Source organism: Xiphias gladius, chromosome 10 (genome assembly GCF_016859285.1).
Source record: "Xiphias gladius isolate SHS-SW01 ecotype Sanya breed wild chromosome 10, ASM1685928v1, whole genome shotgun sequence".
NCBI classification, from domain to species: Eukaryota; Metazoa; Chordata; class Actinopteri; order Istiophoriformes; family Xiphiidae; genus Xiphias; species Xiphias gladius.
In genome coordinates, this window is record NC_053409.1 from 17,729,302 (window position 1) to 17,781,484 (window position 52,183).

The window sequence follows — 52,183 nt, forward strand, 5'->3', positions numbered from 1 at the left end:
CACCTTTCAGCTGAAAAAGCTGTAATATCCAAGCAAGATGTCTGCACACGTTTCTCATTTAAATTACACATATCAATCACATCTTTAAGAAATGCGATGTATCTTCAATGGGTAGTTCAGTTACTTGTTTCATCCATCAATTTTCAAAAAGCAAGAATCATCATGCCACTTAATTTTCCTTCTTTTTCTTTAGAGCCTGAGGCCAAGCCAATTCTTGCCAAAAAAGGTAATGCCGATACAGTCCACCATTATTTGGCAAAAATATGATTATGCTCAACATAACAATTTAAATAATTTTCATCTCGTCTTATACTCAGAACCAGAAGTTATAAAGGAGAAGCCTAAACCAGCTCATGAGAAGAAAGGTAAATCTTTTATCTTGTAACAAAAAAAGTCAAAGAAAACATCTGTGCTTACTTCAGAACTGTGATGCTGTTGTTGTTGTTGCATTTGGATCAGCTCCTTCTAAAACCGAGGCTGAAGCAAGAAAGGAAAAAGCCAAACCGCTCCTAAAGACGAAAGGTAGCCTGCCACTGCCATCTGCCTGCAGATGGTTGTATCTTACAAAACTTACCATTATCATCTAATTATATATACTTAGATGATAACTATGTATTACAGTAGTATTACTAATGAAACAATAACCAAACTAGATAACAAAGATACTCACAGAGCATCTTCAGTACCAAATGCTTATATTATTATTTACTTAGAGCCCAAGGTAAAACCAGCTGTTAAAAAAGGTACAAAAAAAACCCTTCATCTCATATTGTCATGTTAAATGACAAATATATGTAGTTATTTTTTTTTTTTTAAACAGCTCTTTGTTGCAGTGGGGCATTGTCCTTTAATGTGCTGTAATTATATGCCAAGCATAATTATAAATAGACTTTTATAAAATGCATGTTCTTCCTGATGGTGCCGCCATGTTGATGGAAAAGGTCAAACCCCCTCCACGTAAAGAAAGGTACATCAGTGGAGCGTCAGTAGAGGCAGTAATCCATGTAACCGGTCTGGGATTGTCATTATAGTGACCTAGTCACAGAATGTAGGTCACGGGTATTCTGTGAAAGCTCTGATTGGATTGTTCAGCAGGAAAACAAGCATTTTGTCTATGAGATCAACAATAAATTATCGTAGAGAATGTCATGCACAGTGATTTCCCTGCAGCAGCTTCGTCGGCAAACAGCTGTTTCTATACAGCGATCCTTGGCAACACTGTTTAGACAGGTGTAGTCGGTAGATATGCAAAGCACTGCATACAGAGGTTTTGTGTATCATGGTAAAATGACATCACATGTCCATTTTATATTTGAAGAGAGGCTGAAAAGCTTGAGAGAAAGCAAAGTGAGCATCCTACAAATAAAATTATGAAATGTCTTCACTCTGCACAATCATCAGATGTATTGGTTAGTCTTTTTTGTTGTGTTGTATAAAAATGCACAATCAAGTGAAAACTTACTTCAGATCTTTCTTTTTTTTTGCAGAAAAAAAAACAAAAAAGGCACAAATCAACAGCGTTTCTCTGCTGAACATAGATTAACTTTCTAATATTGATAAGAGCTTTGGTGCTTCATGCTCTGCAAGCTGCTTTAAGCTTTATGAAATTCTTTTTTGTCGTGGTAATGCTGTGGTTTACGCTGCAGTGTGTGTCTGTGTCCTGATTGTCTGACCTTAGTTTGACCTTAGTTTTCCTTTTGCAGAACTAGAGACTCCTAAAGAAAAGGAAAAACCTACTGCAGTAAAGAAAGGTACAGTGTTTGGTTCATTAGAAATTATTAATTTGACATCACTATTATTAATATTAGTTTATTATACTAAAGAGTATACTGGTACATGTTTCATTTCTGTCTGTCAGCATTAAATTTGGTTAACGTATTGTGGCTATATGATGTTGGCATATTGTGTTTTGACCTTCACGTCGAGATTTTATATTCTCTTGAATATGATGCAACCCTTTCCCCAGAAAAGTTTCCAGAGCTAAAAGAATAGTACGTTTTATCAATTAACATTTTCTCCCCGGTGGCGCAGCCGCGTTGAAGGAAAAGATCAAACCAGTCCGCGTGAAGAAAGGTACATTAGTCGTGCTTCAGTAGAGGCGGCTATTCATGTAACCAGCGGTGGTAATCTGATTACTACATGTAATCTGATTACAATACAAAGGCCACTGCAAAAAATGACTTAAATTGGAAACAGCAATTACACTTATCACAATATGAAACGATAAATGTTGAATCTGCTGCTGCTGATAATGTTTTCCTGCCGAATGTGAAATAGTCTAACAATGTTCTGTCGACAACACCTAAAATTAAGAACCATAGATTAAATCTAAAATCACAGACAATTTCACAGTCTGCAAGAACAAAGTTCAGATTTATAGATATACAGCACATTGATCTATAGTCTATAAATCTTTATTGATATCACAGTGTCACAGTATTTTGCATTGTCTTACTGAACATGCATGTTGGTAATATGAGCAACCTTGAGAAGTTGCTACCATTTTCTGATGAGGCAAACTTTGTAAAGGGTTTATAAATTGTAACTAGTGGCTTTATTAATTATGAATAAATCACTCATAATGTTTTATAGATGCAGTCATGAAAGTTGGCAAAACATAAATGCTAAATAAATGCTCACAAGTTTCTTACTTTCTAATAAGCCATCAAGTCCACATTCATGAGTGTTAATAAGTATGTGATGAAAAGTTTTGATCCATCATCTGCAGCTCTTGTGGTCAAACTGCCAAAGTGGGATGTCACAACCTGGCAACCCAAAATTTGTTGTAGCTTTTATATTGACCTATAAAGCATTAGTAAATGATTTATTAACCATTGTTGAAGCCATTGGTAGAACTTATGAACCCTATAAACAGTATAAATGGCAGCCTTTTAGAGAGTGGTTCAGAGCGGTCTCTTGGTTGTGATACTTATTTTGATTTGCTGTGGGATTTTGAGGCATTTCTTTTAATAACAAATTTGAAGTGATGCTAGATCAGCTACAGCCACCATGCAAGTTGTATACCCTGAAGCTAAAACATATATAAGTTACACTGACTTATATATGCAAGACAGAAAGTCCCTTTTGACCTTCACTCAAGAATAACATGGGACACGAATTCTGAAAAATTACCTCTTTCTTTGCCGGCAGTGAAACAACATTGTAATCCATTTCTTGCCTACTTGTGTTTGTTTCATATTTGCAATCAACTTTGAGTAATTACGTCACAAAGTCTACAGTATTATGTAAATCTATGAAAAATTAGTTTTGCGTTAAACTGGCCGTTTGATCATTTTGACAGATTGTCTCTAGTGACAATTTGTGATTATTTACAGAGGAGACAGTTCTTAATGAAAAACCAGAAAAGTAACTTGTGTAGAAGTAGCACTACCACGCTTTAAAAGTACTGTTACAACGAAATGTCCTGTATTGGAAACGTTACTCCAGTAAAGGACAGTATTATTAGCAAAATGTACTTAAAGTATCAAAAGTAAAAGTTAAAGAGCAGAAAAATGTGCCCTCAATGTGCCCTGTGAGTGTTATTATAATAACACTCACATTATATCATTGGACTATTACTTCTGATGCATTAATGTGAAAGTAGCATTTTACTGTTTGATATGGTCGAGGTGGAGCCAACTATTTTACATTCTGTTTGGTAGTTTAGTCTATAACAATGCATCATGTTTTCCAAATAATTTAGTAAAGTAAAAAAGTACAAAATTTCCCTCTGAATTTTAGTGAGGTAGAGGTACAAAGTAGCAAAAATTGGAAATACTCAGGTAAAGTACAAGAACCTGTATTTAAGTACAGTACTCAGTGACCAAACAAACAGTTTACAGTACACGTACTACTGTATACTGTAGATCTGAATTATTCATGGGCAAAAACAACCCTTTTTGTCTTTTTTATTTTTATTTTTTTTTATTTTTAGAAGAACCCGTTGAGAAGAAGGCAGCCAAAGAGGAGAAAGCTGAAGGTACAGTGTGCTATCAACTTTGAAAATTGAGATAATCGAATCAGCTAAATTAATGAAAATGACCATCACCAATCACCAGTCTGCGATTAAACACTGTCAGGAAATTGTTCGAATGTTGAATAGTTATTCATCTTTTGTGGCTACTTATAGAGGACAGAGTTCTTAAAGAGATACAGGCGCCTGCGAAGAAAGGTAATGAATTTGTTCGGTCTGAGAGTTTCAAAATGCGTCACTGAAGCTTGATTCACTTTATTTACACACGAAAATTCCTATTTTTGTTGTAGAAAAATCTGTTGAGAAGAAAGCTGCCAAAGAAGAGAAAGTTAAAGGTGCTGTATTGATATAATGTAATTAAAGATCATATAATATTGTATTGTTTCATGGTTAACATTAAGTTCTTTTTTAAACAGCCGAGCCTGCCGTATCAGACAGTTTTCTTATGGAGGGTAAGTACAAATTCTTTTCTCATAACCGAAATATCACACAAGTGTCACATTGCAAGCTCAGTCTTCCCTCCGGATGCCAAAGGAGGGCGAGGAACACACTGTACTGACCTGTCCTCCGTCACTCCCCTCCGCAGACGAGTTGCCTTACTTCCAGTGTTTCTTTGTGGATGAGGACGAGGCCCAGTTTCCGTTCTACGCCTTCTCACCGCTGCACATTTGAAGCTTCAGTCTGACTCCAGTCTGAGGTTTACAATGTAGTCAATTTCCTGATAATGACAAGGTCACATCACACCCCTGTGCCGCTGACAACGCTGCTGCTGTTCACTGTTGGTTTTCAAGGACAAAAGCCTGGACAGCAGAGGACGATGGGTGATGGACCGTTATTTTATTTCCAGATTTGGTTGAGCTCTTGTACCAATTACATGCAGCCAATGTCATTCCTTTTCATCTCTTTCTGATTTTTTTTTTTTCCGTTCAATTCTTTTGAAAGGTGGATATTATAGGAATATTTTATATAAAACAATCTAGTGTATTAACTTCTGATCATCCATTTATATCCTCGAAGCAAAATATGCAAAATACTTCTAATATATTTACTGCTCACTTCATTTTCTGGTAATGAGTCTGTAAGAAAAGCTCCACATCTGTGCTACTGCACAATGGTGAAGTTTTTTTAAGTAGTAACATAGTACTGAATGTGTTCAACTGTGCTGTAAACAGGGTACGAAAATGGCCACAATCACTAATCCAAGGCTGACAGGGGTTCAGTTCCTCTAAGCCCACGTTTACTTGAAAAGTGGTTTGTACTGTAATTGCACAATAATATTTATGCTTGATCATGTGTGTAGTTTTATCTTTTTTCTTCATTGCAAAATAGACGGCAATATTTTTAATACCCTGTTTTTGAAGCCCTTTAATCAACAACTGGAAATTTATAGTGTTTGCGCATAATTCCATAATTCTTGATATTAGTTCATTCATTTTCAAGGAAATTTCTTTTCTCACACTTTTTTCCCTACTGGGCTCACACAGCATTAATATAAGGAAACCGATCCTGTTTGCATTTTTAAAGATACAGCACCGGTGGGGTTTTTTTTCTTTCGTTTTGTACTTGTGAAGCGTCAAAAGGAATGACGGTGCCATAAGAGAGCTCCCAATCTTACTGATGAAACACTACCTGACATGTTGACATTGAAAGTCTTAGGAAACTGTACCATCCAGACATCTGCACCAGCTCCTCATTTTGACATTGGTGCTGATAAGAAGCGTTGCATTACCTGAACTCTCAGAATGAGGTTAGAGTTCCTTTTTGCATTTTAATTGTTTCTACCATCAAGTGTCATGATTCATTCTGTAATTACAACGATAGACCAAAAATGAACTGCGACTGACTTTGGTCACTGGCTGTTTGTGCTTGTGCGCAGATTTAGAAACTTGACATATTTTGGAAACCACTCTGAGCAGGTTCATGTAAATGGTAGAAACAGTCAAAGAAAATATTTCCAGGTTAACTTTATAAAAGTCTTTGAAAGTAATATTGTGTATTCCATGCTGCCGGCATACAAAACATAATAATAATGCACATCTTATTATGACATATTACTTTTGCTAAAAATGCAGCATGATATAAACAGGATTTATATTATATAGATTTCCTGTACTTGAGATGTACAGGCAGGGCTACAAGATGTCAGATTGATTTTGAATACTGATATTGGTCATAAACCCAAAGCCAGATCATGTATTTAAAATCTCTGAGAATGTATAGAAAGGCGTTAACGTGGCGTTTAAGTTAAGTCTAGTGTTGAAACGTTGACCTCTTTGATAATATCTGCTCATCATGTGATCACACTCTAACTTGTTGCAGAGGGCGTCACATGTTTGTCCAGATGGTCTCAGATGTAAACTGGTGAAGTAATTCTCAGTCAGCTTGTACCAAATGTTGTGCCCATATGGCTCTTTACATTTGACTCCATATGCTGCAGAGAAGACAGTTATTACAGCTTCAGCACCGATCTGAGTCCGAAATAAATGTAAATCCACTCGTAGCTTTAATTGAGACTATAGGAACACACTCTTTGTAGTCCGTATCTGCGGCTCACAGTGAGCTAGGTCTCCAGTAACCGTAGAGTAACGGCTGGAGTTTTATGGCGACGCTCCACTATCGCTGTTAAAGTTGTGGGTCCTTTGTCCCGAAACTGACAGCACAGCGTCCTGCCTTTGAATATTTCTACGAGTTATTGGATTTTAGTAAAGACGACGTTGTCGCTAGTATGACAAAAGACATTTTGACAAGTGAACATGTGCAATACGCTGTATGTTTTTCTGGTAGTCTTTGAATGAAATGTGCATGATGTGTGTTAGTTTTTATTTTATGCTCTGAAATGTTAATGTAATGTTTTCCCCCAAACTGGATCCCTGAGAATGGAAACACCAAATACTTGAATTTATGATTCAGGGTATTTGATACCAATAGCTCCAATTTGTCTCTCATTGTTGCATCATATAATTACAGCTAAATAACTAATTAAAGTAATTAACCTCATTGTAAATAGCTAAATGAATGGAAAAATAGAATATACACTACATTTGCTAAAAATGATGTTTTATCCCTGAACCATTACTACTGAAACCACTCTTTACCTGCAGTTAAATTCACATTATGTATCATTTGTCAGTTATATCCTCATTATGCCTGTGAATAGGAGCAATTTGACATTAAAACATAGCAACGCAAGTCTGTCTTTTGTAAATCTTGTCTTTCCTTCAACAATGCTGACCATGAAAACATAAAGTGGAGGACTTTTTTTTTTTTTTTCCCCTCAGGTGACAGCAATAATTTGTGGTCAGTACAGCTACTAAACTGCAGGGAATTTTTTTTTTTTAATCACTTAAAAATATATAAAATCAGCGAAAACCCATGAGTCAATGAATTTGCACACCTGGATATGTTCATGAGGTGTAAAGGCTATACAGGATTTTAGAAATACTGAGATTATTAGAGTTCAAATTCCCCCAACAGAACCCCACCCACCTAAGAAATTATGAACTAGCCACTCACCAAACTCTGTAAAATGTTATGAGTCTTACACAAAAATCACAAAATTTTAGATTTCATTTTGGTCATTTACCTGTTCAATTATATATCATCTTCCTCTCTACACTGCCAGGTATGTAAATGTGGTGGAGAATAATAAATCTCTTCTCTTTTATTTTATTTTAAAAAATTATAAGTAGCCAAAAAACAAAAAAATCAATATCTGCCTTAAAAAAAAAACACACAACGTGTGTAGTTATAGAATATAAACTGCTCTTCAGGTCATTGTTGTCACGGTAGCTACAGCCCTGACGAGCGTGTGTGATGGGAAATATTAGGAGTAAGACAATGGAGCCAAAGAGGATAAACCATTGATGGTCAAATCCTCACACTGCATTTTCCCTAATGAGGCAAGAGAGGGGTTACTACAGGTCAGCTTACACCACTGACACAGATTCCTCACGAAGAGGAAACTCCTGCTGCTCTCCTGGGAAGAGCACCGAGGACACTACGCTACTATCTCCCACTGTGTCATGGAATGCCATTAGCTCCCTCTTCTATGACTGCCGCTGCTGCGAATGGCGTGACATTAACTCGCAACGAGCTCGTCTTTTAGCTGTTCTCACCCCCAAATACGTTTGGCGAATGGTTTGACAGTAGAGGCAGTTTTGGCGTACCACAACTGGGGCATAAAAGACGGATTTTGATTGAAATGAATTCGGAGGGCAACGGCCGAATGAGTTCCACTCCAGTTACCACATTTTCTTTGTGTCACAGGCTATTCAGAGGTGTCCAAGAACTTGGCAGCCCGTGTGTGTTGAGATGGGAAGAATGGCCACTTGTTGTGACACTGTTCAGTAAGCTAGACACAGCTCACAGGGCAACAGACCGGGAGACTTTAACTTGCTCCTTAAAACGTGGGAAAAGATGGAGGATGGATGAGGAAACTTTAAATTCAGCATGATCTTTTGAAACAGTGTGAAGTCCTCTTCTTTATATCTACATGTAAAGACAACCAGTCGGACAAAGGTTTATTTACATACGGAATATTGGAATATATCGAATACTGGATTGATGCGAACTGTCCGCATCCTGCACAGTGTCCTCCCTCTGCCTGTCATGCCAGAGGCAGCATTAATTCACGGTTGGTCCACACCATCGAATGATGCCTCTACGTAATGACACCACATCTTTAACCGGATTATCCCAAGGCGAGTGACATCACCACCCCCGCCCCACCCCCAGCTCCTAGCAGTCTCTGACCATCTGGGGGGTTACTACAGGACATTCACGCCCATGAGTTCAACGGTCACACTGGCTGCTGCTGCTGCACGGCCGGCTCTGGCCCGCACCGTCACCCCGCAGCTGTCACCTGGAACTGAACCATCACAGGGACTGCAATGTTCCTCCGCTTTGGGTTGACATATTTGAAAAGATACGCAGGGTCGCATTCAAAGTTAATAGAAACAGAGACATCCTGTGTGCTGTTGAGACAAAGCGGTACTGATGGTGCTATGGTGACTTTTAAATACCAACTGAAATGTCTGAGGCATTAAAAAGATTTAGTCAGGCAGTTTATTTTTTCCCTTTTTCACATGTAGACAGCAGTTCAGGCCTTGCACATTTTGAATTTCTTACAAAAGGTCTTATAAAAGTTTTTTCCAAAATATTTAACTCAAGTTAAAACAACAAATGAAGTGCAAATCACAGCATGCAAATAAAAACAACATTTTTTTTCCATTAAGACAAAACAGATGAACACCTTCCGGATCGTTCGCAGTGCTGGGATGATTTGCTCTTTCAAGTGGACGCCTCAAAGTTCAGGCTTTCTCATACGTGCGGACGGCCTGGACCCCCTCAAAGGTCAAGGTCTGTGAAGCGGAGACGAGAAAAAGCAAGAGGCAGCTCATTATACACGATGACAAGCTTTTAATGTAAAGTCTAGAAATCGTGGATAGGTTTTCCTTCAATCCATTTGAGTTATATGATATCAGTTATTGCACCACTACAAAAAGGAAAGGCGACGAGCACTTTATGCGGCAAAGGGGATCCATAAACTGGTAGATGTAACCATAGTGACAGGTACAAATAGATGTCCCTAATTTCTCACTGTAGGTGCTCATATCATACTTGATGAAGTTGTGTGTCTTTAAGCTTACCATCACCATCTTCCCGTCCTTGATTTCTCTGACAAATTTGGTCTCTTTCCCGTCCCACTTCTGCACCTGCGCAAGTTTGTCTCCTTCCATGGTGAAGGTGGACTGCAGACGGAGACGGTGTGTTTAGAACGCCAGAGGAAGTCTTCAACCAACAGCACATCTCTAACTTATCAGCCACACAAGTGTCTGTGCACTGTCAAGAGGGACCCGGCTTACCTTGACATGTCGGTCATCGGGTGTGGTCTCATCAAACTCCTCTCCCAGCTTGGAGGAGATCTCGGTGTTTCTGAAGGTGCTCAGGGTTTTCACCACTACTTTGTCCCCATCTTGGCTGATCACTACTGTTGGTTTGGTGACATTTCCGACTTGTCTTGTGGCAAAACCAACACCTGTTCCCCAAACAAGAATAAATCCCCTTTTAACAGAGCCTTCACTGATGCATCACAAACCATGACATTAATAACTGTGAATTTTACTGAGTTTCCTTACTTAAAATTGAGACATGTGAGCAAAAATAAGATGCTACTATCCCAGTAACATACATGTAGAAAAGTATAGCCTGCGAGCACACAAGTTTGCTCACACTACATCAAGTTCTGTCTTAAAAAAAAAAAAAAAATCAATTCAAACTTGCTCACCGAGTGCCTTCATGTACTCATCAAAGTTCTGGCTGTCCACCAGTTTCCATGTGGCGCAGAAAGCATCGACCATGTTTGCAGAGGTTACTGGTCCAGCTCGGCGTCAGACCGTCAGAGACCCGCTGCTTCTCCGCGCAGTGACTCCTGCAGCGCGTCTTCCTGCCAAATTAGTACTACAAAGAGCGGGGACGTCACCTGCGGCGTGGCCGCTGATTGGACGCTCCCGGGCGCTTTGTGGGCCGAAATTATTTACTACAAACGGTTCTCTTTTTTCTTTTCTCGGTTTTGTTTCAGTTTAGCGTGTTAGCATGCTAACATTTGCTAATTAACACTGAACAAAAATCAGATAAGTAAATAAAGCACCCCCATGCTGGGGTGATTGCCATTACCTTTGCGGGAATTTGGTCATAAACAAAAAAAAAAAAAAAACACTGGACAAACTGTAACTTTGACCTGATGATGGCGCTACAGAGAAGTTTGAACGATTTCCAAAGCTATCAGGACTCCCTATTCAACAAGGCCGAAGGGATTTTCACCTTTTCCAACAGAATCCTGTAGGATTCCTGTTCATCGCTAAAAATCCTATAAGACATTCTGTCCCCTTTGAGGATTTTCACAGTCCTATTGGATTTTTTTTATTTTTTTTTATTTGAATTTACATATATTTCAGGTATTAAAATACTTTCTTTCATCTTTCAAAATTACCAACAGGACTCTTATTTCTTATTGAGAATCTAACTTGGCAATAATGATTTTTTTCCTAAAATCATATAAAAGTTTGGGACACTTCATAAAGCTTGATTTGGCCTGTTAAGGATTAAATTTAAGCCCTTAAATTTATTCACTCCTATCCTAATGTTTTCACACATTTAATTTTCCCGAGGGGGACATTAAAGTGTGTACTAACTTTCAATGCAATCCATCGAACAGTAGTTGAGATATTTCACTAAAAAAAAAAAACACAAGTGTAGATTTCATGGTGGCGCAAGAGGAAAAATCAGGGGATGAGTAGGCTCCATCTTCTGGAAACCAAGCATGTCTATGGTTGTTGGGATATTACAATCTGGACCAAATTGCTGGAGCAACTGACATTACCATTCATAAAGCCATGCCACCAGCAAGGCTAAAAATCTGTCAGAATAGGTATTGAAGCCACAGATTCCTGTTATATTACATACAATGATTGATCTTAAGAGTTATTAACATGACATGACTGACAATTACAACTGTATACCTTTATTGTTGATAAAATACATTCTGCAGATACAATCTGACACGGATACAAACAGATTTCCACTGTCAGAATTCAGCAGATCAGTCCTTATCAATACCACCAAAGATGTAATCAATAACACTAGTAAATGATACATGATACAAAATTGAATTTCACTGTTGCTGAGTATATTGTAGATTTTATGCATGTGCTTCAAACAAATTAAAATTTTTTTTTCTATTTGCAAATTCTTGGCACTGATCAAGGCCAGATTAATACACGAAGCAGCATAGAAAATCTTTTATAACAAAATCAAATCCTCCCCAAAAAACATCACAATTCATACAGTAACACAATTACTTTGTCATTTTTTTCAAGTAAGTTATCTAAAGAATTATTTTTACTTCCCTGACGTTCACATATACTGCATGCGATGAAACATTAAATGTTCCTCAATGAAAACTCAGTAAGTAAATCTGGGATTTTTACTGTTACATAGTCATGGAGAGTAGTTTTACAGTTTATTTCTGGAGCAGAAGTGTACAATTTCATCGGGCATAATAAACAGTTAAATAACAAAATGATGTTTTTGCTCCACACAGTTATTCCTTTGAATGCAAAATGAGAGAATGAGGTGAACGTGAAGATGGTCTGCTTTAATTTTCAGCTCTGTCAAGGGTGGATAATGTCCAATAAAAGAACAATGAAGTTATTTTCCCATTTATAGAATATGACTAGAAGTAAATAAGGGCAGATAATCTACACTTTTACCTTGCAGATGATGTGCCATTTCTCAGCCAAACTGTAAAATTCTCAGAGCTGTAACATTAAACAATGTGTTCTTGTCCAAATACTTTAACTGTAGTTTACTGGAAGAGAGTGGGGCAACCGTTTAGATTTAGGAAAATAAAATTACCAATGAGACCCCCCAAAAAAAAAAAAAAAAAAAAAAAAAAAGGGCAGCAGAGGTAGAGTGAGAGAGGTAGAGAGTGAGGTAGGGAGGACAGAGCAGCACTGAGGCTTCTCCATGTTAAGGCCTGTCTCTCCTTTCCCTTGTCAATCTAAAATAAGCCCATCCATAGAACCCATGATTCAGATGGACTTTTTTTGTTCATGGTGCACAGTGACAGGTTTATTATAAAAATGTGAGTCACTTATTGTACAACCAGTTACCTTATAAACAACATTGAGACTTAGGGATGGTTGATTCCCTACTGCAGTGGCTTGTTGCACTGGACAACTAGTTAAAGAAAGCCAAACTTTAAAAAGACACTGGCTGGTGGCTACATGTATAAATTTTCACCCTGATTGCTACAGTTTAACCACAGCAGTATTTGAGATAGAAACTCCAGTTAGCAAAAGCTTCAGTATAGTATTTCGCTGCAGGTTTGTAATTGCAGATGAAAAAAAGAAACAAACAAAAAAAAAAAGCTCAAAGAAGAAACTGCTTTCTGGACTGATAGGTGCAGTGTAAGGTTACAAATTATCTACTGATTGATGCGGCAAAAAAATCTGTTGTCCTGAAGGTCACACCGTCTTCAAAATCTCCCTCAGAAAACATAAAAACAGAAATTTAATTAAATAAAAGGGCCTGTGTGGTGGTTATAACTAAAAGATTGCAAAGATAGGACGCAAGACAAATATATGTCATCTCATAAAAAACCTAGTAATATTGCATAGAAATATTGCAAATCATAGTCAGTTATTACAAAACAGCAAATCAAAGTGCCAAAGATGAAATTCTCTCTCTTCTTTTGTCAATGATAAATCAGACACGTGAAACAGAAAGGAATTTATAGTTTGAGTTTGTCAGTTAGAAAAGATTTGTGGAGAAAAAAAAAAAAAAAAATGGCACAAGACTTATGTCAAGTGGATTGTCCTAACTGCAACGTGGCATCTGTGTGTGTGTGTGTGTGTGTGTGTGTGTGTGTGTGTGTGTGTGTGTGTGTGTATGTACTGTAGTTTTATAGGTAGTCTTGATTTGTCCATGCACCTATGGGAGCAGGGTGCTATCTGAATACCCCAACATTGATTGACAGTGCCACCTCTGGCTTCCTGGAGTTGGTCTGTCCAGCCTTCTTCTGTGGTCCAGCACCATCAGAGCCCACAACCTTCCCTCTAAAGATAGGAAAGGGAATAAAATTTTAATAAAAAGTTACATAAAAATAATCTGAACTAATGGACACTTGTGTCTTGTGGTTTCACAGCTATTAATCACCACAACCATGAGGCGACTGCTAAATAATAAATGCTGTAGAAGAGCCTGAGTTTTCTTTTTCCCTGCAGATGGTTCAAGCAGTAACATCTATAAAGCTAAAATCGCAAATATTATACCAAGCAACATTTTCCCGGCAGCTACATGTGACAAAGTAAAGAAGTCCAACCCTTTGGTGCATTGCTCTGCCTGCTCTCTGAGCCTCTGCTGGCCCTGCTCATCTTCCAGGGTGATGAAGTCCCTGTTTTTGTCAATCAAAAGATTCTGAAAAGAAAAATCAGGAAGAGATTTAGTGTTTCTCAAAAAAAAAAAAACAACCCAAAACTGACTCTGTTAAAAACAAACAGGGTTTTATCAATACCTTGATGCCGATTGTATCGCCATCTTTGAGGTGGAATGGTGCCCCCAGTAGTGATTCTGTTCTTTTCTTCTTTTTCTTTTTGGAAACCTGCTGGCTCTGAAAGTAAAAGATACAAGGTATATTATTCACTGATAATGTGACCATGGGGATAATTTCTTTGCTTATGAAATAAAAATCCCACAAGTTTCTGATGAAATGATGAACTGAATGATCAAGGTCAAATCTCCTATTCTTAGCCACTCTTTGCTACATTTTACGCAGTAAACACTCCTCTCTAATGTCCTTCCAAAGCCCGCTTTACCATTTACCATTTCCTCTATCAGCTTTTCTATTGAGCAAAAGAGCAAAGACATACATATAAATACCCCTAAAACAGGTTCTTTCTCAGGAACCTTTTGATCTTACCCAGTTGGATATTTCTTCCCACATGTGTTTGTCTGGCTGGTGTTTGGCCAACAGCAGAGAGTCAGGGGAGAGGCCATAGTGTGCAGCCAGACAAGTGCGTAGAGAGCGAGGGGAAGAATCACGGGATGCATCCCAAACCAGCTCCTCTGGAGGGTAGTAACACCTCTCCCCTGGTACTCCCATCTTAACATTTAGCAACACCTCCTTGGGCCTTAGCAAGAGGGGGAAATAAGGGAAGCAAATGTGTTATAAAATTAGGTGAAAGCAAAAGGTTTCATCAGAGAGGCTCTATCCTGAACTAGTTCTCATGGAGGGATAAGGTTTTGTATTATACGAAACTAGTTTCACCCTAAACTTTACCCAAGCTCTTCCTCCTTCAGCAGCCGTTGAACACAAAGGTCTGTACCACTGGTTAGCTTCAATTTCCTGATCAGGAGAAAATAGAAGAGAAAATCTGGATTGGGTAAAAACTCAAACTTTCCGTAATTATCCTGGTGAAAATAATCTGAAGGACATCAATTAGAAAACTGGAAAAAAAAAAAAAAAAAAGTGATTGGAAAGTGGTCAAACCTGAGCGTCAGTTGTTGTCCTCTGAGGATTCGTGCCAGTCTCTGTCCCTCCAGCTGCCATACGCGCATGAACGCAGTGGTTGGCACACATACATTTTGGAGAGCGGGCAGCGTCAACACCTGATACAGAGGTAGACAATTAAGTACAGCAAGAGGGAGAGAGGCCTCACTGTTACACCTGTTCCCAAACAAAACAACAATAACAGCATCAACTTTCTATGTGCTTCAAAAGCAATATGTAAATAAGAGCCCAGTCTTAGACTGCAGTACATACTGGTGCTGAAATAAGGCAATAATCACATTTAGCCCTGGCCCAAATGTCATGCAAAAAATAAAAGGACTGATAAAACAAGCCTTAGAAAGTTGTAAGAACTTGTTCTCATTCTCAGTCTGATAGACGAAGAGCCCTGCTGGTTTGGACTCTGGGAATCTAATCAGAAACAGACTCACAGCTGTTGAATTAAGTCACTTAACTGGTACCACAGTAAAACGTCAGAGCTCTAGGTCTAAAGTAATCAGGACTGAAAACCACTCCAAGAGGACTAAATTGTGGTCTTTGAGGATTACCCAACTAGTAATAATGACAATCGAGTCTATATATGCATAATTTACCTGAGTCTTTAGATCTTCCAGTGTTGCCTCATCTGATATCTCCACCTGTCCTACACTTCTCAGGTCCACCATGTTGCCGCCGCAAAGAGGAGGCGAGTTACTATGTGTTTCACCTGCAGTCAAAACCCCCAGCATTTGCTCCTCAGCGTGTCCATTGTCAGTGTGATTAAAATCTGTTTCCATGTTTTTGGGATCCAGATACAGCCACATGGATAACTTAAGAAAACCCTGACAGGAAGAGAGACAACAAAGGCGAAAGAGAGAGGTATAGTCATAAGACATCCTGAATCTCAAGCCAAAAATCAAAACATTTAAGTACCTTCGGAGGAAGTTGTCCTTCTGTGACGACTAATGTATCTCCACTGCTTATCTTCAGCTCTGACAGAGAAGAATCCTGAGAATAAAAGGTTGTTTACGAAAAGGTTGTTTACGTGTGGACTGACATATTGATGAAAAAACAAGGGAGGAATGAGTATAAAATTAGAAATATACCAGTATGCAGCTTTTACCAAAAACATTATTTATACTTCCAGGTCAAAATACTTTGTTAGTGTAAGTGGCCCTGGGCATATATGTTTGGCAAAGATGGCTTCAAAATGCGAAAAAAACTTCTCAAGTGCCATCCTGTTAAACTACAAAAGGCCACAAAAGGTTTAAAGTTTATCTGAAAGGGGTTTACCTTTTAGACAGAGCTGCAATGATTAGCTGATCAACAGAAAATCCAATCAGCCACTATTTTGATAATCGTTAATCATTTAAGTCATTTTTAAAGTCTAAAGACCGAACATTCCCCAGTTCCATCTTAATTACTATGAGGATTCGCTACTTTTCTTAGTCTTATATGGAAGTAAATTTTATTTATTTATTTATTTTTTACATTTTTGACTGCTGGTTGGACAAAACAATCAGATGACATCGCTCTGCACTGTCACACTCAGCCACTCACCTCATCCATAAGTGGTTCTCCAACCTCTTCACACCAATCAAGCCTCCTCAAGTGCCAACAGGTACCTGCAAGCACACATTTAAATGACATTACCAACCAGACATTGCAGCAAACGACTACAGTAAAATATCTGTTTTTACATTGTATTTGTTTTTACAATCTCGCAAAAGTAGAGATAGTCTGAGCAGAAATGCTGAATGCACAAAAGATGAGTCTACAGTTACACACATTGGGAAAACAGAAAAAAGTTTTACCATCAAGTCCGACAGCTTCCAGCATTGCCTTCAGACACTGCAAATAACAATAAGATTAAATAAAATTAAAATAAAAAGCACACAGGTAATATAAGCAGATTATGAATTTTGCACAAAATAAGTAGATTTTTTTCCTCACCTCTTTGACAGTACAAGTCCCCTCCACAATTATGTCCATCTCCATGCCAGCAGAGGGCGCTGTGCCCACAGAAAAATGCAAGAAAAGCTGCAACACAGAGCGAAACATCTCCAAACATCAATCAAGCGTTTAAATAGCTCTCAGTTTGTTTTAAAATGCAGTGTAGGATACCTTACTGGTACCAAAAGGTTCTTTAACTTTCACCTGTGCAGCTGTAAATACAAAGGATTTTTTGAAGATTTCAAATAAAAAGACACACCTGTGATGCCTTGGGGGCATTTCCCAGACAGAGAGTCAGTGTGGTCATGAGTCGCACCCCTGCATCCCTCACACTCAACTCCTCACACACTGTCAGATAAACCAGCGTAAGACAAACAAGTGCACTTCAGTAAATGCTTGCTAAGACTTCAAAAGACAGATGATGAGAAGAAAAATTACAAGCGGGGATAGTACCTTTTAAAACTATAATGAGGGGACAGTGTAAAGGAATGTGTATCTTAATATTTTGTTAAAATGAGGGGGATTTCCGGCTGTTAGTAATCTGAACCATTAAAAATCACCCCCAGGTAACAAATGAGAGAGTACCTGGAGGTAGGAGTTTCCCTGTGCAGTCCACCTGTCTCAGACAGTACTGCGCACCTGGTCAGTGAGACAGAAATAACCGCTGAATTGAGAATGTAAACTTAAAGAGTCAATATAAGAATCGAAACACAAACACATATTACTTGAGGACAGTTGGGAGGTCCCAAGCCAGTTTTTGTTGTCAACAGCAGGCATGTTTTGATTCATTGAGTTTTTCAAATTCTTCTCCCAATATGACTGATGGTTATTTATGATGCCTATAGTGATCAGTTTTTTGTTGACAATAGATGTGTTAACATGGAGGTCATATATACTGGTGTCGTCGTGCTGGGCTCAGAAGTGTTCAGAAGTATTCAGAAGTGTTTCTAATATTCTGACCCCCTCATGTATGTAAATAGGGAGTACAAAAAATTAGAAACACTTCTCAATATAAAGTAGTCCAGTACAACACCACCTTTACCTATAACCTCAGTAACAAACATGCAATTAAATTTCCACATTCTAGATAATGTCGATAAACACTGAACATTGTGATTGTCGTAACCTTATTATGGCAGGGAGGTTGTATTGGATTGCATTAGATTGTGCAGGTGTACCTAATTAACTTGCCACTGAGTATATATATATACACATATGAATCCCACTATAACACTATACAAAAGCTAACGATGGATGACTTTAAGTTTGAAGTTTTCCAGTTTAACAGCCTGGGATTTTGTTTGAGACATTTATAATAATTTTTAATATCTGTTTGATTCATTATTTAAAAAAAAAAAAAAAATTCTAAAAGGACATCTCGTCAGTTTTCTTATTCTATATTCATTCAATGATATTCAATTTTTAATTGCAAGAATATATAAATCTAAAAGCATATAAACGTGTCTTATACACATAAAACGGATTTGTTTTCTGCATATACAACAATAACTGACCCTGACTAATAATGGGGGGTGGATGAATGTAAGTTGCAGACATAGTTATGTGTAACACTGAGCGTCTTGCCTGGGGGTTGCGCCTGTAGCTGCAGCTCCTCTATGGCCCTCTGTTTCACCTCACACAGCAGCTGTAGCAGAGACACATTAAACAGGACTAAATGATTGTTAGAAAGAAAACTGTGATGCTTGAATGAAAAGATGAAGAGGAAGAAGAGACAACAGAACAAGACAGCGAAAAAACAGAAGCACAGAAATTACTGACCATATTTCCTGTGGCTGGAACCTTAATTTTCCTCCTCTCCTCCTCCTCCTCCTCCTCCCCTTCACTTCCTCCTCCTCCACGTGGTCGAAACTCCACCTGGAGCCAGCGGCAGTCAGAGGGTGTAGTCACAGTGACGACGTCTCCATTTAGGGTAAACACACTAAACAAAGTTAAGAAGACAGCTGTAAAACACATATAAAGAAAACAACACATACATACAGTGCAGAGGATTTTACCTGCTGTCGAACGACTGTGGCTCCAGCACCAACAGCGCATCTCCATCTTTCAGCGACAGATCCTTTAGCGTCCGCTGCATGTCATCAGGTGGGAACACCCTCCATCCACTCGCCCCTCCCCCCCCTCCTGCCCCCTGCTCTTCTCTCTTTCCTCCCTTATGCTCCTGGCACAGCAGACTCTCCTTAGGCTCCCCGAGTGCCTCCTTCACCTCCCCAAGTGTCACACCACCTGAAAACCCTCTCGCCTCCCTTTTAAGTCCTGGCCCCCCATTTTCAAAACCACCTCTGCTCTCTTCACATTCCACCCTGTCCCCCACCTCCTGCTCCACATCTTCGCCCAAAAAGGGTCGGACTACAGTCAGCAGCACAGGCTCCCACTCAGCTCCAGCTAGGATAGTCGCACCACATACCTGAAGAGATAAAAACCAGCAGATAGGTTATTTTGGATCTTGACATTTGAGCTAGTTTGTGATGGACGGTGCTTTTCTTTACCTCTCTGCCGTTCCACACAAACAAGTCAGAGTTTGTGTAGATGCCCGCACTGCACAGGGAGACTTTGTCATCTGAAAACAGAAACAAAACCAGAATGATGTTACAGAGATGTACAAAATTTAAACTTGTACTGTCCTCTTAAAGTATTTCGCTATATGTCCCACCTGTAAGAGTATTGTAGAGGTGTAGACCTGCTGGAAGACTCCTGGCCACAGTCAAAGCCATATCCCCTTCCCAGAGTTCCTGCATCTGAATAGGCAAATCCGCATTATGTAAACATAAAGCTTATTTTTGCTGTTATTCTCAGGATCTAAAAACACAACATTTTGTGATTTTGGGAATGACATTACCTGGTAAATGGCTAATCGCAGGTCTCCTACAGTCTTTCTACGGTCGAAACTGAGGGTGGTGCTCCCGTTGTGCTCTTTGTTGGCTGGTTGAAGTGCTCCATTTTCCAGCCTATAACAGGGTGCCAGGTGCAGACGCAGCACCACTGTGTTATTTGTGGCTTCAAACTTCTCACTGTAACAGAAACAATGTTGATTCATGTCAGTCATTTTTGTAACAAACCAATTTTCATATACTCTTCCATTTTTTGTAGGCAATGCGCTGACTCTTATATTCACTGATTTAAGAATTTTAGATGCCACTGAACTGTCAATTGATTGTGACTGAACTGTCAGTTAGAACCAATTAAACTGAGGTGTAAAGTGATAATAGTTAAAATGTGAATGTGTGTTTGTTTCTCTACCGCATTTGTTCCAGTTTGATGTTCTCCTCCTGAGCCATCTGGACGAGGTGAGAAGGAACTTTATATTGTGGATTGTTCAGAGCTGAAAATGTAAAAAAAACAATTCATATTGTGAATATATACATCGTAGTCATCTTATTATTTAATCTTCAATTTACTTGATAACTTGTAAATAGTTTTGGAATTTATCAGAATGAAATAAATGATTAATGGACCCTTTTTCTGACGTGAACCCACTTAACCCATCCGGGCAGATATAATCTTTCCATTACAAACGAAAAACATGGTGTCCATTACCTTCACTGGGCCTGTGCAGCTGTGTTTTTCTGTAGAACAGCATGTATGCGCTCTCTTTGCCCTGGAACTGCTTCTCTATATCAGACTCCCTGATGGAGGTCACCGTGGAGTCATTTAGGTCAAACCAGTGGCTACCCTGCTGATAGACAGGAAGACACACCGTGAGAAACAGGCATCGAAGTATCCACAAGATGTCCATGAGGAACCCAGATTAAAAAAAACCCCAAATATTTCAAAAGGCTTCACACTGGATGAATGTAATGACGTGCTCTTATACCTCTGGCTCAGGGTTTAGCTTCTGGGCCGGTCCTTGCTGTTGTTCAGCAGCTCCTGGATCTGAAGTTGTTGAGGGATCAGACTTACTGGTCTGCTCTGCTGGGCAAGGGGGCTCAGTCACTGGGCTTGGCGGGTTTGCCTTCAGTGCTACTCTGGTACCATTGGACACCAACATGAACACATCATTGTGGGACTGCAAGAACTACATCAGTAGAGAAAAAAGTACAGAAGAAATAAGAATAATGTGGAAGAAAACAAACAAACAAAGTAATGTAAGCTTACAAAGTCCACCACCAATGATCATTAGCAAAGAAACCAAAAATACCTTTCCTATGGGACCATGGTGTTTTCTGAACTTTTTGCTCCAGGATGAACCAATCTTATCCATGAGTTTCTGGCCCAACTGGTCCATCAGGACACACTTTGATGGCTCCTAGTAGACAGGAAATGAGCAGCACATAGTTAATTAATTTTTCTTGTACCAATGACTCCATACAAAAAAACTTGTATGAGAACCAGATAAAATTCAGCAAAAGAAGGTCTTAGAATTATTGTCGCAGTACCTGCGCAATGATAGTAGTCAGGACAGACAAAGGGTCATCTTCTTGTAATTTCTGATCACACACTTCCTTGACCTCCTCCTTGACTTTCCTCTGAGTTTTAGGTTTGCAGTCCTCCTCCTGCAAACAACACAGAGAGATGCTGCCGGTCCTAACGCACACATTTAAAAGCTTGCAGGTTTTGATACATTTTTCTCACGTTGCTGATAATAAAGCACACAGAGAAATCTTCAAATATGATCATCTGCTATTAGCTGTTTTTAAGAGTAATTTTTACGGGGAATGAGCAATTAGTCATTAGTCACTACTGGCATCTCATATTATAAAAAGTGAGTACAACTTATGACTGCTTTTTTTTTGTTTTTATCCTTCTATTTGCTCTCTTATTTTTCTCACCGGTGGCTCCCATTGGCCGAGCAGGTCAATGTCCCTGATATAAACGTGGTAATGGCCACCATAGCAGCCACCCTTATGGATAATCACAGAGAACAGATCGTAGGAGTAATCCTCATCCTCTCCATTAGTCTGTAAGAGAGGAACACATAGTTAACTTTTTATGACATCCTAAAGTGAAAAAACCTTCCAAGATGAGGTTAAACCTAAGCCTGAAAACCAAGAAAATGGAACAATAATAACAATAATAAAGAAAAAGGATACGTTAAATGTGCCTAATGAACAAAAGTCAGTGTTGAAATCTGTCAGGTACCTGTTCACAAAATGGCCGTAGGTTGATGGTGAGGGGGAAGCTGTAGCGTCCAGTCTCCTTGTATCGCTCACATTTGGCAAAGTCAAAGCTGAATCTCAGCAAAGACATGGTCATGAATGGAGGGAGCTTCTTCAGCTTAGCTGACTGAATAATAGCAAAATGAGTAAAGAAAGGAGGGTAAGAAACAGTTAAAAATATATCTATATATTTAATGTTAACAAGAAAAATGTTTATGCAAAATAGGAGTTCTGTACATGACTATTTTTTAATCATCTCATTTGTTCAATATTAATATAAGGCTTTCTCAAAAGGGGAAATTGGGAAAAGAAAAATGTTAATATCTCTTTACTGTGTTATAACCTTTGTTATTGCGTTAACACAATCTAAAAAGCTGGCACTGACCTTAGCAGCAGTGACCAGCCTGTCACACTGTGCACAGCGGTACAGGTTATTGCCCTCAAACAACTCCTCCTCCACAAACATGTTCCACAGAGCCTCCTCCAGGCTAGACACGCCACAAACACACACTGTCAGGTCCAGGAAGTCCTCCTAAAGAAGGCACCAATAAACATTTACACCAGGACTGGGTTAATTAAAAATCTCTATCTTAGAATTTAGTGGTGAGATTTATTCTACTACAATATCTCCTGTAGTGTCAGGCATCAATTTATAAGAAATCTTACTCGGCCGGGAAAAAAAAACTACTTTCAACACTTTTTAATGCACAAAGTATAACTTCATAGATGGAGCCAGGTCAAAAAGGTAGAGAAACTCTGCACATGTGGACACACCTGTCTCTGGCTGACATTTCCACACTCCTTGCAGACAATGCTGTTGACAATGGTCCCATGGTAGAGCCGGTGAATAAAGGTACTACCAGTGGTGCCCACAAGAGAGTGCTCCAAAGCACTGAACAGAATCCTGTTCAGCTCCTGCACATCATGCTGATTCGTCCCCTGAAAGAGGAGGATCAAAAGAAAAAAATTGAAAGACAGGGAGATAAAGATATATGCCATGTCCTAATTCCATTTTATGTACTAACAGTATACAGAACGTACTATATTACAATTTTTATAGTATATTGTTTTTGTAGCTATTATAAAAAAAAAAAAAAATCAATGTACTTCACTGTTTTATACTTACAGGAAATTATACAAGACTTACACCACTGAACATCAATCAAACTTCACTGAAAAAGTAATTGGTTCTCTGCAGATTTAATGTTTAAATTTATGTGTTCTATAATAACACCAACTGCTGATTTTTTTCCAGCTGTAAGACGCTTCCTAATTTCTTTTGAGCAATCCGTCAACAGATCGATCAAAATACAAGTGGATTTAGAATGTATATTGACTTTACTGAATTTACTTAATTCCTGCACCTTATCATTTTGAACACACTAAATATTTTTAAAACCTCTGTAAAATTGGTTTGTAGTGTGGGACTGGGACACAGCAGCCCCTACTTTACTTTGAAACCATCATTTATAAACAGCAACTTTTCAACATTTTCATTTATTATGTGTTTAGTCACTCTCACCTCCCCCAGCTAGGGCTTAAGTTGCACATTCCCTTTTGATGGTTTTACAGCTCCGGTTCTAGGTTAAATCAAATCACTGTAGGTACAGACTTGATCTGGATAAGGTGGTAATGCACGTCCTGTAAATTTACCACAGGACATGCATAACTTTGTCAAGGACAAAGACAAAACAGAATTTCAGGAATTTTTGCAGATTTATTAAAAACAAATAACTGAAATATCACATTGACATAAGTATTCAGACCCTTTGCTATGACACTTGACATTTAGCCCAGGTTCCTCCCATTTCTCTTGATCATCTTTGAGATGTGTCTACACCTTGATCTAAGGCCACCTGTGGTAAATTCAATTGACTGACCATGTTTTGGAAAGGCACACCCCGCCCAGCCATCTGAGCAATCGGGCGAGAAGGGCCTTGGTAGGAGAGGTGACCAAAAACCTGATGGTCACTCTAGCTGAGCTCCAGAGATCCTGTGTGGAGAGAAACTTCCAGAAGGACAACCATCACTGCAGCACTCCACTGTTCTGGGCTTTATAGTAGAGTGGCCAGACGGAAGCCTCTCCTAAGTGAAAAACATATGAAATCCGCTTGGCTTTCAATGACAATAACAATGAACACCTCAAGGGCTCTCAGGCTGTGAGAAACAAGATTCTCTGGTCTGATGAAACCAAGATTGAACTTTTTGAACTCAATTCTCAGCTTCATGTCTGGAGTAAACCAGGCGCCGCTCATCACTTGCCCAATACCATCCCAATGGTGAAGCACGGTGGTGGCAGCATCGTGCTGTGGGAGTGTTTTTCAGCAGCAGGCACAGGGAGACTGGTCAGGGTTGAGGCAAAGTTATACGTAGCAGAGTACAGCGATATCCTTAATGAAAACCTGGTCAAGAGCTTGAGAGGATCTGCAGAGAAGACTGGCAGAAAATCCCCAAATCCAGGTGTGCAAAGCTTGTCATATCATACCAAAAAAGAAAACCTCAAGGCTGTAATCGCTGCCAAAGGTGCTTCATGCAAAGTACTGAGTTAAGGGTCTAAACACTTACAACAATGTGATATTTCAGTATTTGTTTTTTAATTTGTAAAAATTTGTAAAATTCTGTTTTAGCTTTGTCGTTATGGGGTATTGTCTGTAGACCGATGAAGGGGGGGTGCATTTAAATTATTTTAGCATAAGGTTGCAACATAACAAAATGTGAAAAAAAGTGAAGGGGTCTAAATACTTTCTCAATGTACTGTATGTCCTGATAGGACTGGAAGGCAAAGGAATCATGAAAATGAGAAGTGTAACCTGCGCCTCTCGTTCTCCTTCTCACTGACAAAGATAACGGTTACAGACCTCGCTGCTGTTCCAGCCGAAGCTGTCAGTGAGGTCAGCCGTGGAGGCGCTCTGCTGGTCCACCAACAACAGACGGGCGAACAATCTCTGGAGCTCTAGTGGGATCACTCTGACCTAAGGAAGAGAAGGGAAAGCCTCCTTACACTTCAAAAACACACACACAGACATACACACATTACATCTGCGGTTACACCTACGGGCACCTTGCGGTTCTTACTTTGGCCCCTGGTTTCTCTTTGTCTTCCAGGCATCCTAATTCCTCTGGCCCCAAACTGAACAGCTCCTCTACAGGGATACGCACCAAACAATGAATAAGTAAATAGTTAACTGCACTCTGTTTATCAACTGTACTGGTGGACCTCAGTCTCTTCCTCCCGGAGCAACAGTCACCTGTCCTTACCTCTGAACTCTGGGGTGAACAGCAGGCTCTGGAGCAGAGAGTTCAGATAACACGTCCCTCCCTGGTTCTTGATGCCGCACAGATTGCTTCTTCCTCGGGATTGAGGTGGCTCGTCTCCCCCCTTTGCAACTCTACCTTTAGAGGGAGTGGAAGAGAAGCCTTCCTCCTCCTCTTCCTCGAAAAGATTGCCAAACATGCCGTTTGACTCGTGTTTTTTTTTTTTCTTCTTTTAACTCAGTTTTCTCTTTGTTAGGCTGGGACGCAGCCTCGTAGTAAATCGTTTGCTAGCACTCCGATGTGCCCTCTTGCTATCTCATCTTGGTCTTGCCGAGTTCTCGGTTCACAGTGGCCGGGCTGACTCTGAAATAAGAAGACTTCACGGGGCTGAACATAGCGACTATTACCGGTTGTATAGCCGTTGGACTCGCAGTTAAATTGTCCACCTAGCTCAACACGCTAACAAAAGGCAAATCAATCGCAGGACACTGATGAGCAGCTTGACAGCTCAGCGAAAATGTAAAAAAAATCAGGCTGTCGGTAACGTTAACGGTCTATGTCTCTACGACTGGAAAAAATGGCGTCCTCACAGCGAAACTGTAAGGACTGATTTAAATTAATTCTTACTCAAAAATGCTTCAGACACTGGCTCTTTCTTCCTCTGTCGGTCTTATAACGGATAACAGACGAAACGTAAATAAAAATATCGTCAGTGAACAGTAAGCAGCCATGTTTCTTCCTGGCAGAGAATGTAATTGTGCATTGTGGTACTTGTAGTATCACATTTGGCTAACGTACTTTCTTAAAATTAATATAACTGAAGATATTTTCTTTATATATTGCCTGGCCAATGCTTATAAACATAAGTCTACTTTTTGTAATTTCTGTAATTTACTGTCACTTTAAGATATAGCCATAAAAATTCTAGCTACAACTCTTTTCACAGCGATCACAATTGTAGCTTATTAAAACTACATTTCCCACAATTATAGTCCTGGAGATTACAAAAGGATCATGGGTTTTGTGGTGTGATAGCACCAAACATGTTTTATGGTTGCCATTTTTTTTTATGGAGATTGGCAGTTATGTGCCCAGGGCCATGTGTGCAGGATTGCATACCAATCAAAGACCTCGCCAGGTATCTGATTAGCCACGAAATGACTTGGAAAGAAAACTTATTTACTTTTTGTCCTGCAGGGTATGTTTGACACCTTAGTTGCTACCCTACATGCTCTAACTGAACATAGCTGAAGTTTAGCCAGTGCAAAAACAACTCTTGTCTTGCATATAATATTAAGTCTGGTTTATTGTAATTTCAATAATTTACTTTCACTTGTACGTACATACATATATAATTCATGCAGTCAGAGGGAAAAAAAACAATCATTTCAATTTCCTTAAAGAGAACACATTCCAGTCGATAAAAAAAGGTAAATATCATTTCATTATAAAATGCTTTTACAGAAAAATAGTAATCTTAAAGAGGCTGTCTTGAGTTTTATTCATTTCTGTCAGAGAACGCACATACATAGATATATTCTTATACAAATCTTGTGCCCACTATATTTATTTTTAAATGAGGTACTTTAGTTGGTAACCTAGCCCTGACGGTTGAGTTGCGTATGCATCTGTATGCAGGACTGGTCGTTATACCATATTCCCTCAGCCCAAAAACCCATAGTTCAGCCACAGTAACCACCACAAAAAAAAATCTAAAATATTTTAATTATTTTACTTTTTTTCTCATTTTACTAATTTGTCTAACTGTTAAATTATATTTTATGGAAATTTGATCTCCCTACATGATGGATGCAGTTTCAAAACCCTTTCCACGCTTCAAGGATATATCAACACTAAATTCTTTCGTCATATTTCAATTTAATTTAATGTTTCTTGCCAAAAATCATCAAATTTAAAGATATTTACTCCAAGGAATATCAAAATCATCCTTCTAAACCAACCGTGTGCAATTCATGTGTAGTTGTGGAATGTAAAGTCCTCCTCAGGATTTTAAAACCCGCAAGGATTACTATAGCACTGACTTTATGTAATCGAGGTTGACCCCAAAATTGTGGACAGGCACAGTATTGTAAAGGCACACGCACGTTTCAAACATTACTGCAAAAATTCTCTCACACAGCAATACGGACACAAAAGGACAATGTACGCCCTGACAAAGAAGGACATGTATTTACACACACACACACACACACACACACACACACACACACACACACACACACACACACACACACACACACACACACACACACACACACACACACACAAGCACACAAACACATGTGCACACTCTTTTTGCCTAATAGGTTTTTAGCTTGAACACTTTGGAGAGAGGTGCTTTGGCACTAGAGTAGATCAGATATGATTCTCCTTTTGAGCTGAAAAACTCCCAGTCACTGCACCCAATGGTTGGAAGCCAATGAACAGGAACAAAGCCTTCATATCCCTGCCATCTAAAAACAAACACAGAAGAGGAATCAAATCAGAGTTGTATTTGCATCTGCTTAAAATAGCTCTAGATCAAAAATTAGCTGTGGGCCATTTCCTAGTTCCTAGTGAATCCTTTCGTGTCAAAGGCGCTGATACGCTTTCACTAGTCTTGTTCACGTGAAGAAAATAAATCTACATTACAACATTGTAAGTGTATGTCCTTGAGATGATTCAGTTACTAATTTAGAGGGCAATCAGTACGGGTGAATTATTTCAAACTGGGAGTGGTGTTGTTGACAAGTTGTATACCTATAGAGAATGCTGTTGAGAGAGTAGGATTCTCCGTTAAAGGAGTTGGCGACAACCAGAAAATGTTCCTCCCCAAGGCTGAAGAACTCCCAGTCCACTGCACTGGAGAGACAGAAAGGTATGTGGTGATTACAAGAGGGTGAATTGGCTGCAAATGCATTATTACACAGGAAGTGTTCCTCTAGTCTATGTGCATAATATGTGTATAATTCTTGCAGATACATACCTGTACGTGACAATATCCTGGAAGCGGACAAATAGCCGTCCATTCATGTCTAGTTCGTAGATAGTAGAGTTGATGGCATATTGACTTGGTCCGTTACCATGGAGTCTGTGTCCATTGGCAACAACCAAGAAGACTCTGCTGCCAATCTGAAACATTTCCCAGTCTGTGGCGCAGAACGTCTAGATTGACAGTAAGAAAGAAAAAAAATAATAATAATAATTATAATTGGTGTGGTGGAGGTGTGAACAGTGTTAAAACATGAAAGGAGACATGAGAGTGGCAAACAACTAAAAGCATGACAAATGCAAACAGCTTGAGTCTACTGCCATGCTAGCGGCTTTGTGAAGCTGTACGCAGGTGCAGCAGTGTTTAGGGCTGCATGCTAACATTGTTCACAGTGACGATGCTAACACGCTCATGTTTAGCAGGTATAATGTTTACCATGGTGACCATATTACTTTAGCACATTACCATGCTAGAATTTGCTGACAAGCATTTACACAAATACAGCTGATGCTCATGAGAATGTCAATAGTTTTGTATTTGGTCATAAAGTATATGAAAAATTTAAATTTTGATCTGGTGGTGGCACTAGAGGTCACCAAAGTTATTACAGTTCATTTTGAGGAGAATTTCAATGTCTGTACCAAATCAATATCATGACAGTCCATCCAAAAGTTGTTGAGACATTTCACTCGAAAGCACAAAAGTTATTTGGACACATTGTCTAGGAACTATGAATATCTCTGCACAAATTTCTATCCAGGAGATAAAGAGATATTTCACTGGATGAGTGAAAACTTTGACCTGATGGTGGGACTACAAGAAAAGTGAGGGGATCATCAAAGTTGTTACAAGTCAACCTCTGGGGGACATGAATGTCTAAATGAAATTTCATGGCAATCCACCCCAACAGTTGTCGAGATATTTCATTCAAAACCACAAATGTCAACATCATGGTGGTGTTAGAGGGAAACTCACAGGACCAGCAAAGTCAGTATGATTCATCCTCAGGGGACCATGCATGTCTGTATAAAATTTCAAGGTAATCCATTAAATAGTTTTTGAGATATTTCCTTCTGGACTAAAGTGGTGGACCAACCAACTGACAGTTTGACAGACGGACATTGCCTCCAGGGAGCCGCGCCACTAGCATGGCTTAAAATGTGTCAAAAATGATGTTTTCTCTCTCATTTGATGATTTCAGTGATTAATTTCCACTTGCCCCAGGGTGTTCTTCTGAACCCTCATATCCAGCTGTGGAGTTCCCCTGATTCACACTTCTCCTTATGGTTTCTCATGTGACTATCAATGTGTCAACGCTCTCTCAAATGTGGCTAGATTGAAATATATGATTCACTATCACTTACATGTTAAAGCATTGCTATCGCTGAAACAAATCATGGCAAACCACACGCACTATTTTTGGCCCTGTCTTAAATAGTTGGACACACCCGTTCCCCGCTCCCCCATGTCTTGTTCATTACCACTTTATCTCTCTGTGTTTGTTTTCCCTGCCTTCTGTGTATACAGACAAGATAGATCGTTTTTCATACTCATCTCAAAGATATAGATCTCATCAGAGGAAATCAAAGCCCAGCTGTTGAGAAAATGAATGGTATGGAAATCATGCAGCAATGTGCTACATTAAAGTGCTAATAGGCCTCATTTTCACCCACGCTTAAACACCTTCCAAATTTACCCTGTACTGTTGTGTGGTACCAAACAGCTGTTTATAAAAATCATCTGAGTGATTGTATTAAATTCTCTTTTGTATTTTCAAAAAGGTTTCCAGGCCAATTATGTTCACCACATACCTTAATTGTCTGGAACACCTGGAAGCTTCCATTGACCCAAACATAGATGACAGAGTCTACAGAAGTGGTGACTCCATCGAAAGCATTTGCAACCACCAGGAAATGGTAGGGTCCAACAGTGAAGAACTCCCAGTCATAGGCCCCTGAGGTCTGCAGCAACTGGTGAACCTCAAATGACTTTGTTAACCTGTTATACTTGTATATCACACTGTCTATAGTGTGGTTATTATTACCTGAAAGACAAACCAGAGAGAGAAATTTAATATTTTATGCAGATTTGGTGCAGAAATTCTTGAGTTTAACAGGTAGTCATTTGATGGATATTTAGTTTTTACCTTGTCTGTGATTGGCCACAGCGAGATAGGTTTGTCGATTGATGTTAAAGGCCTCCCAGTCTCGGGCACAGTAAGTCTGCAGAGACTGGAACCGCACAAACTGTTTTCTTTTCTTGCTCCACTTGTAAATCACAGAAAAGTCCATCTCTGACTCTTTGTTAAGACGACTGTATGGCCCTCCTCCAGAGTTAGACACCACCAGAAATATCTACATCAAACAAAAAAAAAGAAGGAATATGGGTTCAAAGCTTATATTGAGACTAAATTGTGATGTGTCTAATCATTTTTACTTCTTTTTGTCATACTTTCTTTCCCATGTTGAAGTGTCTCCAAACCAGCGCTTCATGGGTAGTGATATTCTGGTAGAGCCTGAATTCTGAGTGGGTCCACAGATAAACAGCCGAGCCAGAAGCTTTGGAGCGGTGAGCCATAGCAGCCATCAGACCCATGCCAGGTACCTGGAAAACCTGAAGATTGAAAAGATAAGAAAACTAAAACCAAAATCTTGAATTTAGTAGACAACCATATGTTATAGAAGAACAAAATTACAGGATGGTGAAAATTAAGACTGTTTGAGCTTTTATGCAGAAATCAGATCAACCAAAAGTGGGGCTGCAACAGAGAAGAGAATAAATCACAGCCAACTAAGATTGCTCAGGTCAATTTCAGGAATGGACACCTCTCTACCCACAAGTTCATTTGGCAGATGCTTTTGTCTAAAGCCATTTACAGTAAATGCGTTCAAACCACTATATTCTTAGAGGCCTAAAGAGGTAAAACTATATAGTATTTAACAAGAAAAAAAAACTCCCATCGTATTAATCATCTTGTGACCCAATAGATCTATCTTGTGACCCCTTGTAAGGTCCCTGACGACCCAGTTTGGAAACCCTGGTCATACAAAATACTAGACTCCCCAAAAGAAAGATATTTTTCTACTCTTGTCCCTTTGGTTTCCTTAATTATAAGTACAGTGAAGCTTCAAGCAATGGTATAGACAACAAATATACATAAATATTAATTTTTAAACAAGTGGATAAATACCTCTATATCATGTGTCTCTGAGCTTGTAGTTAAGACCTGATGTTCCAACACATAGTCCAGCTTTTTATGATCTGGGAAGATGTAGAGGTGAGAGTTAAATCAATTTTCAACCTAAGCTGAGAAGGAAATTGCTTATGATGGTTTATGTACAATTCTCACCCTCTAGCACAGTGATCCACACCATGCCATCGCAGAGGTAGAGGCCTTTCCTGAGCGGGTTGAACCACAGCTGGCCCTGCAGCAGCTCTGAGCATGAACGCTCCAACCCCACTGACACTCGCTCCCCCATCTCTGACAGAACAAGATCAACACACGAGGGCAAGCAGACAATTAAAGAGGCAGGAAAGAAGAGATATAGGCATATAATTCAGGTTTTGTATCATACTGTATGAAATGCCCTGTAAAATTCAAGTTACCATAGGATGTCAGATGGCTGTCGCCCTCCCTCCCCATCACAGGCAGGTCTAAGAGAAGTGGTGGCACTGACAGAGCAGCTACTTGGGGGTCAGAAGAGGGGCAGATCTGATTGGCGGCATCCGAACCAGGCACCAAAACCAGTTGTCGTAGCAGGCCCTGTATGGGCAGCAGATAAGAAGGAAAGGATTTTACCATTTTAGTGAAAATATATTAATAATGTAATTTACAAGGATTTGGCAGCTTATTTTCTATGAATCTTGTTAAAGTTAGTATTGAGGATATGTAAGTCTTACTGAAAACAAGCCTTTCCATCTCCCCCGACTGCCAATGTGGAATCTGGATCCCTGAATGTTTAGGTCTGAGGGGAAAGGCCTGGAGGGAACGCTGTTGCCATAAAAAGATATAATTATTTCTAATAGCTGAAGTAAGTTGTTTTTCTTCTGTAAATGAACATGAAGTCTGTGTAATTAAAGTTGTCTCCTGCATTCTTCTGTTTTAAGGACTGAGAAAGGAACATATGAAACATAAATTGTATAATATAAGTGTTCTACGGGTGCTGATATTCCTCCCTTCTTTGCACTAAAGGGGGGTTTCCACTAAAAACCATCTATCACATACTGTCAGACCACTATGATATGGCTGCAGGGTGTGTGCAGATTTGGAGCAGTGCCATTGTATTGTGGTGAAGGATCTACTATCCCTCAAGGGGATTGAGTGGGAACGGGGGGAGAGGATGTTGGGAGGCAGACAGTATACCCACCCGTTCAACAGAAAACAGACTGAAACACTCAGGAGGAGCAAAAAATGATGGACTTACATTTCCAGTGGTGAGTTGCAGTCCACCGTAAGCCTCACATGTTGACTACCAACGGTTAGAACCAGAGTGTGCCACTGGTTATCAGCCAATCGGGTGCCTCGAAACACCCAGTGCTCTAAGACACCTCCATGACCTTTAAAAAGGAAGTGCAGACATTTTCTCGAAAACCTCAGTCCCAGGATGATCCGTCCACGTTCCTCGTTACTTTTGACATGACTTCCTTTCTTCTCCTCTCCACCTTGTTCTTCTCCAATGATGCCCCTCTTTTTATTACTTTCCAAAATGTCTCCTTTATGGTTCTCCTCCTCCTTCTCCTCCACTGTTCCTTTCTCTACTGTTTTTGGCTCCATCAGGGAAAAGATGAATTCATTTCTCTGTAAGACAAATGAGAAAATATTTAAGGCATAGTCTATTCAGCAGGGGTGGAAATGAACAAAGTACATTTACTCAAATGCTGTACTTAAGTACAATTTTGAGATGCTTGTACTTAGAGCTGCAATGATTAGTCACTTGATAGAAAGTTGATTGGAAACTATTTTGATAATCAATTAATCATTTCGCTTATTTTTAAAAGAAAAACTTTTTTTGCATTTCATAGACTAAATGATTAATTGATCAATTTCGAAAATATTCTGAAGATTAATCGATAATATGCTTGCATTTCTTAGTTGCAAGCATACTTATACTACTCAACCACAACTTAGAGGTAAATGTACTTTTACTTCGCTACTCATTTGATAGCTATGGTTACAAGTTCCTTTCCAGATTAAGGGTTTAAAAGTTTATAATGAATTTATAAAATCCAGTGTAATGTAATATAGCAAATTAAACTACCCCAAAATACATAAAATTGTTTAAATTATCTTCACCACCATTCTGCTGCAAAATGAATATTTTTAATTCTGATACTCTAAGTACATTTAGCTCATATTACTTCTGTACTTTAAGTAATGTTTTTAATGCAGGACCTTTACTTGTAAGAGTATTTTCACACTGTGGTATTGTTACTTTTTTCGTAAGTAAAGGATCGTAGTACTTCTACCACTGATATTCTGTATACCGGATGCTCACCGTGGGTTCAGGGTGAGTGACTTTTAGAGTCACAACAATGGAGAATTCTTTTGGGAAGAGGTCACAGTTCACCAGCAGCTGGGAGGAGGGAAAGCTCATTGAGATGTGAGGGCTGGAGAAATGTACACCCCTCTCCCCTCCAGCCTGCTTCATGTGCACCCCTGGCAGGAGCTTGGAGGGGTCCCTCTCCAGGACAAAAGACAGAAGATCCAGAGGGAGAAAATCTGCAGACAATATGAAAATAAAGGGTTCAGTAAGTCTATTTAACTGCTTATGCCTATTTATGCAGAAATTGCTATGCTACAAACCAGTGGTTCCTAACCCTTTTAATAATTTTGAAGTATTAAGTACTTTTACTTGGGTAAATAATCTGAACAATTCTTCCACCACTGCTCATAGGTTCATATATAAATCACACTAAACCAAGGGGTCACAAATAGACATACAGTAGCTATGTTTAAAGGGGGCACAGGTTTAAAAGGTTGGGAACAACCGCTATAAACTAATAAAGCAATTGATGACATGGCAAGACTGAATCCCTGACCCCATTCGTGTGTGAGAAATGGCCCCGGGTGGCGGTGCAACAGTAGGAGGTTTTATGAGGGGTTGTTATTAGGAAAGACATTCATTGGAAAGCGAGAATGATGGAGGAGAATTATTCCCTAATCAAGGAGACATTATATAAACATACATTCTGTTAGCCCTGATATTCTGACATTTATAGATTTTTGTGGAATCCTAAGCTCATCCAACGTCTGCACTTGCTTTTGGATGTTATTTAAGTTAATGCAAGCACTCCTTGTGCTTACACACAAGCACTCCCTCTGTACTGTAAGCAGATGCAGAAAGGAATTTTAGCTGGAGGGGTTTCCTAGATTTTTAGATAAAACCATCCACTATATGAATAATCATTAACTGAACATCACATTTGTTTGACTGAGCTGTGGTAATAGAGAGTAAAGCTGAGGTTGGGAGAGATAAAATAGAATAAAATGGTCCAGTACCTGTGCAGTGTCTCCATTTGTCTGTGGTGGTGTCAATGACCCTTAACCCCAGGAGAAGGAGCTGCACAAATATCAGCGATGACATTACAAAAAGCCTGTTTGGTTCAGTTCCCAGGTGGTACGAATGTGTCCATATTGAAGGTATTTCAAGTATAATATCTTTTGCCTCCTTTGTTTCTATCTAAAGTGACAATACACACCGGGCGATTGTGTGTTCTTCATATTGATCCAAATTAGCATTTTCAGATCTTCCAGCCCCAAAGAAAATTGTATAGTCAACAATATCTGTTGAAAATCATCAGAGCTATACTGGCTACATAAGATTCACATATACTTAGATAGTAGAAGCAGAGGTCCTGTGCTTCGAGAGAAATCCATTCTTCTGTGTGAACAATCCTGCACCTGCAGCTGCTTTTAAACACCGGAGCCATGCAAATCACTGAACAGCCTGTCACTCATCCTCCCACAACCGCCTCTGATGACACAGACCTGCCAGAGGGGTGAGCTGCTCCGGTCGGTGTGTGTGTGTGTGTGTGTGTGTGTGTGTGTGTGTGTGTGTGTGTGTGTGTGTGTGTGTGCGCGCATGCTCACTTATGACAGACAAACTCACAGACAGACAAGCAGACAGACGGAATATTTTATTTTGTAATACTATTGAAAATGTCTGTCAGAAGACAAATTCCTCCAGACATGCAGTACACGGAAGGGGCTTTAGCAAAAAAAAAAAAAAAAAATCTCCTTTTAATTAAAAGGCAACCTAGAAACAACAGAACATCTGCGCCCTTTGGTCCACTAATGCATTGATGGATATGAGCTCAGCTATTTTCATGTTAGCTGTTTTCCCATAGTTCATTACCTGAGGAACCGAGGCATGTGCATGAGCTCAGCTGTGATATTAAAAGTCTCAAACCTGGTTGTTTTCTTAAAGATCTGCAAATATTACTTATTGAAAATGTAATGAGGCCTCTGGACAGTGATATCAAATGTTAAATGGACTCAATTATAAATTTTAAATTAGGCAAACATTAATAAATTATACAAACACTGCAATGGACAAAGTATAAGAGGGCCTTGGTCAAATTGTATTTGCAAATAATAGTATCTGCATTTACTTTAACCTGCTTGAAGTAATTCAGTTACAGGAAAGTGTATGAAAATTTACTTTTGAATACTTGCCAAGCAGTCTCTATAGCTTTCAGAGATATTGTATGTGGTTCATCTGACAATTTAATAGTCCTAAAAATTTTGTAGAACAATGTTTAAAATAATAATCAGACTGTGTTTTGAGAGACAGTGGCATCTCATTTTTGTGTCAGATCTCTCAGAATCCTCTCATCCACCGACCAGCATATTTACAAGGCAAATGCACTCAGCCTCACTTTTTTCTCGCCCACATTAAGATCATAGACTGCACCTAGATCAGGATACAAGATACTAACTCTGTCCTTCCCTTGTTTTCCTCTATCCATTCATTAATCTCGATCTCTTTCAGGCATGGCAGGGAGTGGGTGTTCCACTCTCCTGTGTGGTTTCAGATGGCCCTGTTCATATGCAGAAAAGTTGATGTACGTTGCCCACTAATGCACTTGATTTTTCCTTATTCCTGCTTTGACTCATCAGCTGCTGTTCTTCTTTGTTCATCTTATCACTGTTTCAGTTGTAATGAATGCAACTATTCAGTCATTTTATCAGATCAGATCTAAGGTTCTATATCCGGCCTCAGGTGATACAGAACGCCCTGGAGGTTAATACACTGTTAAAAATCATTTAGACTTGGTCTTGGTTTGATATTTCCACATCTTTTATTTTAACCTGCTTCATTCAATTTAGTGATCACTTGTTTCTCTAAATTAAGTCTAGAGTACATTTGAGATTCAGAGCCATTATAGAACTTTATTTTACCTTTTGGTGTTTTTTTTTCCCTGCATCAAGCTTCAATTTTATGCATAATTCTTTGCTTTATATGCTTTTATAGTTCTCTTTTTTTTTTGTGTTCCTACATGTCCATGTTGTATTGAATCTGTTGGTTCATTTGTTTCTGGGGCGCTTGTATTTATTCAAGAGTGTAATATGTAGGTTTTTTTGAATGACCTGATATTATCATGGCTCAGTGGCGCCACCTAGCTGTCGTTATACTATTTAGGCCACATGTGATGTTTCCATTCACAGTATATGTGAATACATTTTTACAAGGCATAGCCCCAGTGGGAGCTGAAAGCCATTCTTGCATAATGAACCATGCACCAAATAAATATTATTCATTGATAGCCATGTTCTTACAAGTGACAAAATGTGTACCACGCTTAATACATATGTATAAAATAGGCGTGAAATCTACTCACAGAAATCTGCTTTAAAAAAAAAAAAAAGTAAGCCCAAAAGACACTGCCAACTAGCGTCGGCATAAATTCTGTGGCATCGGTTGATGCTGTGTACTCTCCCTGTAGAAGTGATTAAAACAATATAGCTTAACAACTTTACTTTTTTTTTTAAACCTACCTCCACAGTCTAAAAATTCCCTCACCCCGTGATGACTGTAAAGCATTAAACATTTAGGTACTTAACCCATTTTTGAATACACTGACACAAAATAATGCAGTTTGTGACAGCAAATCTGAGTACCAAACTATATTTATTGTATACAGTAGTAAAAGACCACAAATAATGTACAAATCAGTAGAGAAACAAATAACATGACTAGACCTGGGCCCCGTTCTTTGTACATTACAAAGTTTAACCTAATGTTAGCCAGCTCAAAAGATCTTTGTCCAGCTAACTTGGTTCTTCAGATGCAAATGGAAGGCTGATTTGTTTGTTGCGATAACTGTGCTCTTATTTTGTAAGAGAGGAAAGCTGATACCATGATCATTACTTTTGATTGGCTTGTGCAGAGGCATATCTATAATAGTAAATACACACAGATTTAGCAAGTCTCTGTACCACACAAATGAGGGGACAGCAGTGAATACTTCAAAACAGCAGATAGTAGTAGAATGAAACCTTTTAACAATTTTTCTTTCATATATTCATTAAAAAATGTTTGAGTACTGGCACTGACTAATGTTTTTACTATATAGAATACATACAAAAATACAGCTGTAAAACGTGATGTAGACTACAGTTTAATTACTTTTTAAAAATTACAGCATCTTTCTAGTGTGACTAAACTACAACAAACTACATTTAGGGATATGGGAACATATCTGAAAGATTAAGGGAGACTAAAACATGTGAAATTCACAAAGCCAGTTAAGAATTCCTCAAATACTGCCGCCTCAAGACAAGAATTGAATCTGTATTCCAAATGTCTGCATAACAATGGTTAACCATATACACAACTTCAAACTGTCATTTGCTCTGGTTCATAATGCACCAAACAACATTTTGATTTTTTTCCTGTCTAAATTGCACTGGTTTTATTTATTGTACATTTCAGTATGTATGACTACTTAACTTAAAACCTATTCAGATGCAACAATACTGATCGATTGGTGCCACCTAATGGTGCAGCCTTATCTGAAAATAAATTAAAATTGGTAAAGTTAAAAGGGTTGTCATGACCTAGCTCACTCTGAAGAAGCTTGTATTTCAGCAGGTTTAGAGCTCAAGGACTAACTCATTTTGATCCTGAAAGAGCTGAAAAATCTAAGCTCATGTCAGACCATCAACATTCAAATCAAGCCAACTTAGTTATCCATGTACGAAGAACGGGGCCCTGTGGGTACAGAACGCTTATCTCCCAAACTCAATTGGTTAACCTCCCTGCCATACGGATATGCAACAAACAGCATGCATCCTTCTCCTAACTGCAAAATATTGGAGACATTCATCACCACTGAGATATCTTAACTGTTTTCAAAACTGCCGTTAATTTTGTTGGATATCCTTGCTCAAACTGGAGGCTGCTTCTCTTCAAAGCACATGTAGAATCAATTGTCCCAACAGCCTACATTTGCAAGGACAATGCAGAAATGAGACAGGTGACCCCAAAACAGCACTGAGGGAACAATCTCCTAGTCACTCCCACCCACAGCCCACCCTGAAAACCCACAAGCAGAACAGCTTATAAGTATACCATAGGGACTGCTCACTGGCTCGCTTCTTAAGAAAATAGGGAAAGAAAACAAAAGGTTATGTATTCACATCAAGATTCCACATCCTTACACAGCCAGACCCCAACCAACTCCGACTGAGGATGCACCTCTGTGGTGTAAATTAAAATTTCCCTCCCCTAAAGCAGGCATTTGTCTGGATGACTGAATATTAGTCTGTACCACAGATACCTCGAAAGAATCTTTTTGCAATTAGTAGCAGTCAAAGAAGAAGCAAATAACATTAATGAAAAACAAACTCCCTTAAAATCTGACAGTTTTGACCTCGCAGGTTTGCTTTTAGAGTTATCCAAGTACAGCAAATATTAAACAGAAGTTCGGTCTTTGGAGTATTGGTCCAAGCCCCACAACATTTATCTACATCATCTCTGACACTTCTGTACAAGCAAAAAGAAAAAAAAAGAAAAAAAAAAAAAAAAAAAAAAAGCCCCTTGGGTGTTAATTCTTAAAAGAAAAAACAAAAACACAAAAACATTGCAGAACTCTTTAGCAAAAGCACCTAAAAGGCAGAAAGAATTAAAATACATTTTTCACAGAAGAGCAGGAGTCACTGTTCAGAAAAGAAAAGAAGAAGAAAAAAAAACCCACAAAAGGGAGCGAAGGGAAATGGAAGGCGGGTGTGTATTAAGTTCAGATAGTGCTTCCACTTCAAAAACATTTTCATGCCCACTGACTGTAACCCCTGGACAAAAACTTGCAGAGCCCCGCATTCGACTGCGCGGGATGAAAACCGTGACAAACTACTGGATACTAAGCTTTCACTGGATAGTGAATGAGAAGCACTGACAAACCAGGAGCAGCTGTGGCGCGCTGTTGGTCCAATCACAGCCTGCAGTGCCAGAAGGAAAATGTTGTCCTGATTGGCCAGCAGAGAGACTGTTTACACGCACAAGAGTTCAGTCCTGGCTGAGACAGTACATAAACAGCTGAGGAGGCCCCCCCCCCACACACACACACACACCTGACGAAAAACCATGACAGACAACTTGAAACTGAAGAAATAATGAGGATGACAATAATAACAATAACAATAACAATAATAATAATAATAATAATAATAATAATAATAATAATAATAGGCTGAGAGGAGCAATGACGAGGGGAGGGACAGTGAAGGTGGCTGAGGGCGTGGTCTGAGGGCGACCGTCATTGAGGTGTGGAGGACTTAGCAGTGCCCACCCGTCTGCTGCTGGAAAACATCTATGGTGTCTTCATCTTCCATCTCCAGCTAAGAGGAGCAGAGGGACAGAGGTTCCAATTATGATTTAAGGCTATTGAAAGACACCGAAAGCCTCAATTGTGCAGTCAGTGTTAAATATACTGAATATTTCACTGGAGAATTCTCTCCAATAATTGTGGGCTTTTCTCATGAGTTACCATCCTGTAACTAGATAATTTCAGTGAGTTTTAAAGAGAATTTAATGGTGGACAGCACATCATATTTTACCTGTGCAGGTGTATCCGTCTCATTGATAGGCTGGCCATCAAACCTGAACCTGATCTGCCTTATTGAGAGACCCTGCAGGAGCGAGACAACAGAGATGAAGAACCATGTGCAAAAGACTTTTAGTACAGGAATAGCGAAGTGAAGTGTGCAGCTAATGAAGAGACTGAATGGAGCATTGCAGCAAATCCATAATAATTATATGTTGCTGGAGAGGAGGAAACGTAAAAGCAGTCATTTGGGTTTTCAGCTCACCTGTCGTTCACAGTACGCCTTCATTAGTTTGCTGAGTGGTGTGTGTCTTTTGATTTTGAATTGGACCACCGACCCATCTTGCCCCGCAACCTTGAGGTTGATGTGATCATTCTCAGTCTTTACTCCCTCCTGGAGAGACAGACGCGTTTAACGGGAGTTAAACCAGCTGGATAACCAGGAGTTACAGACATACCACGAACACTACAGTAAGAGGTTTACACTAATGTCACAGATACAATGCAGTTAACAGCACTGCTATCAGAGACGTATACCAACGAAGTTACCAGACTGCAAGCTACACGCACACACACACAACCTGCTACTTTAAAAGTAATTTCAAAATAAAAGGAAGATCGAAGTTCAACCACAAAGTGTTGTGAAGGAATAATGCAAGTCAATTCTGAGGATATTTTAACGAAAACAAACTTTCACGAGGCAGAACAATGCAGGCAGTATATTGCTTGCCGGGCAGTCACAGATGCTAACGTTAGCACGATTAGCTCCGGGCTAGTTGGTCGGCGCACCAGCCCTTCAGCTTTCCTGCTGAGTTTAGCTCCCGGCTAACGTTGCTAGCAGTTTTGTTTTCTTTTTCTGTGGCTAAAGTAGCACCGACAGATTAAAAACAGCAAAAATGACAGGGCTACATTAGTCTTTACATGAGTGCGTCACCCCCATTAGCGCCCCTTTGTAGCTGCTGCAGTTGCGGCATTTGCTGCGTTGCGGACATAACGTGGTCCCGTTCCGACAAAGAAAAAATCCGCAAATGACAATCATGGTGTAATTGACATTTCTGCCCACAATCTTCGAGACCCTTGCTAGTGGGACAAACCTCTCAAATTTCCAACAACAGTGAATCGTGTAAGCGTATCTAACGGGAAATATCGATGCGCGAGTACTCATTCATTTGCGAAACAAACACTGCGCCGATTCAGGGAAACGTGCAAACCAGGCCATTTTAGATTGCACATTTGAGAAATGGTTTGGCAGGAGTTCGACTGAGCCATCACTGCAAATATACAGCTCTTTAGGCCTTAATATCTTACCTTTGGCTTTTCCTCTGACATCTCGACTGGGTTTTGTGTGACAGTTCTCAGAATAATCGGTCAATTGGTTTTTATTTGTCTTTGTGCCGCCTTCTGTCCTCTCTTCTCCTCCACTGACGGGCGCGCGCTTTGGACCGCTGTTGCAAATAAACGATTGGATCTGAGAGCACCATGTGACTTCTAAATCGCGGGGGCGCGGACACGGGAGCGCGCACCTATGCAAAATACTCGATCACGCGAAATGAACCTTCAGTTATAAATACTGTATCAAAACCTCTCGATAATCATATTATAGAAACTGTATAGCAAACCGTTCATCCAATTACTTGTAAGAAATATTAACTCACTTTAATAATAACCAAAGGAAAATCCGAACACCTGACGTCACTGTGTGAAAAATGCAATATGAGTTGCAAACCTTTTTTTTTTTCTTTTTTTTAGCGCAAACTAAAATTCCCTCTTTTTCTCTGAAAAAAAGAGAATTTTAGACTACACAAAAATCAAAAATCATCTACTTACTGAGGAATCATACAGGACATGAACGTGCAGGGCAAGAAATAATTAAAGTTTCACGTTAGAGTCATATAAATCTCAAAAAGTGAAATAAAGGTAAACTGTAAAGGAACTTCCTTTATATCAGTTTTTGAATATCCAGTTTTAGACCTAGCACAATAATTCTGTGAGACAGCCCACTGCTTTTCTAAATTCTCAAATATCACACAAAAAAATGGAAGTATCATCAGCCAATATCTATACACCCCTGAACTGATCCTTTTGAATACATGGTGCCTTTATTTGAGCTACTAACAAGAATAGAGTGAGTAGACAACCCTGTACACTACTTCTACCAACGTGAAGACTTTGGGGTTGTGCCAAAAGTTCATTTTTTATGGTTGTATTTTTTTATACATATATCAGATTTAGTTTCTGCGATAAAATATCCCAAACACCTAGAGTGGGCAAAATAAAAATGACCTTTAACTCACACAGGTGTCAGCCTTCAGCCAATGAAAACATATGTTTTGAAGAAACCTGCTCAAAGCTATGAATGTTTCAGATCAACCCTACTGACAGTTTTTAATCTTTTAATCAATGATCTTTGATTTTAAACGACTCAGAAAAAAACTCAAGACACAAAAGATACAAAATATAAAGGTAAAGCTGTCATTTTAATGAAAGCAAAATGAAGGCAATGTACAAACACAGCAAAAGCTGGCAGAATTAATTATTGGCCTAAGTCTTTATTAGGTCTTGGTGTCTTTACAGGATATACAGGTAATAGTAGAATTAGACTGAATTCAGTCACCAGGATCAATACATTCAACTTAAGTTAATGATTGGTTTACTAATTCATAGTGCAAGGATGAAGATTTCATTTTGATTTCATAGAATGCAAACATATGAACATATTTTCAGAACCTATTATGTTAAAAAAAATTAATAAAACATTCCTATGAGTGGAACATACAGCAATAACACAATGAAAATGGCCTCCATCATGTACATTTCAGAATAGGAATGAGTCATTTTGGAACAAGAAAAAGAAATGAGAAAAATTAAAGCAAGTACAAAAATAGGTTATCATTTCTAAGTACATGTCTACACTCAACAGGAACTCCAACAAAAAAGGTGGCATCTGAAAATTTACATATGCAACAGATTTTCTTGTGCAAAAGGAACGTTTGTTCAGCTATCAAACGGGATTCTTTCCATACTGTACAATTAAACTCAACTAATAAATAGTATATGAGCAGTCTGATGCTATAGGAGCCAAATGATAGACTACTATATTCTTGAAGAACACTGCTGCTACATGGGTCTATTCTAGCCTTTGGTTCCAGCCTCTTGAATCATTACAGACAACATAAAATTCCTGTTCACTGGCTAAATGACACCAAAAAGCTGTCTATACAAAACCACTGTCACTTTTCTGACATTTTCTTAATTGTAGTTTACATTAATTCCCAGGTCATGTCATCATTCACATTCACAAGACACCCTGCTGCTGTCTGTGATGTGAGCCATCAGAGAGCAGGGAAAAACAGGAGGTTCATGGTGCAAAATGTCATTTCACTGATACTCTCATGCAAACCTGGAGTACGGGTTTTGCCCACTTAGACCTAGAGAAACATAAAACAATCAGTAATGTCATGCATTGATTTGAAGGAATTGTTTCACTTTGGGGAAATACAAGTGTTTTTTCGGGTTTTTTTTGTGCGAGGTTGATGAGAACATTGATAAAACTCTCATGTTTGTCAGTTAAACATGAAGCAAGGAATAGAGTAGGGTCCCCACATGTGAGATGCATCACTTCTGTTAGAGTTTTTTTTTTTTTAATCTTACTAAATTTCAAAATGGTCACATTTGTTTGCTCCAGACTTTAAGTAGTGTTAAAATAATGTTTTTTGTTAGAAAACAAAATCTATCTTAATATTCTTGTTGTGTTTTACTATGCTAAAGTGCCTAAAAATACCTGGTTGACATTACATGAAGTGCAGGTGATGGTAACTGTAGTAGCCTATTTCCATTTATACTGCCCACAGTTGGACAGAGCCAAGCTAGCCATTTCCCCTTGTTTCCAGTCTTTGTGCTAAGCTATGCTAAACCCATCAGCCGATGGCAGTAAAAAAGTGAATAAATGGATATCCCAAATTGTCAAAGTATTCCTTTCATAATCTTTGCCAAGTGTAAAGTGTAAAGTCCCGAATTAGTTTTTTCTTTCAAAGGAAAAGAAAAACATGCAGCTGAACTATATTTGTGTATGCACGTGTGTAAAAAGAGAGAGAGGTATTAAGAAAAAGCGTGTCAGCCAGTGCAAGAGCTCACCATATTTCTTCCTGATTTCCTCATGTCTCTGTTTCATCTCTTCCCTCCTGTAAGGACAAAACATTCTCTTATGAGCCGTGCACTGACTAATGATATTTTTTTCAGAATCTCAAACACTCCCAATCGAGGCCACAAACCAGTCTGGGCTGGTAACTGTATGACGTGTGCATTTTTCCCTCATTGGTGTTTCTTTTGTTTTGTGCTAAGAAGGGAACTGACATTGATCGTGACAACAATGCAGCAGGCACAGATGGTATGTCAGGTGCATTGCAGACTGTACACCATTAAACCAACACAAATATTTAGACTATTAAGAGGATACCTGAAAGCAATAACACAAGGGAATGGTAAAAAGCACCCTAATATGAGCATAAGCCCATGATTGAGCAAATTAATTCGAACAGAGCGATATTATTATTTTATTACTTAATATAAAGTTAGTCAATCATTACAGTTTTCTAGCTAAATAAATACTCCGGGAAAGAGGGAGAAAGCTCTGTGGGGAGAAGCTGTTCCTGTGTTGTGTAGCCCCGGGTTTGTATAACCTGTAGTGCTCTCAAGGTGTTTTAGCTAGGACAAGGTGGTGACAAGGGTAAAGTGTCACACTGTATTGTTTCACTGTTAGTTTTTTTCTCAACAGCACATGGCCACACTGTTGGTGAATTAAGTCCAGATTTAGCCTGATAATAGCACTGAACTGGTATTTGTTTCACTCCCTAATTCAATAGTTGATTTGCTGAATAAACTGGAGGCATTGGCAGCGATTCAGAGGCCTGCAAATAGGCTGGTTCAGATTAAGTCCACCTTGTGCATTTGAGGTTACTTGTGCAGATGGACAATGTCTCTTGAAACACATCACAGAAAAGCTAGTGGTAAACTAAGGTAAACTATAGATATAGATATATCAAGTACACTCACAAAAGAGCAAACCAGGAACACAGCCCTTAAACATTGTTACGCAGTCAATGTCACGTGCACAGAACAATGCTACTCACCTTTCTTCCTGCTTGGTTTTAATCTTATTGGCCTGTCTCTGCATCTTGGCCTCAAACCTTTTGGATCTGAAGCACAAACGCAACAAACAAAGTTAGTTTAAGGTGAATTAGGTCATGGGAACCTACACAGCGTGTGTGTGTGTGTGGTTGTATGAGTACAGACACCCTAAGGTAACCGCTCCACAGCCAACAGGAATGTTCAGTATTTGGCTTTATTATCTGTAGATGATTAGACTGAAGTTTCTCTACTTAACACACACTGATCATGACTAAATCACATTGTAATTAATTTAGCTCCCAACAGAGACCACAAGGACAAATATGAAGAAAACCAAACAAGGTAGTCTTCCTACAGCAAGTTCTTGGCCTGGCCTTACCCATTTCTAACCTGATACATAACTATGCCCATTTTCATCCATATATTTAAACTTTCTATAGCTATCTCTAACATGAAGCCTAAATGTAATTTTTCTCTATAAAAGGCAGCTTGGAGACCTGAACTCAGGATCACTGATAAGCCACAGATAAAACTCTCCCATTGTCTCCATTTAACCGACAGCAGTGGGTGTCGGCTACCTGTGTTGATCGGGTGATTTTCAATATGTTTGTTTTTATAGTTTCTTCCTGTCAGGAAACACCTCCCCAAACCACTAAGAGCACCCACTGCAGACTCATCTGATGATCTGTACATTCTGGCACATCCCAGAGGGTAAGACTGAAATGTTTATAGAAACAGAGGTGTAAAGGGTGGAGTGGGGTTACTGTGCATAACCCAGGAACCAGATTAACCACAAACCCTGATATAATCTAGAAAATTACACACTATAAAAGGCTACAGTAAATAGTCCTTTAGCAACAAAATATAAGTTATGTGTGAACCCTTTTTGTTATAAATACAGCTGCCATTAACGACAGAAGCAAATTATTTTCTATGTGGAAAAACAACTTGGAAGGAAAATGATGACCTGGAAAGATGAGATTAATCTAAATCTAAACCTCTTTGAAATCTTAATTTAAAACTTCTTCACGTGTAACCAGGATGTGTCTTCACCCCTTGAGCGCGGCTACTGGTAGGATTGTTAAATTGAACCAAAAGTGCAGCAGCTTATTCCTTCAGGATCCCGTTGAAAACGATCACAGTGTTTCATCACCGTGGTCCTTGTTCGGTCAGCAAAGGTTAACCCAAGCTCGCTTCACACTTACCCGAAGTTCTCACACTTGCAGCAGCAGAACAAGCAGACCAGGAAGGCAATGATGATAACTCCGCCAATCACTGCCAAGGTGATTATCAGCGTCTGGAAGTTCACTACAGACGGAGGCAGAAACACAGATTTATACAAGGATCCACAGTCACAGATCTACTTCCCCGTCACAATAGGAAAAAATATCTGCTTATAATGTACTGTTTTTAAGCTCTTATTTTGAAAGCACCTCCCTGCTTGCATGCAGTAAGAGTTGACATTTTTTAAAATGTTCGTCTTATTTCGGTCCTGGGATTCTGCACAGTGACAGATTTAGAGGAAATATGATTTCATTGTTCCTCATGTCACGGCGTTTAAAAGATTCGTGTGTTTTTACAAAGGTATACACAAGAAAAAAATAAATACGCCTGATTAGCCAATTAGGCGGTTTCATGTGGAAAACGATTCATTAGTTTGGAACAACATATAAAATTGTTTTTTTATATTCATAAAAATGTGTTTTTTTTAATCTCCCACACATATATTGTTTCTATGTAGTCAGATTTTTCATTGATGTGTAAATATGATTAAAAGACACATATGCCATGATCTTTGGGGAAAATTTAAAAAAATGACGACGTAGATACTTGAAAGCAGTTAGGAAAACATTACTCCCAAACACACACACTCACACACACACACACACAAACACACACACACACACACACAAACACACACACACACACACAAAGCCCCTTTAACTTATGTTTTTTACCAACCCATTACCCACAAAACTGTGCTGCTTCATGTGTGATCATCCTTTACAAACTGAAATCACATTAAAACATTTTTTTTCTTTTTATATCATTTTAAATTGATTATCTTTAGGTTTTGGACAATTGGTCTGAAAAAACGGGACATTCGAAGACGTCACCTTGAGCACTGGGAAACTGTGATGGACATTTTTGTCACGTTTTTCTGACGTTCAATAGATTGATTATTTGATTGATAATGAATGTAATCATGCCTGGTAGCCCTACATCCGAAGAATGTAGCCGAGTGACCTGTGGCATTTGCTGGAGTAAAAGCAAAACTGTGTTTAACTGATAATAATTCTGTTTTTCCTTCTTTTGTACAGTAATTGAATGCCTAAACTGAACCATAACAAATGTTAATAAAAGAGCTCAATGGAGTTACATCAGGGGAAAAGACTTATTACCTCCGCCAAGGAGGTCATGTTTTCACCCGTGTCTGTTGGTTTGTTTTTTCTGGTCAGGATTACGCAAAAAGTACTGAACCGATTTGCACCGAACTTGGTGGAGGGATGGGGCATGGGCCAGGGAAGAACTCATTAAAATTTTGGGGCAGATCTGGGTCATTTGATAAATAAAATATATAAATAAAAAATAAAAAAATAAAAAAATAAATATAAATAAAATAAATTTGAATTTTTTTTCTCCAGAGTCTGGCGTATGTTGTGTGATACTGGCCTTGGCAGAGGTCTGTGCTCTACTGAGTGCCATTCCAGTTTTATTTAATGTAGTTCTATTTATCTTGTCTTGAGTCCTTCATCTCCCGCACACACTTTTGTTTACTTTAAATGAATGTATATCTGAGTATATGATGATAAAACTATGATTGTACGTATTTGAATGTCTTTGTGTACATATCATATCTGTTGTAATAATTGTATTTTTTTTATGTGCAAATAAATAAAATAAAATAAAAATAACCTCTGTGTGTGCGTGTGTGTGTGTGTGTGTGTGTGTGTGTGTGTGTGTGTGTGTGTGTGTGTGTGTGTACTCTCTTACTCCAGCACAGCCCCCAGCGTGCATCATTAAGTGGGCAGAGTTCATGGGGTGGAAGGATGGTCTTCACTGGATATGTCATACACGACTTGGTTTTGATACACCACAAGCACTGTAAAAAATAAATAAATAAAGAAACAAACAAAAAACACATTATGATCCTCATATTATTTAAGCAAACTATGAATCCTGAGGTATTCAGGGCAACTGCAGGATACACCTAAGGACACGCATGCACACAAAAAGCAGAAATTGGAGGAGGGAGGGGAAGGATGACACATCAGTTACTCCTCAAACCAGTCTAACCAGTGGAGTGTCGGAGGAGGAGCCACTGGTTGTATTTCCTCCACCTGGGACACTTCTTTCTCCACCATGCAAAAACACAGACACACACAGAAGCAAAAGACTTTCTCACAGGACTTACCGTCACGTTTTTCAGACATTCCTCACAGCTTGTCCCATTCTTTGCCTCGCAAACTGTGGGACAAAAAAAAAGAAAAAAGAAAGTGAATTAGTTTCCTTAACACACCCATAGTAATCTACAAAGGCGCCTACAGACAGTCAACATGATGTGTACACACATTTTGCCTAACGAGGAAAAGTACAAGTCACTTTAATAGAGAGGGATTAGCAGAAAACCCTTCGCGGCGCAGATGAAATGCGGCCTGCAGGTTTGTGCTCGCTGTGGTTTTTGAAACTGCTAATCCTCCGGGGGCATTTTCCATGGAGACCGAGCACAGTAAACACAGAGGTTTCAGACCAGTCATATTATCATCAGCAGACTACACAGGACGACCGCTGGGTTTGCCTCAGTGTATCCATATATCTGTAACAGGGAGGTGTAAACAAACAGGGCTTCATTCTTGTGTGGTCTGTTTGTAGCTGCTTCTGCTGGTTAAAGGTCCTTAGGGGGGCAGAAGGAGAACTGAAAAGAGACTTGTTGTTCCTGCTGAGAGGTTTCAACAATACACAAAGATATGAAACTGAGACACAGTTGAGGTCCCTAAAACCACTGTTATTCTTGCTTTTAAATTAAGCTTTATAAACTGAAACCTGCCCTATACCCAAGATTTTCTCCATGGTTGTATTGTTCTATTGTTCTATATGATCTAAAAACCAGAAAATACACAAACAATTGAAGTGTAATTCAGGACCATCACAACTCGAATAAACCTTTGTTGTTGTTGTTGTTTTATATCATTAATCAACAGAAAGTGTAAGACGCAAGAGGGCTAAAACTACACTGTCCTACACAGGGGGCAAAAAAAAAAGTCATTGTAATCCAGGCCAAGAGAGATCTCGATAAATCAGGTGAAGATTTTTGTTTTCCTCGGACTTCTTGAAAAATAACCACGCAGCTCAAAAAGCGATTAAATGAACGTTAGTCAATTCTTTTAGTTGCCATTAAGCGCTCAGTTACCACAGAGACACCGATTCCCACTCCTACCTTGGTCAGGTGCGGAAGACTGGGCGAAAACTGTCGCCAAGCCGAAGACAACCAGGAGAGCAGGGAGTAAAATCCGCAAATCCATCATCCAGCTACTCGGACGCAGAACTATCCCAGAAGTCACTTCCCGGGGTTTAAGTCTGAGAAGAGTTGAGAAAACCCCCGCGGGCGCAGACGGAAGGGAACGTCCTGGCTGCAATTCGTCGCTCGACGGCCGCTACCGGAGAACTGAACCTGCCGAGGAGGAACAAAACGCCGAGTCCCGACTCACGCTAACTGCGCGCAGAAGGGGTGGAAGAAGTACTCGGTCCTTCACCAAAGTAAGAGTACCGAACTCGGTAGCGTTAAAAATACTCCACTGAGTCGAAGTCATGCACTCCAAATATTACTGCAACAAAAAGTACTGAAGCTGTACTTAAAGCATCAAAATAAAAGCATGCGTTCTGCAGAAAAGTTGCCCCCTGGAGCCTTTGTATTATATATCATTTTTAAACAGTGGTGGAAAGTAACTAAGTACATTTACTCTATTTGAGTATATTCGATTTATGCTACTTGATGGAAATATCGTACTTTTTATTCCACTACATTCATTTCACACAGCTTTAATCACTGCTTAATTTGATTTTTACAAGCCTAGCGTGTGATGGGATCAATTTATATATTACAAGTCATTATTAGGGATTAAAGGCACTGCATGCCCACACAGGTGTTTTTGGTTAGGTGGCTGGTTTTTGCAAAGCCATGTATACCCGGTTTAACATGAGAGCACCATGTACTAATAAAAATGAAAAAGATGTAACTTGGCCCTCAACAAAACAGCCCCTGAAAAAGTTTTATCTTGTGCACAGGATAGAAATATATATATAAACATTTTAGAGCTTGGGGTCGCCATGATTTAACACTCTTATTATGTTATGAAAATTTGAAAAATTTGATAAATTTGAGCCTCAAACGAATATTTAAACTAAACCATCTAGAAGTTTAGAAGTGAACCGTCTTCTTGGTGGAACTGCAAACAACTCCTCGGAATTGTGACAGGGGGCCCCAACTGGACACTCTTATTTTGTGACAAGTCAAAAACAGGCAGATGTAGTGTATTTTACAAACTCACAACATTAAAAGATTAAAAGAGTATTTTGGGAAGGTACACACACTTGCTTTCTGGCGGTGAGTTAGATGAGAAATGTAGTGGACTAGAGTGGAAGTATAAAGCAGCTTAAAATGGAAACACGCAAGTAAAGTACACATACTTCAAAATTGTAATTAAGTACAGAACTTGGGTAAATTTACTTTCCACCACTGCTTGTGGGCCTACGTGAGTCAAAACAAATTCACAAACAAAACATTAAATAGAGGACAATTTACAATAATTTATTAAAGCATAATTTTGTAAAGCCAGTTACAAATAAAAAAAGAACAACACACATATCTCTCTCTTTCTCTTTTTTTTTTTTTTTAACAAGCACAACGTGTTACTATGTAATGATGATAATAAGCATAACATAAGAATAGGCCCCACTCTGGCCGCCTGCGGCTGATAACAGGACCCTTTGTGATGAAGTTGCCCTTGAAGACAGATTTGTGATCAGATACTTCAAAATCTAACTCCAGTTTATTGTTCTCTTTAGCAAAGACGCTGATCAAATTCCAGCAACTATGGGGCAACTTCTTCCTACTCAGTGTAATATCAGTGACAGACAGAGCCCTAGATGTAGAATAACTAGAACAGGCAGCTCCAGGTTCCTCATTAATTATGGCTTATAAACTTTACTTACTCCAAGTTTGGAAATTATTTTAGCCGAAACTGAAATAAACAAAAGTTCAAACTGGAACCTCCGAGTGAGTTCTGCTTATCCTAAGTCTATAGGCAGGATCCCAGTGGGTTGTGTGAATGAAGTCAGGGCCACAGCAACAATTCAAAACACTGAGGTCATGTTGTTCGTATTTTTTTCTAGGAATTTTAACAAAAGTAGCACACAGAGTTAACATTCTACAACGAAAAATTTGGTGGAGACTTTCTCTTTTTTTTCTTTACTTGCAGGTTAATAAATAGATAATTCTGTATTTCCCCACCAATATTGTGTTCACTGGGTGCCCTGGTGGCCTAGGGTTTAAGGTGCCGACCATGAACCGCAATGTCTGGCCGGGGACCTTTGTTGCATGTCATCCTCATCTCTTTTCCCTCTTTTCTTGTCATCTCTCCACCAATAAAGGCATGATATAATATATTTATATTTGC

At 39.1% G+C, this 52,183-nt stretch overlaps 5 protein-coding genes across 7 annotated transcripts; all 5 read right to left on the bottom strand.

Moving 5' to 3' along the window:
• Positions 1–9,019: 9,019 nt before the first annotated feature.
• fabp7a (fatty acid binding protein 7, brain, a) lies at positions 9,020–10,413 on the bottom strand. Its single transcript, XM_040137195.1, has 4 exons — positions 10,260–10,413; positions 9,838–10,010; positions 9,622–9,723; positions 9,020–9,333 (listed from the first exon to the last, which is right to left on the bottom strand). The coding sequence occupies exons 1-4, from the start codon at positions 10,330–10,332 to the stop codon at positions 9,283–9,285; spliced, it is 399 nt and encodes a 132-aa protein (XP_039993129.1). The 5' UTR covers positions 10,333–10,413; the 3' UTR covers positions 9,020–9,282.
• A 2,022-nt stretch (positions 10,414–12,435) lies between these two features.
• Positions 12,436–26,077, bottom strand: usp40 (ubiquitin specific peptidase 40). Of its 3 annotated transcripts, none has more exons than XM_040136535.1 (31): positions 25,346–26,077; positions 25,163–25,230; positions 24,946–25,059; positions 22,862–23,026; positions 22,473–22,619; positions 22,071–22,214; positions 21,761–21,889; positions 21,368–21,484; positions 21,130–21,237; positions 20,806–21,006; positions 20,529–20,664; positions 20,232–20,313; positions 19,831–20,002; positions 19,645–19,729; positions 19,481–19,551; positions 18,989–19,398; positions 18,753–18,912; positions 18,558–18,618; positions 17,559–17,612; positions 17,233–17,321; positions 16,974–17,060; positions 16,835–16,871; positions 16,581–16,645; positions 15,954–16,028; positions 15,635–15,862; positions 15,024–15,142; positions 14,814–14,879; positions 14,454–14,664; positions 14,049–14,144; positions 13,857–13,951; positions 12,436–13,590 (listed from the first exon to the last, which is right to left on the bottom strand). In XM_040136535.1, the coding sequence occupies exons 1-31, from the start codon at positions 25,539–25,541 to the stop codon at positions 13,482–13,484; spliced, it is 3,897 nt and encodes a 1,298-aa protein (XP_039992469.1). In that variant the 5' UTR covers positions 25,542–26,077; the 3' UTR covers positions 12,436–13,481. The 3 variants fall into 3 exon arrangements, with proteins under 3 accessions (XP_039992469.1, XP_039992468.1, XP_039992470.1); XM_040136534.1 differs by having other exon boundaries at positions 20,529–20,667; XM_040136536.1 differs by lacking the exons at positions 24,946–25,059; positions 25,163–25,230; positions 25,346–26,077 and adding an exon at positions 23,968–24,038 and having other exon boundaries at positions 20,529–20,667.
• Positions 26,078–27,636: 1,559 nt separating this feature from the next.
• On the bottom strand, positions 27,637–34,918 carry LOC120795468 (thrombospondin-type laminin G domain and EAR repeat-containing protein-like). The gene is made up of 13 exons (XM_040137410.1): positions 34,834–34,918; positions 33,830–34,053; positions 32,759–33,132; positions 32,235–32,325; positions 31,941–32,097; positions 31,684–31,815; positions 31,525–31,595; positions 30,786–30,947; positions 30,481–30,688; positions 30,146–30,378; positions 28,329–28,507; positions 28,103–28,204; positions 27,637–27,816 (listed from the first exon to the last, which is right to left on the bottom strand). Exons 1-13 carry the CDS (start codon positions 34,916–34,918, stop codon positions 27,663–27,665), a joined length of 2,172 nt encoding a protein of 723 aa, XP_039993344.1. The 3' UTR covers positions 27,637–27,662.
• A 2,528-nt stretch (positions 34,919–37,446) lies between these two features.
• On the bottom strand, positions 37,447–41,821 carry sumo3a (small ubiquitin like modifier 3a). The gene is made up of 4 exons (XM_040136537.1): positions 41,688–41,821; positions 40,645–40,773; positions 40,393–40,464; positions 37,447–40,173 (listed from the first exon to the last, which is right to left on the bottom strand). Exons 1-4 carry the CDS (start codon positions 41,706–41,708, stop codon positions 40,111–40,113), a joined length of 285 nt encoding a protein of 94 aa, XP_039992471.1. The 5' UTR covers positions 41,709–41,821; the 3' UTR covers positions 37,447–40,110.
• A 1,016-nt stretch (positions 41,822–42,837) lies between these two features.
• On the bottom strand, positions 42,838–50,224 carry pttg1ipa (PTTG1 interacting protein a). Its single transcript, XM_040136432.1, has 7 exons — positions 49,945–50,224; positions 48,922–48,974; positions 48,501–48,609; positions 46,712–46,814; positions 45,509–45,574; positions 44,514–44,560; positions 42,838–43,807 (listed from the first exon to the last, which is right to left on the bottom strand). The coding sequence occupies exons 1-7, from the start codon at positions 50,030–50,032 to the stop codon at positions 43,770–43,772; spliced, it is 504 nt and encodes a 167-aa protein (XP_039992366.1). The 5' UTR covers positions 50,033–50,224; the 3' UTR covers positions 42,838–43,769.
• Positions 50,225–52,183: the final 1,959 nt, after the last annotated feature.

Excerpts from the sequence above, each read along its gene's own strand:
- fabp7a (XM_040137195.1), bottom strand. The coding sequence starts at position 10,332 with ATGGTCGATGCTTTCTGCGCCACATGGAAACTGGTGGACAGCCAGAAC. Across the intron at positions 10,011-10,259 it reads TGAGTACATGAAGGCACTCG|GTGTTGGTTTTGCCACAAGA; the intron begins GTGAGCAAGTTT and ends TTTGGGGAACAG. Across the intron at positions 9,724-9,837 it reads CCGATGACCGACATGTCAAG|TCCACCTTCACCATGGAAGG; the intron begins GTAAGCCGGGTC and ends CTCCGTCTGCAG.
- usp40 (XM_040136534.1), bottom strand. The coding sequence starts at position 25,541 with ATGTTTGGCAATCTTTTCGAGGAAGAGGAGGAGGAAGGCTTCTCTTCC. Across the intron at positions 18,913-18,988 it reads CCACAGTCGTTCGACAGCAG|TGTGTTTACCCTAAATGGAG; the intron begins GTAAAATCCTCT and ends AACTTTGTTTAG. Across the intron at positions 15,143-15,634 it reads TGGAAGATCTAAAGACTCAG|GTGTTGACGCTGCCCGCTCT; the intron begins GTAAATTATGCA and ends CCTCTGTATCAG.
- LOC120795468 (XM_040137410.1), bottom strand. The coding sequence starts at position 34,918 with ATGTCATCGCTGATATTTGTGCAGCTCCTTCTCCTGGGGTTAAGGGTC. Across the intron at positions 34,054-34,833 it reads CAAATGGAGACACTGCACAG|ATTTTCTCCCTCTGGATCTT; the intron begins GTACTGGACCAT and ends TATTGTCTGCAG. Across the intron at positions 28,508-30,145 it reads AGGTGTTCCAGACAATTAAG|ACGTTCTGCGCCACAGACTG; the intron begins GTATGTGGTGAA and ends CTGTCAATCTAG.
- sumo3a (XM_040136537.1), bottom strand. The coding sequence starts at position 41,708 with ATGTCAGAGGAAAAGCCAAAG. Across the intron at positions 40,774-41,687 it reads TGTCAGAGGAAAAGCCAAAG|GAGGGAGTAAAGACTGAGAA; the intron begins GTAAGATATTAA and ends CTGTCTCTCCAG. Across the intron at positions 40,174-40,392 it reads AGACGGATACACCTGCACAG|CTGGAGATGGAAGATGAAGA; the intron begins GTAAAATATGAT and ends TGCTCCTCTTAG.
- pttg1ipa (XM_040136432.1), bottom strand. The coding sequence starts at position 50,032 with ATGATGGATTTGCGGATTTTACTCCCTGCTCTCCTGGTTGTCTTCGGC. Across the intron at positions 45,575-46,711 it reads TGCAAGTGTGAGAACTTCGG|ATCCAAAAGGTTTGAGGCCA; the intron begins GTAAGTGTGAAG and ends TTTGTGCTTCAG. Across the intron at positions 44,561-45,508 it reads AAAACCAAGCAGGAAGAAAG|GAGGGAAGAGATGAAACAGA; the intron begins GTGAGTAGCATT and ends TTGTCCTTACAG.